Source organism: Dryas octopetala, chromosome 7 (genome assembly GCF_963921425.1).
Source record: "Dryas octopetala chromosome 7, drDryOcto1.1, whole genome shotgun sequence".
Classification (NCBI taxonomy): Eukaryota; Viridiplantae; Streptophyta; class Magnoliopsida; order Rosales; family Rosaceae; genus Dryas; species Dryas octopetala.
The window spans coordinates 13,916,422-13,988,510 of NC_141372.1; the positions used below are offsets into that span (position 1 = coordinate 13,916,422).

The 72,089-nt window shown below is 35.1% G+C and overlaps 4 protein-coding genes across 7 annotated transcripts; 2 read left to right on the top strand and 2 right to left on the bottom strand.

The window, feature by feature from the left end:
* The first annotated feature begins 3,426 nt into the window (after positions 1-3,426).
* On the top strand, positions 3,427-31,555 carry EBS1 (EMS-MUTAGENIZED BRI1 SUPPRESSOR 1). Its single transcript, XM_086252724.1, has 37 exons — positions 3,427-3,746; positions 5,002-5,448; positions 5,583-5,736; positions 6,735-6,906; positions 10,845-10,918; positions 12,292-12,388; positions 12,464-12,576; positions 12,712-12,827; positions 15,586-15,643; positions 16,324-16,476; positions 16,586-16,684; positions 16,792-16,959; positions 17,164-17,232; positions 18,109-18,197; positions 18,331-18,493; positions 19,129-19,263; positions 19,365-19,464; positions 19,545-19,639; positions 19,790-19,902; positions 19,986-20,196; positions 20,433-20,501; positions 20,758-20,903; positions 22,245-22,346; positions 23,115-23,262; positions 24,699-24,755; positions 24,852-24,982; positions 25,124-25,212; positions 25,340-25,689; positions 25,803-25,892; positions 26,905-26,969; positions 27,902-28,004; positions 28,108-28,266; positions 28,365-28,505; positions 28,684-28,727; positions 29,833-29,947; positions 30,698-30,850; positions 30,978-31,555. The coding sequence occupies exons 1-37, from the start codon at positions 3,586-3,588 to the stop codon at positions 31,149-31,151; spliced, it is 4,923 nt and encodes a 1,640-aa protein (XP_086108850.1). The 5' UTR covers positions 3,427-3,585; the 3' UTR covers positions 31,152-31,555.
* Positions 31,556-31,699: 144 nt separating this feature from the next.
* On the bottom strand, positions 31,700-35,472 carry LOC147279902 (Protein kinase superfamily protein). 4 transcript variants are annotated; one of them, XM_086252727.1, is made up of 2 exons: positions 33,099-35,472; positions 31,700-32,039 (listed from the first exon to the last, which is right to left on the bottom strand). In XM_086252727.1, the coding sequence occupies exons 1-2, from the start codon at positions 35,096-35,098 to the stop codon at positions 32,030-32,032; spliced, it is 2,010 nt and encodes a 669-aa protein (XP_086108853.1). In that variant the 5' UTR covers positions 35,099-35,472; the 3' UTR covers positions 31,700-32,029. The 4 variants fall into 4 exon arrangements, with proteins under 4 accessions (XP_086108853.1, XP_086108851.1, XP_086108852.1 ...); XM_086252725.1 differs by lacking the exon at positions 31,700-32,039 and adding an exon at positions 32,104-32,435; XM_086252726.1 differs by lacking the exon at positions 31,700-32,039 and adding an exon at positions 32,105-32,432.
* A 10,376-nt stretch (positions 35,473-45,848) lies between these two features.
* Positions 45,849-48,001, top strand: LOC147279903 (HSP40/DnaJ peptide-binding protein). The gene is made up of 3 exons (XM_086252529.1): positions 45,849-45,992; positions 46,468-47,144; positions 47,548-48,001. The coding sequence occupies exons 1-3, from the start codon at positions 45,849-45,851 to the stop codon at positions 47,999-48,001; spliced, it is 1,275 nt and encodes a 424-aa protein (XP_086108655.1).
* Positions 48,002-48,504: 503 nt separating this feature from the next.
* On the bottom strand, positions 48,505-56,298 carry LOC147279904 (Glycine cleavage T-protein family). Its single transcript, XM_086250604.1, has 12 exons — positions 56,078-56,298; positions 55,872-55,973; positions 53,767-53,800; positions 52,455-52,528; positions 52,257-52,322; positions 52,077-52,141; positions 51,713-51,800; positions 51,517-51,582; positions 51,211-51,376; positions 49,673-49,756; positions 49,472-49,599; positions 48,505-49,068 (listed from the first exon to the last, which is right to left on the bottom strand). The coding sequence occupies exons 1-12, from the start codon at positions 56,288-56,290 to the stop codon at positions 48,883-48,885; spliced, it is 1,272 nt and encodes a 423-aa protein (XP_086106730.1). The 5' UTR covers positions 56,291-56,298; the 3' UTR covers positions 48,505-48,882.
* Positions 56,299-72,089: the final 15,791 nt, after the last annotated feature.

Genomic DNA, 72,089 nt, shown 5'->3' on the forward strand with positions numbered 1-72,089 from the left:
AAATAGTGTAAGGAATAGTTTGGTTATAAAATGACCAAATTCATTATGGGCTAGCCTTGTTTCCATTGGATAAAGTAAGCTTGCATTTTCCTTTGGACAAAGCAAGCATGCATTATAATCTAGGAACACATGTAAGATTTTTGTATTAGGTTGTACACCAGTGCTAATCTTTTCATGTTAAGTTGCATCAAAATCTTTCCCATCCAAAAAGGATAGCTAAGTTCATTGATGCAAATGGCATTCACATGCAAGTGATTTGAGAGCATGGCCAAAAAGCTAGGGATGTACTTGCAATTATGTGCGTTCAAGTCATGTGTTTGTTTATAAAAAAAATAATAATATTACTATTTCCATATAGTAGTTTGTATATAACATTTGCATATAATTAAAGAGTCTAAAAATTCATGCATATTTATATATAATAAAACATCTTCTATAAATAATTAAAGAGTCTAATAATTCATGCAAAGAAATACAATAATTTATTTATTAAAATAAACTACACATACATAAAATAAATTGTACCATAAAAGCTAATTTTTAATATTAAATAAACATAATCACTCCCATAGATGTCTTGGGACATTCTAGGATAATAGGCGTCTGAGTTCGATCCCGATGTGTTCGGTTCGGATGATTGTGAAGAGTATTGGACCGCAATCTCACGCTTCTTTTCCATAAAAAATACCTTTGAAAATTCATCTAGATGGGAGATGTTCATTTGCATTATTTTCATGTCTTCGGAGTATTTTGCAATCCGATCGTACTCTTCATGTGCATCCGCCACCTTGTCATTTGTTGCGACATTGTCTCCAACGCCTCGCTTGAGCGTTGTTTGGCGATGTCATCTTGCGCCATCTTCTTGCGTGCTTGTTTAGTCTATTTTCTTCTAATAGGCTTTTTGAATGTATTTTGAGAAGGAGAATCTTCAACTGGATCGGCATCGTAATCAAAATCAATGCCCTCAATTGGTTGTGATAGTTGCGGCTCAAGCTCGGGGTCAGGGTCTCCAATAAGTTTCGAATCGGTGACACCCACGAAGAGAAAATCTTTTAAAATTTCATAACAATGGTCAAACTTAAATGATTCTTTCTCTTTTTCTTTGAAAAACATTCTTACTTCTCGAACCTACAAATGTAAAAACAAAAAATCATTTTATATATGATAATATTAAAACTGCAACAAATAATTACAAATAATAATATTAAAAAATATATATTTTAACAGTACAACATTATAAATTACAAAGATAATACTACTAAATTATATGTTATAATTGATAATATTAAAAAAATAATAATCTTACTCGGTTGGCTTGAGAGACCCCACTTTGTCTACGGTTGTCGACCTGTTTAAGACAAGCATGATAAGATGTGACCAACTTCTTGATTCAACTCCATTTGCATTTGATAGCCTCGATTGTGCGTTCGCGCATCTCTCACTGGTTAGCTTAATAAAATTTTCATGGAATCGGACCCAAAATAATGTTTTAGTTCGATCCACACCAATAATTGGATCTTCAGAGACTTGAATATAAGAAAGACACAAGACTATATCTTCTTCGGTGGAAAAAATTTCTCCCTTTTTCTTTGAACCCATTGATGCAAAAAAAAAAAAAAAAGACAACTGGTGAAAAATGAAATAAATTCTACAACAACCTTTAAAGAACAAACACACCAATGTAGAGGATGAAATTTGGTAGAAATAAAATGAGAGAGTGAACATATATATAGATGATTTATTAATTTGTTTAAAAAAAAAAACACCAACGGTCACTATTTGAAATTGTGACCGTTGGTGCTGCCATGTCCAACTCCAACGGTCAATAAGATAATTGGGCAATAGTCATATATTTTAGGCCTGGGCATCAAGCGGTGTGGGTCGGCTTGGAGCCCAACCCATCTTCGACTAAATGGGTCGGTGAGAGTCGGCTCGGGTCTTTGTCGGGGACGGGTCGGAAGCAGTCGGAAACGGCTTGGCCGAGAATGAGAAAGAGAAGACTGAGGAGAAGATAAGAGAGAAGGGAGAAGGGAGAAGAGAGAAGAGAGAAAGGAGAAGAGAGAAGAGAGAGGTTTACCTAAGTTCAAACCTCCTGCAACTCTCTCTCTCTCTTCTGCAACTCTCTCTCTCGCCGTCACTCTCTCTCGCGGCTCGGCTCGGCTTCGGCGGGCGGTAGAGGACGGAACCTGCCACCCGAGCCGCCTCTATCGGGGTGGGTCGGCTTGAGGCTAAACGGCCGGCGGTGCGGTCGGAGCCGAGAGTCAGACGGGTTGATGCCCATCCCTAATATATTTTAACTAGCTAGTCTAGTTATATATTAATTAGATATATTAATATATATTAACTACATTAATCAAGTGGGTTGCGCACTGCATGCAAAGACTTTATTTCAAATGGCCTAATATTGTACTTCCACGTGGAAGCCACATCTATCTGCTAGTGCAATATCGGGGTGGGTCGGCTTGAGGCTAAACGGCCGGCGGTGCGGTCGGAGCCGAGAGTCAGACGGGTTGATGCCCATCCCTAATATATTTTAACTAGCTAGTCTAGTTATATATTAATTAGATATATTAATATATATCAACTACATTAATCAAGTGGGTTGCGCACTGCATGCAAAGACTTTATTTCAAATGGCCTAATATTGTACTTCCACGTGGAAGCCACATCTATCTGCTAGTGCAAGTTGATAGGGTGGGGCATGAGGCAGCTTCTTTGCCAATCAAAGCCTGCCACCTGTTCATTCTCTTTCCTCGCATGAGGCTGATTTCTAAAATGATGCCGGTTGTATTCTTTGCATTTGTGAGGTCAATATGTAATTTTTATATCAATTTTTAGATATGCATCTTGACTTTTGACATTCATTGCAATTCAATTTTTAACATTGACACTTCATTGCAAATCTTTTTTTTTTTTTTTTATAAAATTAATAAATTAAAATTAATTTAACATTAACATCACCATTGCACATGCTCTAAAATACAATTTTACCATACTTATTTGTCCCTATACGTAGATAATGTTCTTGAAATTATTATGAAAATAAATGAAAAAGGAGGACTTGGGGTAGGCCACTTCGTCAAGCAGTTGTGCTGCCCCCCACCTCACCGGGTTTCGATCCCCCCCTCCCCCCCTCTAGGCCTCTTTTCTTGGCCTCCCTTTGTAACAAAAGAAAAAAGAATGAATGAAAAAGGAGCCGTTTTGAGGGTTTCAGGCCGGACCCACTAGGTGACTCACTGACTTGAGCTGAAAATCAAGCGCCAAGGCCGGACGAGTGCCCGCAGTCTGAGTACCTCCCGAACTCGGTGCTCAGAACGCCATGCAATCACATAGCACCACGTCACACGATGACGTGGTTACAAACACTTAATTTACCAAATTACCCTCCGACATTTCACAACTCTCTCTCTCACTCCCACAGTCTCCGTCTTTCTTCAGTCTTCGCTCTCAGCCGAAAAACCTAAAAACGCAAAAAAAAAAAACCCAGCACGAGCTTCGATTCTCTGATTCGTTGATGGTGGATCTATCTGGACTCGCATGTCTCTGAAGGATCCTAACTCATTCGGTTTCATTTGGTAACTGCAAATGGGGACCCGTTTTGGATCTGTATTTTGTGCTGTCATCATCTTCGTTTGTTTCGGACTGTGCGGGATTGGTTCGGTTTCAGCTCAGAATCGAAGACCCAAGAATGTTCAGGTTGCGGTTCGGGCCAAATGGTCGGGTACTCCATTACTCCTAGAAGCTGGGTACGTTGCTTTCTTTCTAAAATTTATGTTTTGGTATCTTTTTGAATTAATTCTATTGGTTGAGTGATTAAGTTAGTTTCATGTACTTTCCTTCTGAATTTTGAAATGGGTTTTTGCTTTTTTCTCATTCATTATTATATTTTATGAATGTGAATGTATGCTTATTTATTATTATCATTTTTTCTTTTTTCATGTGGGTTCTGCTATGAATTTGTTTTTAATGTTGAAACCATTGTTGTTTTAATGCAAAGCGCATGCTTAGTCAGTGATTATGAATTTGTTTGCAGTTCCCTTTTATTCAAAAGAAAGGGAAGATGATGGTTGAATAGGAGTGCCTTTTAGCAACAATGGAGTGGAAATGCCATAACGAATTATAATCCTGACATTCGTAAAACAAACATAAAAGGATGACAGTTACGAGTCCAAATTTTGTAGAAAGAGAAAAAAGAAAGGGTGTATATTCCTTGTTAAAAAAAGGAGTAAATCTCTTTTGGAGGGAAAGATGTGGGAATAATGCTAAAGCAGAAGAACAAATAATATCTAGCAGTTCTTTTGTAATGAACCCAAATGGAGATAGTCAATCTTAACTAATTTGGTCACTTTCTGAATTCTCTCTCTTTAAAATAGAAATGAAAGAATTCTTTAATTCAATATAGATTTGATGGTAGCCTGTATGACATTATGCAAAGACCAAATTGTTCTTTCCCTGAAGATGACCAAAATTATGACACCTTCCATGGAGAAACTAGCATTGGGGCTGTGCTACTAGTCCCCTGAGTTTTTCACATTAATGTCCAAACGGAATGAGCCACTGGACCATGAAGGGGATGATGGTTTTGAGTGCCCCTTAAGTATCAGAGTAAACTTACTATAAGCACATGGGCTTTGCACCCTGTGGAAATTCTAAATAAAAGGGAAAATTTGAGGTGATTTTGAGTTTAGACAAAAATTTCATCTGGAACTTGGAAATGCATGCATGTTCATGAGAAAACCATTACTGTAGCATATATGATGGTTACTGTGTTTTTATGATGTTTAGAATAGAATCATATCCATTAGATGAGCTAGGTACCGAAGCTTTATTTTGCATGAGAAAGATATAGATGATTATTCTTGAGATACGTTAGAATTCGGAGTTGGAATGGCTGGCTGGAGCAACAAATTAAATTTCAAGTCCTTTTTGTAAATGTAGTTTAGTTCTTATGTTGTGTCTTCTCTAAGCTATTATTGGCTTCCACTTTTTGTCTTATTGCAGTGAATTACTATCTAAAGAACGGAAAGACCATTTTTGGGACTTCATTGAAGTCTGGCATCATGCTGAGAAGGATGATGTTGGTTCTTCTACCGCTAAAGATTGCCTAAAGAAAATTGTAAAACATGGGCTCTCTATTTTAAGTGAACCATTGGCATCTTTGTTTGAATTCTCTTTGATGCTGAGATCTACATCCCCAAGATTGGTGCTTTACCGGCAATTAGCTGAAGAGTCTCTTTCTTCTTTTCCTCCGGTTGATGAAAGTAATTCAAGCAATGCCAGTGGAGTTTCAGAAGCAAATGAGCATGTGGAAAGTAAAAAGTCAGATCCCTTGAATGTTGGTCTAAACCCAAAAGGCCCTAATGGCAAATGTTGTTGGGTGGATACTGGAGGTGCACTGTTTTTTGATGCTGCAGACTTGAAAATTTGGCTCCACAGTCCTAGAGATGTGTAAGAACTGCTCTTTATTTTACTTATTCTCTCTTTTCAATTTTTTGGTCTTATTCTCTCCTCTCTCTCTCTCTCTCAAAAAAATAATTGCCATATTGGGCATAGTTCCTTAGTTTATTCTTCTTGGTTTTCAGTTATGGGGATTCATTTCAGCAGCCTGAACTTTTCGAGTTTGACCACATCCATTTTGATTCAAGTGCTGGAAGCCCAATTGCTGTTCTTTATGGAGCTCTTGGAACTGATTGCTTTAGGGAGTTTCATGTCACCCTAGTTGAAGCTGCAAAAGAGGTTAACACCTTACGTTATATACTTTATATCCTTTTGTGCATTATAGTGATTAATCACACTACGTTGGACTTTTCTTGGTCTTTGAATTGAAATAACCTGTCCTAGAAGTCCAGAAATGGGTATCAGTCATATGAGGGGAGGTCAGTGGGTGATCCCATAGTATTTAGGCATAGCAAAGTATAAGTAATTCTGGATTCATTAAGAATTTTTTCCGTCACTTGAGCAACATATATTGCTTTTGCTTAGTTACCAACTGGTTTTAGAAATTAGAGGCTTATATTACCATGTTAGCTGCCGGTCCCTTTGTAGCCTGGTGGCTTTGTGTTATATCAATGTTCATTATTAGGTCTTAGGTTCTACTGGCATTGTCAGAAAATTAGAAAAGATGTTACCATGTTAGTTGTCCTTTGTCTTTGGACCTGCATTTCATTTATGCTCTTAAACCATATGGCCGATTTCCAAACTGTTGCCAGTAGAGGGAGTAGCGCATTAGACTTTTGCAGGAATTTAGACTTCTTCTCAACACGAGTACTTTTTTCCACTTAGGATGTAGGGTATTTTGTTGCTGATCTTGCTACAAGCCTACACGTATTGTAATAGCAAATGTTTATTTGTCTACTAATCGTAGGGATACTCGTTGAAATACATAATGCCTATATGCTGGGTAGCGGAGAAAATTGGCTTAACTTTCCAGCTCTGTGTTCTTTTAGTTCATCTTCTACTTTTTTTTTTTTTTTTACAGGATACTTTCAAGTGTGTGTTGTGCTTCTGATATCACCTAATTCTCATGATGCTGTTATGTTTAACAGATTCGTACTAGTTCCATCTTCTGTCATTGTTCTTCTGTTTTGTTTATATATATATATGTGTATTGGGGGAAGAGAGAGGGGGGGGGGGATATACATTGTTTTATGCACATCGTACATTTCCTTGTTTGTGTGTGTGTTGCGTTTATTTTATGCTAATCCTTGCTAATACGTTGTCTTAATAACGTCCAGGGAAAAGTTACATATGTTGTTAGACAAGTATTACCTTCTGGTTGTGATGCGGAGATTGACAGTTGTGGTGCTGTTGGTACAAGAGATTCGTTAAACTTGGGTGGTTATGGGGTAGAACTTGCTTTGAAGAATATGGAATATAAGGCCATGGATGATAGTACTATAAAGAAAGGTTAGATTAATTGATCTAGCTGTTGCCCTTAATTATTTAAGTTGTGATCAGACTTTAAAAGTTAATGGTTTATTTTCTTTTTGGGAAGCTGGTGCTAGTGAAGGGTTTCTTAATTATTCTTCATTTTTTGATAACTTAATTTGTGCATTAAATTTCTCAAAAAAGTTTTTATGGTAGTTATTTTACTGCATGGTTGTGTACCCTTTAATATTGCTATATGTCATAATCTCTAAAGCTATATATCTGATAAACTATTTTCTTATTCCTTCACTTAATTATTTGCTGACTTTCTTTGTGGGTTGTAGCAGTAGTTTCAGATGTTTTCTTAATCTTGTTTTGTACATGCATTAGTCGCATAATATTGGTTTCATGATTTTGGGTTCCTTGAACCTGGGATGTAGGAGTCATTGCTTAGGATGGGGGGGATTTCCAATGTCTCCCATTTGGGTCCTTGTCCCACTATCCAGTGGTACATGAGATGGACATCTTTGTCATTGTTTTATCATCCATTGTCATGCGGCTCCATAGTTAATTTAGAATAGCTTTCAGTTTTAGGTAATGACTTTGTTATATGTTAACCTTTTTTCCTCAAAGTTTGATAGTGTTGGGATGAGTTGAGTGTTATGATATTGAGAAGAAAACATTTGCGCAGAAATATAGCATAGAGAAAACTTGGCTAGTCCTTGTGAAAAAATTGAAATTAAACTAAGGTTTCAAGGTTCTTTAACTTTTTCCAAAAAAATAAAAAATTCTGTTTGAAATTTCTATATTAAAAAATCGAGATGGTTTGTAAAGTACATGACCAATACCACAATGGATTTGACGACTTAATGGATGGAAATGCTAATGTGTCCTTGAGTTGCAATGGTTGTAAAGTACAAGACCAAAACCAGAACAATTGAAAGTACATGGACGAAAGCGGAACTTGATTCAAACTACACGTACTAAAAGTGAAATTTGGCCTTCAAAATATAATACCACGACTCCACATCCATTTCCCAAAACAACACCTAAACTGCCGGTATATTAACAAATAACTGCCACATTGAACAAATCTAAAGTTCTATTGGCACAAACAAATTCAACAGCACAACAAAGAAATCAAACCAAATTGAATTAATCAATTCAATTCTTTATGTGGAATTGTGTGGATTTTTGAGGATTATTCAGGAGTTGGTTTGGAGGAGCTATGGGAGTCTCAGATTTTGGTCCTCCCTCAGGCAATCATCTGAGTTTCCAGATATTTCCTTCTCAGATATTTTACTTGATTGGAACGTAGCTGTATAATATAAATATGTACTTTGTTGGTTAGGAGGTTTTTTCGAGTTTATATTTAGAGGTGGTAGAACTTAGTACCAATTTGTTGAGGTGGATTGTTTCTCTGTATTTTTATTATCTTTGGTGGACGTCCACTGTATCTGTACTTTGTTAATGAATCAATGAAATTTGCTTTTTATAAAAGAAAACTAATTCAATGCTTTATGTATATTAGAGAAATGGGTAATGCTATGGAGACCATCTATTTGTACCACATTTGTCGTACCACCTGATGTGGCTCCCTACGTGTAATGCCATACCATTTCTCATTTAATGACTCAGCATTCTTTTATTTTTTTAATTCTTTATAATTAAAAATTTCTGTTCTTAGTTCACTTCTCACTGTCAGGCTGTCAGCCTCTATGCCTCCCATCTCTGTTCTTAGTTCTCACTTCTTACCCAAACAAATCTCCATAAACACCACAAACTCACCCAAACAGATCTCCAAAAACACCACAAACCCATTTTATCATCAAATCCCAATTCTTCTTTGCAAACCCTTGAAGCCCTAAAGGGATTGAACGGATGAAGCCATAAACAACAAGATACCCATTACACTAAAAGCTTATTTTCTGCAAGTGAATATCATAAACTTAAGCAAATGACCATGGAATCAGAGAACCCAGAGGTGGAGGGTGACATTAAGAAAAGTAAAAAAAATATTCCTATAATTTATGGAAGGATTTTAAATCTAAATCCACCATTAAATTTGAGCTAGAGAACATTGAAGATTGAAATTTGGAAATCTAAAAAACAATTAAATGAGAGCTAGATTGACATCAAGCAACCAAATTTGGACCACCCAACCCACCAACTCTCAAACCGCAAAGCTCCATGTCTGCAATTCAGCCATTCTCTCTCAGGCACAAATGCTCCCAAAAGACAATAAACCCGATCGAAGCTTCAAATAGAAATCTTGTTGTGGGTCTGACTCATCCAGATCTACAATACAAGTCGTTTTATTTTGCAATTTTTAATATTTCTCCTCACCGGTGATCGATGTTGTTGATGGGAACTCCGACCGGTGAGAGAGTGGTGAGGAGAAGCTGAAAAGACTTGAAAGGAGAAGATCTGTGAGATCCAGAGGAGAAAGGGAGAGAGATAAGAAGCTGAAATGACTTGGAAATTTTTGGTCAAATTTTTAATTACAAAGAAATAAAAAAAATAAAAGAAAGTTGAGTAATTAAATGATAAATGATATTGCAGTACACGTAATGAGCCACATCAGGTGGTACCACAAATGTGGTCCAAAGGTGGTACCATCACGTAAACAGATGGTCTCCCTAGAGAAATACATATGACTATGAATTGCATAATTCACTCAAAGTTGATCACAAATATTAGTCAATGCACAAATGATATTTTACTGGGAAAACCCATAACGGAAAAACCACAGGACCTATTGCAGTTGAGGATCCACTGAGATAGTAAGAACAGTAGAAGGGACACAACTGGACATACACTCATAGTGGTTGCCACGTCTTCACACGACCATGCTATTTGACTGTTATCCTCAAGGATCAACTTCACGATCACCACAACGATGCACAAATTTATCTTCTTGGACCACGACACGAAGCCTTCTTGCTCATCAATTGTGTCCAAGGCATGAATCTCCAGGCAGCTACTTGACTTGCCTTCTAAAGCTCTTGAGGTGCATGTCCCAAAATCTCAAGGATGGTTGAAGGCAAAGACTTGATAGCTCAAATGAAATGAACTAAGCATGAAACAATTCACTTGACTTCTTTATGAATGTTCAAGGAACTGCTAATATGATACTAGAAGCATCACATATATGTGATGCATGTGCAGTACGATGGGAGTTATTGTAGTGTGATGGAAGTTATGGGATAGAGAAAGTGGGTGAGTAGAAAATGGGGTTAATTACTTAATTAAATTTAGTTCCTAATTCTATTATGAACGTCATAATTGACACTTTCTATGTTACGATTGACGAAGACGGTTTTCTTAATAGTAGTATAGATGAAAGAAGGACACAAACAGTTCAATGAAAACGTTTGTAAAACTCAAAGTGTGTGAGTAATACATCATGCAAAGTCCTAACAGGTTACTTATATATGTTTCTGTAGACTTTGTAAACCTTAATTATCTTAGACATGTAGTATTAGAAGTTTAAAAGTGTTGACATTGGAATGGTGTGAGTCAAAAACGTCTAAAAATTAGTTTCTGAAACAGAATTGTGTCCTCTCCTCTAACAGTGCTGAAGCAGAATTGTGTGCTCTGCTCTAACATAAGACTTGAGATATGGACTTAGTTACCTCCAAATTGACACACAGTCGAGATATAAGATTGATTCACGATGTAGCTTGAAGTCCTGATATATCTTGAGTAGCAGTCTCCACACATATCACTCAAAACAACTTGAATGGGCTTGACTAACATTACAGACTCGGTTTTGGGTAGAAAATTGCCAATTTCAGAAATATGAACTGTACACTATTTTGTGGTTTTTTTTTTTTTTTTTTTTTCATGCATCTTCATGTTATTCTGTTTTTTATTACTACAAAGGAGAATCTGATTCGTGCATTTACTCATGTTTTTTAGTTCTTTGATTTTGTTTGTTAAGAAATTTTTACAGAAGTGTAAGGTTTGTGTTGCAGGTGTCACTTTAGAAGATCCTCGGACTGAAGATCTCAGCCAAGAAGTCAGAGGGTTTATATTCTCTAAAATTCTGGTATGTTATCCTTTATATCATAGCACAAGTTATAGTTATATTGTGTGTGTAAAAATATAAGATGCAGAAGTGTATTCATGGATAATATGTCACTTATTAGATACCATACCACCATGGTTTTAGATGTTTAACACATGAGTTGTGAATATTATGCTTGGAGTTTATGACCCTTAGATATATCATCTGTAGATTAACTAAGCCAAGAGAATTTATGAGGAAGATGAGAAGCAGGAAAGGCTATTGGACCCAACTAAAAGAAACTAGTGGACACAGCTTAAATTCTTCTGGGATTGAGAAAGTGTTCAGATGATTAAGATGACTATTTATTACTTAATAGGGTTGTTTGATATGTTTAGCATAGTTTTGAGGATTAGTAGATGCCTGATGAGTGGAAGAAGCATTTTGATACCTATTAATAAATACAAGTGGAACTCAAAGCTGCATCAACTGTTTCTTTATTAAGCTTGGGAGTCTTGTGATAATATCTTGTCTGAAATAACAGGCATCTGGTTTTGTATTTTGCCAATGGGTGCAATATTAGGGTATGACTAACCAATCCCACATACTTGTGAAAGAAGAAATTGAGCTAATTTTATTCCAAGAGATCAATTATGAAGCCCTGTCCAAAGAATTTGCTGGATAATTTAAGAGAAGAAAATGAACATTACATACTTTTTTATCAAAATCATTTGATTGGCTGACTTTAGCCAAGATGACTGGTTCTGTGGTTGAAGCTGGAATAATGATTAGATTCCAAAGTAATGAAATAATTTGAATGTTAGAAGGTAGATATCATTAACAACAAGCAAAGGTTGTCAAAGATGGTTCAATTGTCATATGAAGATTGAATATCACGCCAATTTGTAGGGGTGATGGAAGGCACCCAAACGTAGGCGTTAAAATTTTGTTCAGTTAACCCCCCGGGATCAGTCCAGTGGTAAGGACGAGTTGGGGAAGTCTGCCTAGTTTGCAAGGACCTCAGTTCGATTTCCCCTGGGTGCATACACTCCTGTTGGGGCCACCATCACCCAATTCTGCTATCTACAATCGATGGAGTTGGGGATTTTTCCTGGCCGTCCGGATTGGTGGGTCTACACATGCCCTCGGGATTAGTCGGGTCAAAGATCCGGATACCTGAGACATCAAAATAAAAAAAAATAAAAACTTTTTTTCAGTTGACTTGATGCTTCTTAGTGAGTATGCCTACTCACATGTCGCGATCTGATCCTAATAATAACAATGTCAGTTGCGGTAAATTAAATTTTGTAGCTTCTTATGGAATTGTTGAGTGTGGATAATGGATAATTTTTGAAGTTCAGAACTTCCTGCCAGTTACTGTAAAGGATGATTTTATCTTTCTCTGTCACTTGCAGGAACGCAGACCTGAATTCACATCAGAGATAATGGCTTTTAGGGATTATCTTTTGTCATCAACAATATCTGATACACTTGATGTTTGGGAACTAAAAGGTATCTGCAAATTAAGGCTTTGCTCTTGATATTGTTCATGAACTACAGTATGCTAAATGGTATTCGTTTCATCAGATTTGGGACATCAAACTGCACAGAGGATAGTTCATGCCTCTGATCCTTTGCAGTCAATGCAGGAAATTAATCAAAATTTTCCTAGCATTGTGTCTTCCTTATCTCGCATGAAGGTAAAGAATCTTTTTACAGTTTGAATTATGTATGAATCTATATATAGTTGTTTCTTCCTCATATTGCATGAAAATATTTTCTTGAAAGGATATTTTTTGATATTTTCTTGAATTAACTGAGCTTTTGCTTTGCAGATCAATGATTCAGTTAAAGATGAAATAAGTGCAAACCAAAGAATGATCCCACCTGGCAAGTCCTTAATGGCTCTGAATGGTGCTTTAGTCAATATTGAAGATATTGACCTTTATCTGTAATGCTTTTTCTCTTACTGAATTTCTTTTCATCCTTTCACACTGAAGAACTTGGGCAATTCCCAAAATTTATATTATCACACGTATGATGATGCTTGTGGTTGTCAGTTATTACCAATTTAGATGCATAGGATTCTTTTGGCTTGACAAGTGTTTCTGTATGACCTAGAGAGACTTTCAGTTGCTTAATTAGTTTTCAAATTGTGGGCTTAACGATGGTTATATGCTAATTTTGTCTATCTTATATTATACAGTTAAATATATTTTGGAATGCCTTCTTTAATTGGCAGTCAATTACAAACCTTTCCTGAGGGCTTAATGAAAATTACAAGAACATCTGTTATTTTCTGAGCCATTAGACACCTATACAGTGACAATTTTTTTTAAAAAATCTTAAATTCATGGCGCCTTCTCAAGGTGCTTTTGTGAAAGGTAGGAAAATTTTAGATGCAGTATAGGTGGCTAATAAGGCGGTGGAGTATAGATTACAGAGAAAACAGGGGTTAGTCTTTAAGATTAATTTTGAGAAGGCTTATTATTGAGTGGACTGAGGTTTTGTGGATTCAATTTTGGAGGATAGAGGGTTTGGAGTTAGATGGAGATTATGGATGAAGGGTGCTTGGCCTCGGTGAATTTTTCAGTTATGATTAATGAAAAGCTGAGGGGGAAATTTGGGGGATTGTGGGAGCTTAGACAGGCACATGTTCACCCTGGTGGTAGATGCTTTTAGTTGCCTTGTAGATAGAGCTATTGGTATTGCAGTTGGTGGAAGAATGTACTGTAGTTAGGCAAGGAACTGATTTCACATCTGCAGTTTTCCAATGACACTTCATTTCTTCTTTCAGGGGATGAGTAGAAGTTTGAAAACCTGATTTCGGTAATTGAGCTCTTTTGTGCTTGGTCTGAGTTGGAAGTAAATATGTCTAAAAGTCTAATTGTCAGAATTACTTATCCAAGAGAGCAAGTTGGATCTTGCTAGCTGGTTTGGGTGCAGTGTAGGTGGTTGGCTGATTAAGAACTTGGGGCTTCCGTTAGGGAGAGCCCTAGGCTTCCTGTTTCTGGGACCCTGAGGTTGAAGAGGTTGAAAGAAGGTTGGACAGTTAGAAAAGGGCCTATTTGTCGAGGGGTAGGAGACTTACTTTGGTGCAGTCACTATTGTGTACTTTGCCCATTTATTATCTCTCCTTGTCTGTTTTTTTTTTTTTTTTTGGGATAAGATATATCTCCTCATCTTGTTACCTAACAAGGTGAAAGAAGGATTGAGATCACCTGGTGAGGTGACAGTTAGTGTCTTGTCCTTCGGCCAAAGGCTTAGAGGTCAACAAGTGGGATTCTAAAGTGGTAGTTAGAGGTCCAAAACCAGTGTCCAGGGAGACATTTTTCAGGTCTTAATGAGTTCTTTCCTAAGCTTCGATTGGCTTCAGGTAATGGGGTGAGAATTTATTCCTGGGATGATGTATGGTGCAGGGATTCCTCTTTTTGCATCACCTTTCTGCAATTGCAGAGTCTTTCCTTGTCTCACAATGTTTCCATTGCTAGTACATTGGTCACCTCTCCTTTGTCATCAGGCTGGAATTTTAATTTCCTTAGAAACTTGAGAGATCTCTAATTTGAGGAGATTTCCTCTCTACTTTATTTTGTTCAGAATACTTCACTTTCTCCATCCAGAACAGATAGGAGGTTTCTTTGCATATTGAGTCGTCAGGTTCTTTTCGTGTAAACCTTTTTTAAGCAGCTTAGTTGATGATCAAACTTGGATTGTTGATTGCAGGAGAGTGAATAATTGTGAGGCCCTACAATGGGAAAGGCCTTTTGCTTGCCTTTCTTTACAATGTGCATTATGTGCATTATGTGCAAAGGGGCCGCCGAAAGTATTGATCACTTTTTCCTTGACGGTCATGTGGTGTTGAGATTGTGGTATAAGCTTTTTTTATGTTGCTAGAATGAGTTGGGTGGTGGTACACTGGTATTATTCTCTTCTGTTGCTTTATTTGTCGAGAGGTTTTGTGCCTTTGGAGGTTGGGTGAAGGCTAAGGTGTTGTGGAGGAGTTCTGTCAGTAGTATTTCTTGGTTGCTTGGTCAGAAAGGAACAGTTTAATGTTTGAAGGTAAAGATGTGGAGGCAGTGAATCTCCTATGGGATAAGGCTAGATTCATAGACAGTTTTTACTTCCGACTAAGCATGAATTGGAAGGACGCTATCTCATGGGGAAGCCCTCAAAGATGCTTTAGGCATTGGTGTCATCCTCATGTACTGCTTGGCTGTATTTTGATTTTCTTGTTGCTCAGGTTGTTGTTGTTTTGGCTACACTTCAAATTATACTCCTAAACTGGCTTCAGTGTTTTCTGTTGCTCATGTTCATTTTACCTGCTTTAGTACTTTATCTGTCTATATAGGTTTCAATTTCCTATCCAAACAAGAACGAAAGGAAAAAAAAAAAAAAATCAGATTCTATTAGTTGGAACATGTGCTGATTGAATTTAGCTTTTCTTTACCTATAGAGTGTCTGACATTATGCATTCTTGTAAATTTGAATGTTGTTTATCATTTTAGCTCAGAACGTTTGGTTGAAAATGATTTTACATATGAGCTTGTCCAGCATTAGGTGTTTCAGTTACTATCTGCATGTATAGCTCTGTTTCTATCACCTTTATACTTTGTTATTGTTCATTTCATACTCATTTGAGTGTCTACAAATTTAATGCTCAGCATAGTCTGTTCAACCTCTGACATTGCGTTTCTTCAATATTTTCATAGGTTGGTTGACTTGGTCCATCAGGATTTGTCATTGGCTGATCAATTTTCAAGGTTGAAGGTGAATGGTGTTCAATCTCAGCTATGATTCTCTGGAAGAGTGTAGATGATTATGTGGTCAAAGTTATGCAATTGACCTGTTCATTTCCATCGAATGAAATGCTTATCGTTTTTTTTTTTTTTCCCTGGTCTTTTGTGAGGATTGGAGCTCCTTTCTTTCTTGTTTTTTTAGGGGTATAATTCCTTTGTTCTCTGGCTCCCTTCCATTCTTTCTTATAAATTACTTTTTCTTCCAGAAGCTAATATTTCGTGTTAAAAGGTTGTAGCTAAAGGGTTGTGATTAAGAAAATGGTTTGGCACTTGCTGATTAAAATGTTATTGACAGGTGATCTTAGTTAAGGATTTACCCAACAATCATTAATCTTCCTCTTTTCAGTCAGTTAAAATACTTTTCAATAGAATACGTCACTGGGGATCCTTGGTTTGTTGTGCCACTCATTTGCATTTTTTGTCCTACTTCTTGATGTTTAAAAATATTTACCATGGTCCAGGCTGAGATGGGCCAGATGCTCATCCACACTATGGGCTGATTTAGGCTCAGATATTGAATTAAATGTTGCCCTGGGTTGAGCTTGGTCTAAGGTCTTTGTATACATCTGAATTTGATGTATGATAGTTTTGAACAATCTTATTCAATGTATTCTACCATAACTTCTAAGTTAAGTTAATCACTTATCACAGATCCCTCAAAGCACTGTGCGGAAACTCCTGTCAACTCTGCCTCCTCCAGAATCTAATATGTTGCGCGTGGATTTTCGTTCAAATCATGTTCAGTATCTAAATAACTTGGAAGAAGATGCTAGGTATCAGCGATGGAGGAATAATATAAATGAGGTGGATATATTGTTTCTTTCACTCACTCACTCTCTCTCTCTAAGCTTTTGATGGCATCATATGTCCATGGTTTTCTGGAAATATGATTTCTACAATTTATTTTGTGTAGATTTTGATGCCAGTCTTCCCTGGTCAGCTACGTTATATTCGCAAAAACCTTTTCCATGCAGTTTCTGTTATTGATCCAGCATCTGTTTGTGGTCTTGAGGCAAGTTTTATGTCTCTCCGCCAAGTGCATATACTGTGATTTTCCTGTTTCATATTATCTTTCCGGTGATACTTATTGTAATGATTTTTACTGTTAAATTTTTGCAGTCCATTGACATGATTATGTCTTTGTACGAGAATAATTTTCCCATGAGATTTGCAGTTATACTGTATTCTTCAGAATTCATCAAGCAGATTGAAACTAGTGGTGGTGGTGAGATATATTCATCTTCCATGAAAGATGACAGTAGAATTGAGGAGGATATATCCAGCTTGGTAATTTCTTCTTGAGCATTTCTTATTTTGCCATTATTTTATGTATATTTAATTTCATACTATGCTTTAGCCACCTTCCATATGTCCATGCTATCAACCCATTATAAAAGATATGCTCAAGTAGTCAATTCTTACAGCAGCTATTCTTAATATGTTTCTCTTAGCAGAGGCTACTGAATTGTAAACAAACACTTTGTTTTGCAGATTATACGTCTCTTCATTTATATCAAGGAGAATCATGGAATTCGAACAGCTTTCCAATTTTTGAGCAATGTACGTGTTTTCTGCCATGCTGCTGTCGTATTTTTCCCTATATTCAAGAATAGTAATTTTATTGAAATTCAGATATAATGATTGCTTCTCATCTACTGCTTTGCTGTTGTTTTTCTGCTTTCATGATGTTTCTGATGGACTTCTTGTTCATCTTGTTTTTGTGATCTCTTCTTTTAAAAGAATTGTTGTTTCCTATTAAAAATGATGTCAAACTTTTAAACCGTTTGTTGTGCACGCATCTGTGTCTCTGTGTTTTTTGCTCAAGTGTTACTTAACTATCTGTTTTTGATGCTATTATTTTACTATATTTTAAAGCACCTAGTCCTCGTTAAGCACACTGCAGAATTGTCTTGGTGTGCCATTTTGTTTATTTCTCTATCCTTTAATTCTTTGCCTTTTTAGGTTGACTGTAAGAAATGGACTTACTTTATCTATTGTACGATATAGTGGAGATGCATCATCCTTAGGAAAAGGGGCACATTGTATCCTGAACCTGAACACAGTGACACATTGTATCCTGAACCTGAACACAGTGACACATTCTACTAAATAATTAAATTTCATCTTAATATGTTTGGTCATTTCAAAATAAATAGGCCTCATTTAAGACTCATTTGGAGAGAGATCTTAGATATAGAAAGTATCAAATAAAAAATATTTGCTTTTTTTTTTTTTTTTCATTCAACTTCTCTTGTATTTTAAATTATTTCAAATGGTCTGTGTTCTCTAGTCATCTTATTGCGTAATGGTGGTGCTGGTTGTACAGCAACATCTTTTCATACTATCTTTGACTTGTAAGATAATGCTTTGGGAAGTAATACTTCATATATCTTATACCAAACAAGGTTACTCTGTTTGATTCTGTACACATGGCAGATAAATAAGTTGCGGATTGAATCTGATGGTTCTGCCGATGATGCTCTTGAAATGCACAATGTGGAAGCAGCATTTGTAGAAACTGTATTGTAAGTGTTTATATATAAGGTTGATTATCAATACTTGTATTCTAATGAGGATTTCCTGTGGAATATAATATGTATTCCTTATTATTATTATTTCAAAATGAACTGAAACATGCTCTTATTCTCCCTTTTCTAGACCAAAGTCAAAATCTCCACCTCAAGATTTATTACTAAAGCTGGAGAAGGAGAAAACTTACAAGGAACTTTCTCAAGAAAGCTCCATGTTTGTCTTTAAGCTGGGTTTGGCTAAGTTGCAGTGTTGCCTGTTGATGAATGGACTTGTGTTGGATTCTAATGAGGTATTGTTTGAAATCTTTTGTTAAATCTTTACAATAAATATTTTCCTTATCTAAGGATTAAGTAGAGTGCTCATTACCAATCTTAGTCCCACTAACTGGGTGTCCTGGGAGGGAAGATCTATCAGCAGTTCTAATGATTAGTGTTTTCACATAAATTGGCTCATCCAGAATTGATTGCAGTTGACAGCCTGCAGCTCCCTAGAACTGCAGCAGTCAATAGCTCCATCTTGAAGCTTAAATTATTATTGAGTTTCTATGCTATCTGAATTTTTTATTTGATCTTATTGGACTCTCTATAATGTTTAATTAATCCCTTTAAGACCCCTGACCATTGGTGGCTATAGTTAAACTCAGTAATCTTTGCACCTCTCATAATAGGGGATAAGAATTCCTGATTTGGCTTTAGAAGGCACAATCTTAACATGCAATATGCAATATCAAACTTTGTTATTCTTGCACGCACCTTTTACTTTGGATATTTTTTGCCAGTCATCTTCTGTTTTATCCATTTTTGCCTTCAATAATTTGGTTTCTGTAATTATTGTTAGTCAGCTACATTGTGGCATCATTCTTGAGTGTTATGCTCTTTTCCTAGATGTTATAAACTATAATTCTTTCTCATTTACATTGATCAGGAGGCTCTTATAAATTCCATGAATGATGAGCTGCCCAGAATACAGGAGCAAGTTTACTATGGGCATATAAATTCTCAAACAGATGTTCTCGACAAATTTCTATCAGAAAGTGGTACTACTCGCTATAATCCACAGGTGAAGATTTTAAACTAATTTTATTGAAAATTTAGAGTGATTAGTTAGAGTCATGATGGTATATGTATCTCAATGGTTTAACATGTAGTGTGTTTTTATAGATTATTTCTGGTGGGAAACCAAGGTTCGTTTCTCTGTGTACATCTGCTCTTGGAGGGGAAGGTGTCTTAAATGATATTAACTATTTGCATTCCCCCGAAAGTAAGCTATTTTAAGTAAAAACCTTTAGTTCATGCTACAATGTTGCTCACTAATTCTGACAAGTGGTTTATTCCACCCAGCTGTGGATGATTTGAAGCCTGTGACTCATCTTCTAGCTGTTGATGTCATATCAAAGAAAGGGATTAAGTTGCTTCATGAAGGCTTATACTCTCTGGTTGAGTTTACACTAATCTTTTTCTTGCTTTCTTCAAATTAATATGATATCTTTGCTGTCATCATTTCACCATAAATATGTTCATCACCATCATCATAATTATTGTTGTTGTTTTATGTTTTGTATTTATTTATTTTTAATTTAATGTAGATGGAAGGGTCTAATGGGGCTCGAGTAGGTGTGCTTTTCAGTGTCAATCAGGATGCTGATGTTTTTAGTCTCCTATTTGTGAAGGCGTTTGAAATCACTGCATCCTCATATAGGTTTGTATGCTTATGAAAGCTTAATGGGTTATATGTCAATGAATACATAATGCATGTTAATTTTTCAAGGGCCTCTTATGCAGCCATAAGAAAAAGGTGTTAGACTTCTTGGGCAAGATGTGCTCCTTCTATGAACATAATTACATGCTTGCATCATCTGAAGCTGTTGAGAGCACTCAAACATTTATAGATAAAGTGTGTGAGTTGGCTGAGGCTAATGGGCTATCATCAAAAGCCTATAGGGATCCTCTTTCTGAATTTTCTGCTGACCAATTCAGAAAACATTTGAATAAGGTATACGATTATTTTTGTGCTTTGGCTTTTTTTTTTTCTTCTTTGAATTCTAGTGCATGTAAGGTCACTACTTTCATCTGATTTCTACTGTCCTGAACTCCTGATAGGCATTGGTCTCTTATAGCTCCTTGCAAATAGCTATCTGGATGGATCCTTTCTACACTTATTTTCTTTTTTCGGGGCTTGCAATTTCTTTAGAAATCATATTGACTGTATCTGGTTTTGGTGGTCTTCAGGTGGCACAATTTTTGTATAGGCAACTTGGCGTTGAATCTGGTGTTAATGCAGTCATTACTAATGGAAGGGTGAGTCTTCTGTGTAGACTTTTTACTTAGTTGGAAGTCATACTAAATGTTATGTCAATTTTGTGGGTAAATAAGAATAGATTTGTTGGACCAATTTCTCAACTTCTATTTACATACTGATATGTGCCTTTTCCATTTTTTTTTATACTTAAATGATAGTCTAAAGCTTAAATATATTTTTAAATAATTATCATTGCAATAAGTTTTTGTATCTATGCACTTATGCCTATATTAATGACATCGTTTTGTCTGATAGGTAACACTTGTAAATGATGAGAGTACATTCTTGAGCCATGATTTACATCTTCTAGAGTCTCTGGAGTTTACACAGAGAATAAAGCACATTGTGGAAATTATTGAAGAAGTGAAGTGGCAGGATGTGGATCCTGACACACTAACAAGGTTTGCTAGTTAAAAAAAACCTCTTTTCATTAGCTGTACAATGTGCTCTACTGACATTCTAAAACAGCTGCAAGTTTTTAACTTAACCATTTTAGAGTATTTTAAATTTCTGGGTATTTTAGGGTATTTCATCTGCTAGAGAGAGAGAGAGATTCTTCTTCTCCTTCTCTCTAGCTTCTCTTTGAGATTTAACTTTTCGACTGGATTTCAAATGGGATTCTCACTAGGTTATTTGGTCTGAATTTCAAATGAGTTTGGGTTTTGTTTTCTTTATTAAATGGGCTTGAGTTTATATTGGGTTAAGTTAATGTGCCTTTTATGTTCTTACCCAAGGACAACGAGTTTTGGATTGGTTTTAAAATGGGCTTACATCATGTGGATTGACACTAAACTTTCTGATCAATCGTTTTTTTTTTCTTTTTTTTTTTTTTAATTTTTATTCTGGACATATTTCTATTTTCCAAATCACAAAAGTATCGTAATTTAATTTAAAATTATAAACGATGTAAATAAAAATAAATTATAGTTCTTGTTCTAAATTTTTTACATATTAGAGTTTCAATTGATAAGTGTTTTTTGGTTTTGTATATAAACACAGTTTTATCTACAAGCATACACAATTATTTGTATGCATAATATAGTGTTTCAGTGGGGTACCCCTTTTTCCACCATGCATGTTATATATTTGTAATAGGATTTACTATTTGAATTTTTATTTCATACATTATTGATTGATTTAACATTTTGTTGTATTAAATTCAAAATTTCCTGTTTTTTAGTAGATTTCCATTGTTTTAGTGATTTTTACCAATATTTCCATTGATATTTCTCTAAATCTGGACTATCCATATTTTTACCAATGTTGATATTTTTCATACTTGTCCGAAAAGTGCACTGTATTCATCGATATTCCATTTTATGAATTTTACTAGTTTAATTGATGCACTGTATTCATACTTGTCCAAAAAGTGCACTGTATTCCTATCATAGATATACCATTTTATGAATTTTATTAGTTTAATTGATGCATTAGTGATTGCTTTAACATTTTCGTTAATTTCGTTCAAAAGTTCAATGTTCCCAATCAAAGATCTGTTTGCAGTCAAATTTTACTGATATTCCTTTGATATTTCTGTAAATCCAAGTCACAAGATCATTTCAACATCAGTGTTTTCATAATTGAACACGAGATTGGTGGCTATTTGTTTTTTGATATTTTCTATTCACTAGAATTTCTTTTCCATTTTGTAATTTGCAGTCTTGAAACTGACAACATCTTATTCATTCATCGTTTTACTTTTATTCAAGCAAAGACTAATTTCTTTAAAATGGTACTTGCAGCAAATTCATTAGTGATACTATCATGTTTGTGTCATCTTCAATGGCAATGCGGGATCGAAGTTCTGAAGGTGCACGCTTTGACATTTTGAATGCACAATATAGGTAAACAGGCATTTTCTTCTTTGAGTGGATATATTTATGGGACAATTACAACCTAGAAGGCTCATTATAATTTTGTTTCAAAATATCGTTTAAACATTTTGAAATTGTAATTAGATATATACTATTTAAAAGCACTGTTTGTTACAATATAAATTTTTTTGCCTACTATTTGAAGAATATTACTGTATGGCGACTTCTTTTTTCTTGATAACTAAATTAGTTTTTTGGTAGAAATTGGAACAACTCATTATTTCATGGAATCAAATATATTTCTCTTTTTATGGCAAAAAAAAAAAAATTTCTCTTTTTAACTTGAGATAGATACCGTTTAAAGTAATTTGACTTTCATTTTTAATTTTTTAAGTTGTTTTTCTGTCCAATATGTCCTTCACTAAGAGATGGGTTGTCTGATTGCTGAAGGGAATGACTTCATGGTAAAAATGTTTCTAATGAAAATGTAAAATCTTTTTATTGTGAACAAACAAAGAAGCCCTTAAAAGTAAGCATTTGATTGTAATTTCTAAAATTTGAATCCTTATTTTGAAAACTGAAATCAAATGAGGCATCTAGTTGTAATTTTCGCATATTTGTTTATCTGCTTATTGTTTTACTTATGTGGTGTACAAAAGTCTCTTTTGAAATATATGAACTGTGGTTATGGTTCTTAGTGGTGATTCTTATGGATATGTTGGGGTCTATAAAATTCTAGATTATGTGATTTCATTGTTCCGTTATATCTTACACTCCTTTTCTCCTTATCCTTTACAGTGCCATTGTTTTGAACAATGAAAACTCTAGTATTCATATCGATGCAGTTATTGATCCTTTAAGTCCAGTTGGCCAGAAGCTATCATCAATTCTTCGGGTTCTTTGGAAATACATTAGGCCTAGCATGAGGATTGTACTAAATCCATTGGTGAGTATTATTTGCTCAATCAATTTTCGTTAATATATGTGATAACATAGTCTTCTTTACGTATTATGTGTTCTTTTCATTCTACTGTGTTTGCTACATATGTTTTTTGTTTTAATCTTTGATGTTATCTTATCTGACAACCATTACCTCCGAGCTTTTTGCTTTGATAGAGGAGCCTAACAACACAAATTGCTTTTCTACATTTTCCGTCTTTCCCTTGTCTCTACCCAAACAAAAGGACTGGACAACAATCTCTCTACTGCATTTTTTTTCCTCTTGTCAATTTTTTCTTTCTTTTTTTGTTTGTTCTTTACTTCCATTGCATATATGGATGACCTTGTATTTCCACGTCTGATGTGCTCTGAATTTCTAGTATGGAAAAAGATGTAGTGATGGTAATTTGTTACCACCTACAAGCATGACTTAAAAATGTTATAGAAGGCTTAGTTTTTCTTACCAGTGTTTGGGACAACATCCAGTTGACCTACCAAACACAATTAAATTAGTCATATTCAAGTTGCTCTACCAAATGCAAAATTGACTCATGATTGGCACAATCTTTTTTTTTTTTTTTTTTTTTTTTCTGTTTTTTGATAAGAAATAGATTCATTAGTGGAAATGAAAGAGCACACGACAGAGGACAAGGTGTCCACTGGCCTACAGACCCTTACATTCTCTAAGAACAAAGACCAGCACATAAATTTTAACAAAATAGCAAAAAACACAAAACTTTCCAATCAGACAAAATAAAAGAAGCCCATAAGGACTGTGAAGACCGGACCCTCTCCCACAAATGATCCACACTTCTTCACCCCTAACATTACTAAATATCCTTCTATTTCTCTCCACCCAAACTACTCAGAAAACAGCCGTCATAGCACACCTCCCAGCACCACACCCAAACTTCTCATGATTGTCTCAACCAGTAAATCATAATATAGATTAATGTTAATAATGATCCAAATCTATGTTGACCATCTGCAATAAAGAATTATTTTGCATGTGTTCTGGATAGAAATTACGTTATAATAACTAAAATATATGTTAAATTTACTAACTAATGGAAAAGAAGAGTAGTAACATAGTGCTACACTTGTAAAATTAAAATATCAAAGTGTCAGATTTATTGTTTTTTTTCCTTTGTTGTGTTGTTACTTGTTTCACATTCAAGTTGTTTATGAGGTCTGATTTTTACAATAAATTTAGAGGTTGATTTGACATTTCATGTAGTACCTATGTGTTGACAATACCGTTTGTGACCCACAAACATTATTGCCACTGTTAAACCAAATATGACCTTTGGTCAGTTTTCAGTTCACCTGCTACTGTGAAAGTATTTTGTAAATTCACTTGTAGGTGTAAATGTTTCTTTCTTTGCTCTTGCTAATACAGTACTGTTAATATTGTCCAATTTCTAAAATTTGTATTCTTGGCAGAGTTCTCTTGTTGATCTTCCTCTGAAGAATTACTACAGATACGTAATACCAACAGTGGTATGCCTGATGATTGATTCTTTATAAGCCTAAAACTGTTGTTTCCATTGGAATCTAGCCTCCGGTCTCAGACTCTCAGTTGTGCCGTATTTGCAGGATGACTTCAGCGGCACTGACTACACGATAAATGGGCCAAAAGCTTTTTTTGCAAACATGCCACTGTCCAAAACCCTCACTATGAATCTTGATGTTCCTGATCCATGGCTTGTTGAGCCTGTTATTGCAGTGTGAGTTTCATCTTCAACACAGAAGTTCTTAGTTGTCATACTGCCATTAACTCTTCTCTGAACAAGATGTAGAAGAATTTATGTTGTGACTTACAGTTTTCATTACTGCCCTTTCCTAAATTTGTTTCTAATTATACACAGCCATGACTTGGATAATATTTTGCTTGAGAATCTTGGTGAGACACGGACATTACAAGCTGTGTTTGAACTTGAAGCTCTTGTTCTTACGGGTATGATTATGTTTTCTTAGGAGTAAATTGTAACTTGGTGCTACCTCGTATTTTTACTCCAAGCTAATGGTGAGGTGAGGGATTACCAACTATGTTGCCACATTTATTGACAAGCCATCTTAACTAGGTCATTGTTCTGAGAAAGACCATGATCCTCCCCGAGGGCTTCAGTTGATTATTGGTACTAAGAGTACACCCCACTTGGTTGATACTCTGGTGATGGCCAACCTGGGTTATTGGCAAATGAAAGTCTCTCCTGGGGTTTGGTACTTGCAGCTTGCTCCAGGTAGAAGTTCTGAACTTTATGTTCTGAAGGAGGATGGTGATGGAAGTCAGAGCAAGACATTATCGAAACGCATCACCATAAACGATTTGCGCGGTAAAGTAGTTCACTTGGAAGTAGCAAAGAAAAAAGGCAAGGAGCATGAGAAATTGTTGGTTCCTGATGGCGATGACAATTCACAGGATAATAACGAGGTGGGTTCTTGTTGTTATTAGCTGTGGATTATTGTCCTAGTTCCTACTAGTGTAGTGACCAAGTAATGTTCAGTGTGTAGTCTTACAAATGTCTTTTTGTTGTATTGTTGTAGGGAAATAGCTGGAACTCCAACTTCTTGAAATGGGCTTCTGGTTTTATTGGTGGCAGTGAGCACTCAAAAAAGAGTGAAGGAACTTCAGTGGTGAGGAATTTTAGTTCTTCCTTTCTTTTCTTAACGGGAATGTGTTATCATTGTTGAGCTACTTTTATTTCTATTTTCTGTATTCAATAGCAATTTACCATGTGTCATTTTTCTATTGTAAATATAATGATTATATTAATAAACTATAACGATTAATGTGGACCAGCAGTCCACAGATTAAGAACTACCCACAATCTAAAGAAACCATCAAAGAACCAAATGGTAGTCCTTTCCCATCCCACAATCACTCCATTTCTAGTGAAGGGAGGAATCAATCCCCGAACTCGTGTGAAAGCTAGAAATTTTACCAGCTGAGCTATTAATATAACTATTTCCAACTTTATTTGATCTACTGATTAACTGGATTCACAATTTCACTCAGTCCCTTGCCATGTCTTTGTAAATAAAACATGTAAGCATGATTAAGTTGATTGTGACTTCATCTTCTTAAATCCAAACCGCATTATCAACATGATTATCGTCAATATTCCTCTCATGCAACTGCAAATATGGTGGATTCAGCAGAGATGGTGATATAACATGTTAATGATATTCAAGTTACTTTTGTAGAAACTAAGATGGGAAAAAAATTTCTTGAGTATTATTCTTTTTCCAATGGGAGGTATTTATAACTACACAAGGTTACAGAAAAAGGAAAGTAAAGGAAATCCTAGTAATTACAAGAAATTACAACTAATCAAAGCTATCCTAAAACTATAAGTCAACTATCCAACTCACTCCAACAACTATCCCCTTCATGACGTCCTTTGGGAGATTCTACGGTGTGTAATTTGTTAGTGTTTACTCACATACTGCTTCTGATTGATTTGACCTTACACTATTATTCATTATAAATCTCATCGCTATAGATTGATGGTTATATTATTGGGATGAGTAAAACCTTCCATGAATTAAAAATATTATCAATTCCATTTAGACTGGTTATTTTTGATGAATACTTTTTCTAATCTACCTTTGGATTATAAAAACCTTGCAATTTTCTCCTCCTTAGGAGCAAGGAAAGGGTGGGCGACATGGAAAAACGATTAATATTTTTTCTATTGCTTCTGGACACCTGTAAGTGTTTCTTCGTTATTGATCTTCATCTGCTTATCCACCTTATGCTTCCTTTAACAGTCTTTCTGTGGTGAACATAATTGAGTCCATCATGGCTTGTGTATCATTCTTTGGTTTAACAACATTTTCATACATATCTGCCTTGTATTATAAATGGAAAGTAGAATGTACACTTACAGATGATCTAAATGTCATAAAGAGTCATGATGCAGTGGGATACTACTGGAATAATCAATTACCTGACTAACACTTACGAAACCTCATTCTTGTTCTTGTTCAGATATTGATGCTATTTTTATTTATTGCATCCTATATGTTTCATTGTATCTGTATTTCTTCACTGTTCAAGAAATACTGAAAATATTTGTGAATCAGCTTGAAAGTTGTACAACTAATAAATTTGTTGGGGGTCACCATGCTCATTACTTGTTATTCATACCTAAGATCCTCATTTTCCAAGGTGACAGAGATGAGAGATCTTACTACATTGTCAATGCTCTAACTTAAAAATTTATTTAAATCATGGTCATTCTTTGGACTAATGTTGATGGTAAAAGGGTGACCTTGTGCATGATATTTTGGTGGATTTGTTTTTAATGGACATGTTGTCCATCCTCCTTGTACTCCTTTTATTTCTAACAAATGTTTTGGTTTCTTTTAAAAAAACCAATGCCTTTATGAGGATTTGGAAATTGGTATTTGAATATGTAATAATGATGTAACATCATTATTAAATGTAATAATGTGCTAAATATTATTTTAAATTATTGTCATTAAATACGTAAGAACAACAACAACAATCTCAACAATGATAATAATGATCTTCATAATGAACATCACCGCCACCATCATCATCATGGTCTGACTTTGCCTTATTTTAATATATCAATTATGTGATCTTTTCATGACTTTCTCGTGATATATTTTGGCAGATATGAACGTTTTCTGAAAATCATGATTTTAAGTGTCTTGAAGAACACCCGTCGTCCAGTTAAATTCTGGTTCATAAAGAACTATCTCTCTCCTCAGTTCAAGGTTGTAAATGTTTAAGTGGTATATATTTCACGGTTTTGTATGACCTACGGAGAAGAAATGAGACAGCTTAACATGGATGCTTGGTCATTATAATTATGTGCAGGATGTGATTCCACTTATGGCTGAAGAATATGGTTTTGAGTATGAACTGATCACCTACAAGTGGCCTACATGGCTGCACAAGCAGAAAGAAAAGCAACGAATTATTTGGGCCTATAAAATCTTGTTCCTTGATGTTATCTTCCCCCTTTCTTTGGAGAAGGTATTGGTATTTCATAGTTCGTAAGACTACATGCTTATTGCATGATCATCTCTGGTTGCTGATAAATTTGATAAATGTGATGTGTGCAATATTTGCAGGTCATTTTTGTTGACGCAGATCAGATTGTCAGGGCAGACATGGGAGAGCTCTATGACATGGATATAAAAGGAAGACCTCTTGCATATACTCCATTTTGTGACAACAACAAGGATATGGATGGATATCGATTTTGGAGACAAGTAGTTACCTATAAGACCTTTCCTCTTCTTCAGTTTCTATAATTTTTATGCATCCATCAAACACTTTAATTTTTTGTTACTAATTCTTTTGGGTCTGTGACTATTAAAAAGAGTGACCATGTTAATTTATCATTGATTGCTTTTGCTTTTTTTGTCATTTTTTTTTTTTTTGGAACAGGGTTTCTGGAAAGAACACTTACGGGGGAAATCCTACCATATAAGGTCAGTAAGTGCTTTTGTTGAAATTGTTTATAAGTTCAACATTTTTAAGTGATAATAAACTTGTTTTAGTTGCGATTTCTCAAAAACTTAACCTATGAGGATGTGGGCCAACAATTATTTAATAATCTAGTACAACTTCAAGTACCATAAGATATGGTATACATCTAAATGAAGATAAAACAAAGATACTGGAAGTTGGCATATTCTAATGGAGCATACCAGAAGTTCAGTGAATCTGTGGAGAAAAAAAAAATAAACATAGTTTCCCGAGTCAGGTAAAACAAAAACTAACAAAACAGATGAAGAAGTAAGCGCCGAGTCTCCAAAGTAATCTTAGCCCTAAATCATCAAAATTTCATCCAAGAACATCAAGAAAGATACTAATAAGAAACCTTGGATTACAGTTTTTACCTTAATTTCTTGCCGAAATTCCTTTTCAATCCTTGATGACTCTAACTTGATCAAAAGTAAGAGTTTTCCCTTCAATTCTATGGATTTGTTGTGACCTAGGGTTTTGAAGTGGAAAATAGTGTCCAAACTGATTTCAACGTGATACAGGTTTATCATTTTCACATTGTAGAACTCAACAGTTGCGAGTATCCAATGAAGTAAAAGGTACGGGAAATAAATTTCCACAATGTTTGGGAACCGCAGAAGACAAAAAAAAAATATCTGGGATTGCCTAGAACATAAATAGACCTGTGGAAAATTGGACCCCATCGCTGACAACAAAAAATAGCCCGAATGAAACACCAGCCAAACAGCAAAAAGTTGGACCAAATTAACAGCAGCGGGAAAAAAAAAAAGAAAGAAAAACATTTCAAATAGCACAAATAGAAACATGAAGAGCCGGAAAAATCAACCTACCAAAGCCGCCAAAGAACCCAGCAGGTCAAATCCTAAGAGTTACTAATAAAAGACAATAATTATAGCCTTATACATTGGTTTCCACCAGAACTTATAATCTTTTGCTCTGAAACCATGATAAATGTTTGTTAGTTAAGCATGATTTCCAAAAGCTTTAACTATTGGGATGTGAGCCAAATATTGTTCTATGCTAACAAATAGGGAAAACCTGTGGAGTTGACTCGTTGATTTTCTGCAGTGCTTTGTATGTTGTTGATTTGAAGAAATTTCGAGAGACTGCAGCCGGAGATAATCTGAGAGTTTTCTATGAGACTCTTAGTAAGGACCCAAACAGTCTATCTAATTTGGATCAGGCAAGCTCTTAAGTTCCTGATGAACATTTCTTTTGATTGCACTGTCATGTATTTACTCTTCCAGTCATCATGCACATGAAACTAGAATTCTGTTTGTGGATGTCTTTGTCTAAATGATGTTTTCTATTTTTCCTTGAATTTTAAGGCATAAGAATTGATTTTTCTGAAATGAGTTTGTTACCATATCCATTGCGATGAATTTTGTTGGTTTACCACTATTCCTAAATGCTAGCTGTAGGATGTGGGCAATGAATGTTTATGTTCTAACCGTACTCTCATAAGCGGGCCCAAACACCTCAAGTGGGGCCCAACATGTGGAACACTTTATTAATTAGGATGGAAGTGGATCAAGGCAGGGATTTGAACATCGGGCCAGCTGCTCTGATACCATGATAAAAATTGATTGGTTTGTCATCATTTTCTGAAGCTTAAGATATAAGGATGTAGGCCAATAATTGTTTTATATTCTAATACATTCATTGGGGCATAATAGACATTATTTTGTTATCAATTTTACATTAACTGTATCTGTCTATACATGCAAAAAAAAAAAATGATGCATGCTTGCTGCCATTGGATCTCATTAATGAGATGCCAAATGTTTAAATTTGTCAAAGGGAGTTTTGCTGTTGATGGAGAGGGGAGATATTGATGCAACGGCTTGGCTGGGCCAAAATGTCCGTTCTTTTCAGATGCATACTTCCATTTTACTTTCATGTATTATGCTAAATGCCACCTTTCATGTTTCAGGATCTTCCAAACTATGCTCAACATACAGTGCCCATATTTTCATTACCACAAGAATGGCTGTGGTGTGAGTCATGGTGTGGTAATGCCACAAAATCCAAAGCAAAAACCATTGATCTTTGCAACAATCCCATGACAAAAGAACCCAAGCTTCAGGTAGATCTGTGTTCCTTTTGTCTGTTGCTTTTTCCTTACACCTATGTTAAATCATGATTGTCCTTTTTTCTTTACAGTGTTTCAATGTCCAATTATTTTTTTCTAAGTTTTATTTTGGGTCTCACAGGGTGCTAGAAGAATAGTCTCCGAGTGGCCAGATCTTGATTTGGAGGCTAGGCAATTCACTGCAAAAATCTTAGGTGATGAACTGGACATCCAAGAGCCTGTGCCACCTCCCAATCAATCAGAGAAATCAGTGATGGGTCCATCGGAGGACCTTGAATCTAAGGCAGAGTTGTGAATATAATATAACATACACTGTGGTTCAATATAGGTAGAGCAATCATTCAACAGATCTGGGGCAGCAGGTACACTTCACATAATTTGAACCCAAGGTGACAGTCCTTACAGATGGACCTGTATGCTAAACAAGAGATTTTGGCTCTGTTTTGTTGCCAGCCAGAAGAGCATGTGATACCTGCAAAGAATATACCTTTCCAGACTTTCGTTTTTAACTCTTTTTGATTAGCTGCTTAGACTTGTTCAGGCTTATTAGCTATCTGCCGTAGATGCTAGATGTACTCTAGGAAAGATTTTTTTGGAGTTAATTTATCTCAACTGGATGCATTTACCAAGAATACAAGAGATTTTGTGAACTTTGGAAATTTGGTGCCAATATATATGGAATCTCCCGTTTACTTTACAAAGATGGCATTTGGTTCTTTAACTAGCTTCAACATGTTATTGGTAAACTAAATTTGTGAATCATTGCTTAGCAGAGTAGCAGAATTCTTTAAATTAGTACTAAAAAGACTGATCTCTTTTTCCATTTTCAATGCACTGTGACATTAGAGCCAGAAATTCCCAACCTTTAAGATGATTTTGAGATGCAATTGCGACAGATGAACCGTAAAGCATATTACTAAGTACTAGTGCTGAGACCAGGTGGAGTGTCAAGAAACGTTTGCAATAAATCATCTGGATTGCACACACCCTAGCTTGTTACCAACATTGAAGCTCTTACTTGAACCAACATTGAAGCTCTTGTTGAACCACTGGTGTATTTGTTACGGTTACTCCTGTTGCTTAAGAGAACTCGACGCAGGCTTGTATACTCGGAGTAATTCATCGAGATTCCAAATTTTTGACTCTTCAATTTCTTCAACTACATGCTTGAACTTACTTTGGCCTAGCAATTAATCAAATAAACAATTAGCGGTGGACGCCTCACATACGTCTCAAAGTGTTTGTAAGTGAAATCTAGTCTTTGCTTTGGCAAAATTTTTCAAAGGTGAGACTAGTCGGACCAAGATCTGATACCCCATGAATATGTAGACTTGACAAAAGGAATGACATATGGGAAAATATTATGAGACTAAATTGATAGAAACAGTCGTATGTGACAGAAAACTAAACGGCAATAGGTTTGCTATTTCCAACAGTCACAGGATTATACATATTTACATTATTATACAATAATATGAATCAGATTTTCAACAAAACCTATGGGCTTGAACTAAAAAAGGCTGGCTAGAAAAGTTGGAATCTTCCAAGTGCTCAAATGCTTCACTCTCTGGTAAACCTGCTGTGCGCATAGATATCAATTACGCTACTTCAATCGAATGATAAATAGTTCTCTAATAAATCATAGCAATGAACAACTTATGCATTATATTGCAGCTTTGTTAAGAAATAAAGTCAGGAAAAAACAAGTCCAAAAGATCATTACAATTCAACCCATGAAAGTACAGATAGAATCAAGAATGGATTTCTCATGAGATTCATTTCCACAAAAATAGGAATCTTTCATTGATATCAATATGATTTGTTCAAATCCAAATTCTCTTTCCTTTCCATCCATACTCCAGACAACTTGAGTAGCTGGTTCAATTCAAATAAATACTATTTTGCTTGTACCCTAATCTAGGTCTTCATTTGCGCTATTTATCATGTCAAGCCTCAACCATATTTTGGTAAACATAACAACATCACAAGAAGATACAACTTTATAAAACATAAAATGGAACCTATCATACATTGGCTGGCTTAATTCCTGACCTCACATTATGAGGTCATAGTATATATGGCCTATCAATCATTGGTCTATGAGTTCTTATATGTATTTACATTCTCAACCACATGCCTTGAATCAATTCATGGAAGGTCTTCCGTGAACATGGCTTCTAACTCTTTACATTCTTCAAGGCAGTATGTAGAAATCATAAAATCACAAATTTTTATTGATTACCTGAGCATGTCTCCACTATGTAATTTTGGTCCGCTCAAAGCTGGTGATATGCTGAAAGTATTACCGTTGCCATAACACGAAGAAGGGTGACCAAGAGGCATTGGCCTATCTGGAATTGGTGGCACCTCAATATCTCCTTCCAACATTTTCAGTGCATCCAAAATGGTAGGCCGTAAAGCCACCATTACATGAGCACACAAAATTCCAACCAGCAAATATCTCTCCATTATGCTCTTTGGATTTGAATTCACACCATCGCCATCTTTCAACAATGAAATGTCAAAAGCCTGTTCAACTTTTCCAGATCTCACTAGTGACCAAGCCCAATCTGTGATCAAAAATGCATGTGGGGATCCCAAGGAAGACAAATCAAGAGCTTTTCTCCCACACATAATCTCCAAAACAACCACTCCAAAGCTATAAACATCGCTCTTCTCAGTCAGCTGTCCATACAGTGCATATTCAGGGGCTAAGTACCCGTGAGTCCCTGCCACTCTAGTAGTGAGATGAGACTGGCCTTCCATACTCTGTTTTGCAAGCCCAAAATCAGCCACTCTCGCTCGCATATCCGCGTCTAGTAGTATGTTTGTTGCCTTAATATCTCTATGATATATTGCAGGCTTCACTCCATAATGCAAATAAGCTAGCCCCTTTGCCACATCCAAGATTATGCTCTTTCTTTGAGGCCAAGTCAAGCGTCTCCTCTCAATTCCACTCTGATTATTAGACAGACAAAATAGATGGTCATCAAGATTCCCATTCGGCATGTAATCATATACAAGGTACCTATGACTTCCTCTCTCTTCATAATTGTCCTCCCCTTCAACGACACAACACCCTCTAAGCGGAACAAGATTCCGGTGCTTCAAATTGCTAATAATCTCAACCTCATTGCAAAATTCAGCATCCCCTTGAAAATCAGATTCTATAACTTTCTTAACAGCAACTGTAGTTCCGTCCTGTAAAACACCCTTGTAAACAAAACCAAATCCACCTCGACCTATAAAATTCTTCTGTGAAAAGTTACTAGTTGCCTTTTCAAGGTCCTGAATTTTGAACCAAATGGAACCCGTGTTCGGTCTCACTCTAATTCTAGACTCTCTTTCATCCAAATCAAAACCAGAATCCATACGAGACCTTTCAACCCTTCTGTTCCTCCATCTCCTATGATACCAAAAATACAATCCCAATAAACTAGACATGACAAAAACTGCAACCCCAGCACCAGTTAGGCCGAAAACAAGAGCAGTAGTGCTCTTATTTGGAGAACCCAGTTGAGTATTCATTGACAACCCGAATATACAGGACACAGCACCATTACTTTCAGGACCAAACTCATTGACAATACCAGCAGCATAAAGAATTGCAAAGTACCAGCAATCTACGGAGTGAGAAGTGTTACCATCAACGGAAGTCAGCTTACTCTGAATCCGATAGCCGGCGGCCACGCAAGCGTCGCAGGATGAGAGATCAGTAAGGTCCGGCCTGCAAGCAGAGTCAAGGACAGTGGTCTGGCCAAGCTTGGAGACCCAGTCTTGGGAAGACTCAATTTGGGCACAGAGATTGGGAGTGATAACAAACTGTAAAGGGTCAAAACAATAAGAAGCAAGATTGCTAGGGAGGGAGAGGGAGGTGAGCATGGACTGGAAGTTTTGGAGGCAAGAAATGGAGGTGGGTAGGTTGGGGAGGTTAAAGAGAGAGGTTTCTTTGAGGTGCTGGGCGAAGGCAATTCCATAGAGAGACAGGAGGGTTTGGCAACATGTGGTCTTGTTGATGTTCATTTGGGTGGTTTTGGGTGAGGGTTGCAAGTTTTCACATGATGAGGAGTTGAAGGGAATTCTTAGGACATAGCTGAGATCCATGGGGCATGTTGTTAGGTTGGTTGTGGGAGTAGGTGTGGGGGCTTCTACTGCTACTGCTACTGCTGTGCTTGGAGACTGGGTAGAGAGAAGAAGTAGTGAGAGAAGCACCAAAACCCCAATTTGTTTCATCATCATCATCTCTTCTAACTATGTCTTACTCTCTATCAAGATTTTGTTTTGTGCTAGAATTTGGATAAACTGAAAACTGTTCTTGGGTTGTGATTCTGAAATGGGTCAGAGAGAGAGGGAGAGAGAGAGAGAGAGAGAGAGAGAGAGAGAGAGAGGAACTATCTAGAGAAAGACAGAAAGAAGGACATCCTGAGTTGAGTTGGTCTTTCACTCTTCCTCAGTTTCAGAGAAGAATGGGAAGGATTAGTGGATTACTCTAGTCAAACCTCCTCTTCCTCATTTGCTGGCTGCTGGCATGCTGCAGGCCAAATAAAAAAAGATTCTGGCTGCTGGGTTGGTGTCACAGGAAACTAGGAGAAGGCACGTGACTACAACGCGCTCTTATGGATGCATGCGCCTTGATTGGGGGTCGTGGATACAGAAAACTCTCCAACTCCTTTATATATACTTATTACATCGTTGGTACGTACTTAGATCGTTGGTACTATATTTTTATAAGCATTTACACAAGGTTTATAATTTTTTTAATGTGAAATACATTTTACATTCTCATAATTTTAAGATGCGATCAACTGAATATCTAAGCTATATATGTTTTTTTTTCAATGAACAAACTATTAAAATTTTTGGGAGATTTATTTATTTTGTAATGTTTAAAATATACAAATTAACCAAATTTGCAAGTTTCTAAATAAATTTTGAGATAAAATTTTCTTAATAAAGAGTAAAAATTCATCTTTGAGCAATGATGATTTATTAACAGGTTCACAACCTTTTTCTTTTGGTATTATTAGCCTTTACAACCTTTTTTGGCAGTTATTTAAGATTTATAGCAAATTACTAACAAGTAAATAAAACATTTGAAAATTTCATAATAGTCAATATACAATTTGAGTTCTCATAATAATCAAGTGAATATATATTTGATTTACATTATAGTTAGATTTGTTCATCAATTGGTTCGATTCGGTATTGAGGCTTACCAAAACCTAAGAGCCTGTCTGATAACGTTTTACAGAATAATTTTTTAAAAACTATATTGTAAAATGAAAATGACAAATTAAATTTTGCATTCTCAAAATATGAGAAGACATCTGATAGCGTAATTGAAAAATAATTATATAAATAAAAAATAATAAAAACACATTTGATATTAACCAATTATTACAACCAAATAATTATATTCACAAAAGATATTAATTATGAATTATTATTAACCAATTTCATAAAATATATAATTAAAAAAAAAGTTTTATAAAACTCAACCCACCTCGGTTGATGCGACTACCTTAGAGGTGGAAGAATTGTTGGTGGCCGTATTATTAATGGAGACAAGACTGCAAGCACCTATGATCTAGTTGAACGAATATATTTTCTCTATGTAAGGGTTGTTAAGGCTCATGAGCTTCCTGTCATGGATGTTACGGAGAGTCTTGATCCGTTTATTGAAGCGAGAATTGAAAACTATAGAGGGATTACAAAGTATATATTTTGAGAGATGGGTAGAGAGAGAGAAATAAAGAAATAGAGGAATAGAGGAGAGATGAAAAGAGATGGGTGAGGTGGGCAGCGGCAGGGGGTAGGGCTGACGCCGGAGGTGAGTCTGGCTAGGTGGGGAGAAGGTGCAGATTACATGTTTTTTCATTTTTCAATTTTTTTTCAGTTGTACATTTTTTTTATTTGTACCGTATTCTCTATGTTTTCTAAATTCACTGAAAACATAATTTAATTGTTTTCTAAATTTACACTGTAAACTAGAAATTCTATTTTATGTTTTTTAAAAACTGCTTTCTCAATACGACAACCAAACGTATTTTTGTCATATTTTGAATTTGTAAAATGAAAAATTATTTTGTAAAACGTTACTAAACACACCTTAAAATTTTGGTATTTTCTATTTCGGTATTTTTCGATTTGGTGATTTTGTTTCAAGTACTTTCGGTTCATTTTCGATTTAATTATAATAATATTAATTATTATATACCAATATAAATTGAAATTTAATCAAATATAATGCATAACATATAATGTTTGATGGATGTATATTTGCACTAGTAGTAGTATTGGTAGTTTAGTATAGTACTAGTATTAATTGAAATAAAATAATGTTAATATTAGTAATATATTAGTATATGTAGTTTAATAATATAATTAGTACATATCCTATTAATTTAATATGTATATATACTGATAAATATGAGTAAATATATATATACAGTCATTCTCTAGAGAGGATGTCTGCATTTTTTAAAATTTGTAGATGTCGCCACAATGTTGACACGAGGTAGACAGTGTCAACACAAACTTGCTGCAGCACATATCGACACTGTGGCGACATCGGCATATTTTGAAAAATGCAGACATTTCTCTAGAGAGAATCCCTATATATATATATATATATATAGAGGAATGCTCTAAAACTAACATGTTAACAAGTTAATACGAAGCTAACCGTGCTTTTGGGCCCATCACATAATTAATCTCATAATCTGAACCGTTCATTTTTTAGGTCATACTTCAAAGATTATCATTGCAAAAAATCAACTAAATCGGAAATTATTTAGTCATCTAATTGTGATCAAATAAACAAAGAATCACTGTTTTCAATAAAAGCATAGAAATAGTTGTTATTATAATCAAATGGCTAAATGACTTCCGATTTTGAAGATTTTTTACATGAATGATCTTTGAAGCATGGCTTAAAAAGTAAACGGCTTGGATTTGGAAATTATATTGTGCAGTGGGCCCAACAGGGTGGTTAGTTTTGTATTAACTTACTAACTAGTTAGTTTTAGAGCATTCTTGTATATATATATATATATATTTAATTATATATATATACAAGAATGCTCTAAAACTAACTAGTTAGTAAGTTAATACAAAGTTAACCATCTTGTTGGGCTCACCGCATAATATAATCTCAAAATCTGAACAATTCATTTTTAGGCCATACTTCAAAGATCATTTCTGTGAAAAATCTCTAAAATTGAAAGTCATTTAGCAATCTGATTATAATAACAACTATTTATATGCTTTTATCGAAAATACTGATCATTTATTTATTTGATCTCAATTAGATGACTACATAATTTTTTATTTAGTTGATTTTTTGCAATGATGATAAGTATGACCTAAATAATTGATGGTTTGGATTATGAGATTAGTGATGTGGTGGGCCCAAAAGCATGGTTAGCTTCGCATTAACTTGCTAACTGGTTAGCTTTAGAGCACTCCTCTATATATATATATATATATATATATATATATGCATTACTTACCTAAAAATGAGGTTCTTATTTTCCTAAAAATAATAACATTTAATTTATTAGAGAATGACTCTGGTCCCGTTTGAGATTGCAGTGGAGGACTTAAAAGCTGATGTGAATGACAATTCTCAATCACCTACAGCAGTTTTGGTGTTTGGTAAAAAAATAAAAAACTGCTTTCCCCCACAATTCTCAACTCTCCACAGCAAAAACAGAAAGCAAGTTTTTGAAAACTGCAGTGAATCACAGCAACAATAAATATTTTATTTTACTCATAATACCCTTATTGATTTCTATAATTTTTATTTTTTTATTTTAAATTAAAAAATATGTCCATTGTTAGTTATATTTTATATTGTGATAATTAATTATGATATTTTATTTGTACGATTAAAATTATAATATACTTAAAAAAATAATAGGCATACTTATTTAATAATGTTGTTCTTAAAAAAATTAATGCTTATAAAAATTTGTAGCAACAAATTTAAAAAATAAGTAAAAAAACATTTTAGTTTTACCAAACAAATAAGTGAAAGACACTTTCAGCATCATGCCATTTTAGTAATTATACACAATCACAGCACTTTTACATTAACATTTACCAAACACTTTGATATTGTTTTTTGTACTCACAGCACTTTTGAAAACATAGTTTATCAAACACTCGATTGCTTTACTTTACAGCTGACTTTACTTCACAGATGTTTTACTTCACAGTTGCTTTTCCTTACAGCAATACCGAACTGGCTCTCTATATCTTAACTCACATTTTTTATAATATTAATATGATAACATTATACATTTATATTTTTTTATAATTGTTTATAATATTAGTAGTTTAGTATTTATGGTTCCACTAATATAATAGTATTATATAAGCATATATAATTAAATTTGAATAACTGTTTCAATTTTTTCAGTAATAATCGATTCAGTTTCTTTCAGTAATCGGTCTGTTTATCAACTTTTTTTTTTTTTTTTTACTAAAATCAAACAAATGTTTTTCAAATTTTTTCAGTGTACTAAACCAAAAAATATCGGTCTGTTCTGTAAAAATCAAACCAAAGAGTTGTCCTAATTATAGTCAATGGGCCCAGTCCGGTCGTTAAGGCACTTTATTCTGCTTCTTAAATTACATTATTGTCCTTCCTTGTTTTTTTAATTACTCTATGTCTCATTCACTCTCACTCTTTCTTGGACGCCGTACCTAACCTTCGTCACTAACCTCTCTGACTACGCCTCCAGTTTTCCCCAAATCGAATGGACCTTTGAGCTCAATTCTGACTTCTCCTCCTCCGATTCTCAGTCTCAATCTCAATCCTCCTCCATTGAAATCTTTGACTACTTGGATTCCACCGTTGAACGATCACCACGACTCGCTGCATAGTTGCAGAAAAATGAGCTTGATTTCCAACGATTCCAAGTCCTGCGAAGATATTTGAGCTCGCAAGATCGAGATCATGGTGTTTTTGGCTCTACGTCAAGAGTAGTAGTATTCTTGTGATTTATGTTGAATTAGTTAAAGAAATAAGTGAAATTCTAGATTTAAGATTATGATTTTGTCTGTTTGATCATTTTATTAACCGCAAAACAGTGTATTATCTTGATTTACGGCTTAGAAACTTTTGGTGGAATTTGCAGTACCTACATACTGCCTTTGACTTCGATTGCCGATCAATTTTAGTTTCGATCATCTTGTTTCTGTATTGTATGCAATTTCTGTGTGTTTCTTCATAATTATACAATTAAAACATACATATATCTTTAATGCATTGAGCTCTGGATATTGAATGAGTACTCGAGCTCTGTTATCTAATTTAAGGTATATATATATATGGAAGAATTAATATTATATATCAAGCATGATTTTGGTGAGTAATAAGCTCTTCTGTATGTATATATTGAATATATTAGATATATATCGTGAGTAATTAGGTAGAAATATATTAGATATATGGTGTTTTTACCTAAATACCATTTGAATTATATGAGGTGTGCTCTTGTACCACATAAACTTTTTTTCTTGCCAGTAAAGTTATCAATATGTGCTAATGTGACACTTGCCATCAATTTCTATCAATTTTTCTGTTAACTTATAGGATACTATTGTCAATTCATGTTATAAAATATCTGAACAAAAAAACAAAAAAACAAATTCAGCCAATCCACCCTCACCCCCAATGTGAGACTCCGTAAATTTTTTAAATTTTATTTGAGATTTATTATGAGATTTTGATAATTTATTTTAAAAAGTTGTGATTTTCAAAAATAGTTTGGAAGTGAAAAATAATATTTTGATCCCTTCGATAATCAGTACTCACTAAGACGAGTCTATATGATTTTTCGATAATTTTTTCCAAGACTCGAGTTATTTTTAATGAATTTTACAAAGTAATATTTAATTATATTTAAGGGCAAACTAGAAAGTTTGAGAAAAAGTTGATGATTTAACATAAATATGAATTGCAGGTACTATAATGGCACATATTGATAAATTTAGATGGTAAATTGACAAGAAAAAAAGTTTGAATGGTACGAGAGTATACTCCCTATAGTCTAGATGGTATTTGATTAAAAAATCCTAGATATATTGAATTCATATATATGCATTGGAGTTTTAAACCTACTATGTATGCATATATTAGATTATTGAATTCTACCTAGTACTAAGAAGTTTTCTATCACATATATGTAGGTAACATATATAGCCATTTTAATTGAGAGCAGTTTTGCTTACTTTCTTTAATTCAGGTGTATGCTCACCTCCCATCTAAAATGCTGTCATGTGTTTAAAAAATTAACCATGAGTTAATTTATTATATTTAATTATTTTTAATGTTATAATGATGAGAGAGAAAAATAATTTGACAACTCTTTTCTACTTTTATCCTTATCTTTTATTACTCAACTTTTTTCCACTTTTTATTACCTATTAATTTCTCTTTTATTTAATTATTTCTAATAATTTTTGCTTCTTTTGTTTTTTTGCTCTTTTCCAGTACGCCTCTAGTATCCAAAAAACCACATCCATTTAATAATTTTTGTTTTTTGTTTTTTTGTTTTGTTTTGCTCTTCTCTAGTATGCCTCAAGTACCCAAAAAACCACATCCATTTGTTTTTTTGGATCTTCTCCTATATACACCTTTTATGTACTTTTTTAATTAATTAAAAAATATTCCAACATTAACACTTTTTTTTTTTTGCCTAAGAATTCTTCTCTCTTGTCTCATACATGACCTTTTCAGATCAAACAAATGTTTAGGCCAATCCAAGGTGTTGCAGCATTTGAAGATAGAAGAATAGTTGCAACGACATATTTTATTTTATTTTATTTTTTTGAACTTATGTAACTTTTTTATTGGATTTTCTATGTATGCAAATGAGTTGTTTTAGATTTTTTTTTTTGCCAACATTTTAGATTAAACTTTGCAAATGAGTTTTTTGTTAGAATTGCAAATGTGTTGTTGGAATATTTTATTTTTTAATTGATTAAAAAAATAGATAAAGGTGTATATATGAGAAGACCCAAAAAAATGAATGTGGTTTTTGAGTACTAGAGGCGTACTGGAGAAGAGCAAAAAAACAAAAGAAGCAAAAATTATTAGAAATAATTAAATAAAAGAGAAGAGAAATTAACGGGTGATAAAAAAAAGTTGAGTAATAAAAGATAAGGGTAAAAGTAGAAAAGAGTTGTCAAATTATTTTTCTCTCTCATCATTATAACGTCAGAAATAATTAAATACAATAGATTAACTCATAGTTAGTTTTTTAAACATATGGCAACATTTTAGATAGGAGGTGAGCATAAACCTGAGTTAAAGGAAGTGAGCAAAACTGCTCTCATTTTAATTAGAATAAATATCTCGAAGATTATGATGCATATATAGGAAATTTGTGCCCTAAGGCCAATTATTGCGACCTTGAGAACAACATTTCGAGTAGTCGTCTGTCGAGTAGACCCATTAAAAAAGATGATACCTTAGAACTATTTAAGATGAGAGTATAAGTGGAATAAAAGTTTGTTAGCTATACATCTCCATTGATAGTTCTTAAATTGTTTCTTATCAAAAAATATTACTGTCTGGGAAACAATATATCCAAATGAGATCAGCATAGCTCTTTAGCCTACTCAAATGTAGAGTCAGTCTGTCTCAGACTACGCATGTAAAGACACCAAGGGCAGAGAGTATGAGTGCCTATAGTGAAGAAACACACATAAATTGCATACAATACATAAACAAGATGATCAAAAATAAAATTGATCGGCAATCAAAGTCGAAGGCAATATGTTGAATATTTGTCAAAAAGTGCGATTTATGTGTGTTTCTTCACAATATGTCCCAATTAATCCTAGCTGAAGGGGCTTAACTCCCTCTGCGCGCACTATGAATTTAAATTTAACTCACAATCTCTTCTCACCACCGTAACCTCCATTATCAATGAATCATGTTTCACCTTCAACTAAATGCACTACTAATAATTTATAATAATAAAATAATTCCTATCATTCTCAAGTAATTCAAATAATTCATATAAATCACGTATTAGCATGCATATCATATTTTTCAACAAATATTCAATAAAATCAAATTTTGCAGTTAAAAGTTCCCCAAATCCCTCTACCTCGAAATTATGCTCAATTCGCCTTTAAAAATTGTCTCATACCTCCCGGTCGTCCTTAAGCCTATTCCCGTACAAGAAAATAAAAAAAAAATCACAATTAAATAATGAACAAAAAGTTACTCACTCTCTAATTTTAGTGTATGTAGTGCACTCGCTAAGTTAGGGGCCTCGAATTGCAAAACAAATGCCACAATTAGATTTGGAATCAAAAATATAGTGGGAGGACTTTCCCAGACCACTAAATTCAATAATATTATACTCGTTTTGAAGCTATGAATATTCTCTTTATAACTATATATAAAGATTTTCAAAAAGAATCTCTAAAATTCGAGATAATTTACCCCAAAATAGGGTATTCGAAATAGCAAATTTTTCTAGAAATTTTCATATTTTTGAAACTTTCACCAACTTCAATTTCCTTCGATTCTAACACTCCAAATCGGTTCTATGACTAAGAAATAATGAAATATAACTTTTTCTTTAATTATAATAGAAAGAAACATAACGAAATGAATTGAAATTCATAAACCTCAAGACTGAAAATTAATCCCTACACCCCACCTGAATTCTCCCCCATTTTTTATTCAAATCCTAGTTTTTAGTTTACTTTATTTTTGTACTTTCCTTTGTAATTATGTCATGCATTTTGTACTTCCAAGTCTGTTTGTAGTGGAATATTCTGAAATAAAATATATGTTGTAGTGTCTTCTAATATAAAACTTCTCAATCGCACTTTCTGACAAATATTCATTTCCAACTTGATAAGATTCCAACATAATAATAACCTACTTTTTAGGATAAGATCTTAGATTATGATTTTAAGATTAATAGTCTTGATAAATGTGTACGTGTACTATAAGATGAATAATGGAGAGCAAGTAATCTTGTGCCTATATATGTTAACGATATCTTGAGAAAATTCTACGCCGTCCACAAAAACTAATTATTTTTGGACAAAAAGTTATTATTTCTTAACAAGAGTTATCACTTGCACGATTTATCAAGAAATGGTAACTTTTTGTTGACAACGTTCAATGATTGCAGTTATTATAGAAGCTCTCGATATCTTGATCTTTGGAACAAATTTGGAGATTGTCAATGATGTGAATTCATATTTATCTAGGAATTTTGATAGAAAGATATGAGAGGAGTTCATGTGATCTTAAAATGAAAATTGAGAGAACATCTCAAGGAATTTCTCTAAGTCAGTCTAGTACTATTGAGAAGATGTTGAATAAGTGCAACTATTTTGAGTGTAAACCTGTGACGACTCCATATGATTACTTAAAAAGAAAATTAAACAAATTTTTACAGCAATGTTTCTCTCAATAATGTTGAAGAGGTAATAATTAAATTCGAATCCTCCCTCTTTCATGTCAAAAAAGTAATAAGGTTTAGAGATTATACTGTAAACCTTAAATGGAATATAAACATTAACAAATACCAAATTAAGTAAGATGTAATTCTTAAGCAATCATAATATGTGTGATTGTCATGTCGTCACAATTTGATTTTCTTTGAAAAAAATAATTGGATGAGTGCTCAAACCCTTAAAATAGCGTTTGATGGGCGTTCAAATGCTGGATGATCGAAGTTTTTATGACTGTCTTCCGTACACTTAATACCTAAACTAAAAATGTGTTTACTACCACTATATATATTAGATAGCCTCAGACTCCTTTTATTGAAGTATACCTCAACTTATTTATGTTGAGATATGACCTTGTTGGGGCCTACACGAATCGTTTTGTGTTGATCCAAACCGTTCATTTTTTTACATCTACATTGGTAGATCATCCTTGCAAAAAATTAGTCAAATCGGAAATCATTTGCCGATTTAACTTTGATAAAACAAATGGACAGTTTCATCGAAAATATTTGATTCATCCATTTATTTGATCAAAGTTAGATAGACAAATGATTTCTGATTTGGTTAATTTTTTGCAATGATGATCTATCAATGTAGATGTAAAAAATGAACGGTTTGGATCGACACAAAACGAATCGTGTGGACCCCAATAGAGTATACCTCAACATAAATAAGTTGAGATATATCTCAATAGAAGAAGTCTGTAGATAGCCCTACATTTATACCATATATATACCATATATATGTGCGTATATATTAAGTAGAATTGAAAAAAGTTGGGGGGAAGACTCCTTCAGGACTTTCAATAACTCCGCCTTGATCTAGATCTTCTACTAACTTTTTTTGGTGTTGATATTCTATTTATTTCTAAAACTATATGGTTTTAACTAACTACATAATTATCTTAAAAATATAATCCTAAATACTAAACTCAAAACCCAAAACACTTAACCCTTAAATTTCAAGGTCATTTGAATTTAAATTACCAAGAAAATTAAGGATGCTATATATTTATGTTATGTGCCTTTAGCATTTCGGACGAGCATTTATCAATCATTGTCAATCTTTTGTTATAGTAATGCCCTAAAAATATTCGATCATGATCAAATTAATGAGAGTGAGTTTGTGTGATTACGTACAACCGCATGATCCTTTTCCCAAAAAGAAAGATAAAATTCAAGATATAGAAGATTGGTCAATGGTCTCGGCTTAATTATGTAGTAGGCAAAACTGTTGGGTTAGCTCGGAATGAACCTAAAAATAGAAGCCAGCAGTGATAAAATAAATAAATTAATAAAAAATGATCCGACGTCGTATTCATGCATGTCACAATAACAAACACTTTGCCTCATCTTATTATCCCTAAAACAACAAACAAACACTTTGCCTCAAAAAAGCGCCTAAAGAGACGCTTCTTCATCTTTGGATCCCCAGACATTCTCTTCGGATATCGATCTACTTCTCTCTTTCTCTCTCTGTCTCTGGCTCACGTACATTCATGGGGGATCATCACTCACGTTCACCGTCATCGCACAACTTTCTTGGAATATCGAATATTTGCAAGGGATACAAATCCTTTGTTGCAAAAAAGAAACATCATAAGAGTATCGATGGAGAATCCAACCATAATGGAAGCAGCAAGGTAACATAAACTTGCATGCATGCATGCATGTTTTCATCGTAAACAGAATTGTCCTTTTATATACATATATATATGTGTGTGTATATATTTCATGCGCTTAGTTAAATCCATGCAAAACTCATGCAACATGACAGATACGTACATATTTGTGCCAAGTTTTATTTTTGTGGATTATGGCTCATGAAGGAATTTATGCTTCAAAGGCACATTGTAGATTTGTAGCAACACATTAAAAATTGTTCGAAATTAAAGATAATATTTGGTCAAATTTCCCAGACCCAATATTAGATATTACATATATGCATTGATTAATTTGATGTTTGTAATTTCCTTACATATATATGCATGATGTATATATCAAATTTAGTAGCTTTGCATATTCGATCCTCAAAATTTGGTGGTTTCTGATGTTAATTAATTGATCTGATTTTGTATTTGTATATAGAGTTCACATAATCGTCATCATAAGAAGCAGGAGGAAGAAGAGTTTGAAATTAGTTACCCAACAGACGTAGCTCGTGGTTTCAATCATCAACTAAGTATTGATGACAGCTTCTTCTCGCGTCGAAGTATTTCGAGGACTACGAGCAGTAGAAGATGTAAGACACCTACGCCGAGATCTTTCTCAAGATGTACGAGCCGGATCAACACTCCAACGGGGACGACGACCCCGTTGTTCTCAAGAAATATGAGTCAAAGAAACTCCTCGGCCGATCAGGCCGAGGTTTTCTCTTCCTTTCTATCAAGGAACATGAGTAGGAGGAGCACATCGGTGACCGAAATCCCTGACTTGGCAAGAAATGCAAGCAGGAGTAAAAGCCGGCCTAAGAGCCGGAGACCATCGGAGACTGAAATGCCTGCCTCCCCATCGCCGGCATCTCCATCGCCGGTCTCCCCCCTATCATCATCACCTAATGGCAGTAGAACATGCACAACTCCTAGAGCTGAAACGGACAATGCTGGCAGCAGTAGTACCAAGTCTCTGTCAAGAAGTATGAGCAGGAACACAACCCCTATTGTGTTCTCTCAGTCAACTGCAAGAAAGAAACCTGCTCCCCCGGTTGAGAAGAAGCTTGCATTCACACTTGAGGAGTTGTGTAATGGATGTGTGAAGAAGATCAAGATTACAAGAGATGTCATCAACAATGCCGGGTAATTAATATTTGTTTACTCCGACTTTAGGTTACTTACTAAGAGGCCCTTTTAATATGTATGAAACTATAGATAAAACTATTTGCTTCACATTTACTGAATCATACTTATAACATCTTTCACATATATAAATGAGATCATCTCTCACGGAGATGGTACTCATTATCGTAAAATTAGAGTAATTCTGTCAAACCCTCAATATATACTACAAGTTTTCTATTTCTATCCTAACATACAACATTTTTAGAGGAGGGACTTAAAGTTGAGTCTTAGTGATTGCTAGAGTGATTTATATGTAATAATAGTAGAAGAGTCATGCATGCTACATGAATCACAAGTTGTGCAACTGAATAACTCATCTTGAACTAAAAGAATAAGCAGCAGTGTGTTGTTTGTATGACAGGATCATTGTCCAAGAAGAGGAAACACTGAAAATAAACGTGCAGCCTGGTTGGAGGAAAGGAACCAAGATCACATTCGAAGGGAAAGGCGATGAGAAGCCAGGGTACCTTCCGGCGGATATAATCTTCTTGATAGATGAAAAGAGGCACCCTTTGTTTAAGAGAGAAGGCCGCGATGATCTGGAAATAGCTGTTGAGATTCCTCTGGTGGATGCATTGGGTGGCTGCTCATTTCCAGTCCCTCTTTTAGGAGGTGAAAATATGAGTGTCTGTTTCGATGACATCATATATCATGGCTATGAAAAGGTCATTGAAGGGCAAGGCATGCCCATGCTTAAAGACCCAACCCAAAGAGGCGACCTCCTCATCACATGTCTAGTTAATTTTCCCAAAGAGTTGAGTGATGAGCAACGAGCAGAAGCTGTTAGCATTCTACAAGATTGTTCTTATCAGTAACATCATTATTGTTCTCAATCACTTACTGACTTGTCAAGAGGCAAGCATTGTTCTCTTTTGATCTCTCTATATGGAAAAAAGAAAAAAGAAAAAAGAAAAATAGACTAACTATACAGTAGTCAAATCATGACTTGCATTGCACCTAACTATACATATGAATTCTCACGCATTCCCCAAAAAAAAAAAAAAAACCAGAGCACCCCCAAAAGTATATTGAATTGAGTTTTGCAGTATTTAGTGTCTGATGTGTTTGTGTCACGTTTAGAAATTTTTACTCAGGTCTTTTAAACGAATAAAGAGTTCAAATATTCTATTTATGTGTTCTGTGTTTATATTGTGCTTGTATCCAGAATTATGCCATTCCGGACTCTAAACTCCAAAACCATGTTTTAAACACAAAAACAATGTCAACAAAGAAAACATTAGAGTATCACATTTCACCCAATAAATTAGGAAAATAAAGCATGGAAGTGGAACATATATTTTGACCAATATAAATATGCTTTTATCAGAATACTTTGATCCAAACCAGCATTATATTTAGAATGTCACGACAAGATAACATAATTCAAAATTTGGCTTTACACATACAGTTAGATGAAGTGCGCGGGCAATACATAGCAACTAAATAACTGGTGTTCGGTATCACTAAATAAAGAGCGACAACTTCGCCTTTGTATGAATCAGGCACCGAACATAAAATCGATGGCTCAAAATAAAGCCAGTCTAGATTTGTGTCTCACAACACTGAACACCTGGACTTTATAGCCAACCAACGTTTAAAGAAAGCCGACCATTAACCCATAACATGTGTTTTGTATGGTAAAGGACATTCTAAACAAGCACAGTTTGAAATTTATATTCTAGAGGTTTATTGCACCTCAAAAACTTGAGCTTCTCGATGGTGGGCATTGCCGAGCAAGAAAAGGTACTTCGACCACTGTTCCAGTAACAGCATCTCCTACAGTTACAGTGTCTCCCTCTGAAACAGTTTGCCTCTTGATATAGCCTAAACCAAAATACTCAAATTCCTTTCTTCCAGATGTGCAACTCGTCAGCTTCCCAACCTGTCAAATTTTTACAAGCTATTATGGTACAACCATGAAGCTTGTTTTTGGAATTTTTCGCTAAATGCAATAATAATTGACATGGTGATAATTTCCAGGCGAGGAAAAAAATTTCATAGTATATTTAACGTAGTTTTGAAGGACACCTTCCTCCACCAATTCTAGCATGATGGCTGTCATCAACTAACCAATTATTTTACGCAGTTGAATGGACGTTTTACTTTCTTCAAAAATGAAAAAAGAAAGAGAAGAAGAAAAGTATTCTGACATGCAAAATTATAACTCCTTTTATATTTCCACCTATATTGGGCAACCTCACAGGGTTAATGTGAGCTGAATTGTTACCCACTTTCCAATTTTGTGTTTTATAAAACAATATATTGGACAGTGAAACAACTATTACCTTTTTCCCACCAACTGTAATGAGGCTGCCAAGCTCTGCTGGCGCTGTTAGACTAATTCCCCAAAGTCTTTGCTTGACTCCATCGTATGTTATGAGTCTAGATATAGTCTCTTGTCCCTTGTAGCACCCTGCAAAAGGCTAGAATTAGACCAGCTATTTTCTCAGTTTCCTTAAGATGTATTATAGAAGGGAATATGATACCTTTGTTTAAAGAGATTGAATTCCAGAGACCAGCCTCCAGGACATTATATTCATTAGTAAGCTCCTTCTGAGGAGCCGGCCTTCCTGCAAAAGTTAATTTGGGCTGACCACGAGGGAGATCACAGAAAACTGAACTTTATGCGATTAAAACACTACTATTATAGCAATAGTTAGTACTTTAAGAAACCTTTCATTAAATACTTCTATTTCTAATTTAGTCATTCCATTTGATAAATAAGCTTCATTTGTTGCTAGAACACGAGGTTGAAAAGAAAGGAAGTTTTTCTCTTCTCTTTCAACCCCAAAACATATGTGCATTGCAAGCCTATGTATTAAATCACAGACGTACACTCACCCAATTTCAAGTTTCAACTATGCTCAATAGGACACAAGAAAATGAAAAAGTTTTGCCATTTAATTCAACTTTAACAATGCATTTGGATAAGTTAATTTGAAAGTACCAAAAACATTTCAAAATGATGGAATTTGAAAAGATGGCAGTGATGATGGTAGAGGTTGGCTAACCTATTAAGTATGATGGATTTAAATATGATGTATATGGGAGAGGTTGTGTTGGAAATGATGGCAGTGATGATGGTAGTGGTGATTTTGGTGGTGGTGGTGGGAGTGGTTGTGGTGGTGGTGGTAGCAATGACTATGGAGGTATGAAGGTGATGATTGCGGTAGTGGTAGGGAGGGCTGGTGGGTTCGAGGTGCTGGTGGTTGAGTGGTTCTGGTGATGAGGGTGTCGGTGTTGGTGGCGGCGATGGTGGGAGTGCCATGATGGTGCCATTGGTGGCGGTGGGGAGGGGGTTGTCGTGGTGGTAGTGGTGGTAGGGGTGATGATTGTGGCAGCAACAATGGAGATGGTAGAATCAGTTTGGTGGTAGTGGCAGCGGCAATGGTGGAGACGGGCTTATGGTAGTGGCAGTGGTGGTGAGGGTGATGGTGTAGGTGGTGTGAGGGTGTAGGTTGTTTCTTTAAAACATCATTGTCTTGAAATTTTAGAAATGAAACCTATTTAGCTGGAATTTAAAGTCAGAACGTATGACTCCCAAGTACCACATTTCTTCCACAATGAAGTTTGAAATTTCCTTGGTGATACTAAACAAGAAAATTAGAGATTGTCATTTCCCAAATCCGAACTTTTCTTTAAATACTGAGTTTAATTTTCTCATCCAAATACACGGTTAGGAAAATTTGTGTGCTGAGCTGTCAAAGAAAATTAAATAGTAGTGAAACATAGCACCATGTATTCGCGAAATATTGATGAGATTAAAAAAGGTAGAAGTTTCTCCTTACCGTTGATGTGTCACCAACTCTTAGGTATGAATTGAAGAAGGTAGTGGGTCCAATCACATTAAATTTTTTAATGGGGATAATTATTAATGTTGTGAAAGTCGTGAGTCCGATTACTTTCACCAATTCACTACTCAAAAGTGTGGAAGAAGTGCCTCCTCACCAGTCAAGAGCCAAACATTGTTCATTTAGGAAAGGGGGGGAAAGGAGCGGAGACATCCATATTAAGAATTCTCTACCTTGGAAAATTCTTAGTTTTTCCCACGCATTAGAGCCCATTGGGATTGCACCTTGTGAAAGAATAGTTTTCCAGACTGATCCAGCAGCAGCTGGAGACATCAAAAGTGAAAAACCTTTTTCAGAAATGACATTTCCCACTCCCACAGTTATAGGCATCCCATTAACCTGCAAAGTAATAGAATGTCTAATTGAGCTTCTTTGAAAAATATAAATTAGCTTTCATCTCTGTACCCCTGTTTATATAATTATTTAATCAATAAGTACAACTTAACTCATACAAGTGTCTAGAAATCATTGATGCTTACACTAAAATGCTGATGTGTGCCGTATGGTTGTCCAACGAGATCACCTAGGTTCAACTCCTCCATTAGCTGTTTCCATTCCACAATAACCCATTAACAACATCAAGCTTCATGTTAGTAAAAGACAATTAATAAAAAGAAATGTCAAAGACTGAAATATCATTTACTACATATACAAAAAGTTACTAATATCCCTTACTTGGTTGCTTTTAGGTCCCACCAAAACAAAGAAGCAAGTTTGCTTAGTGATGTCTTGAATCTCTACCTTGTCAGTAAAAAATATGTACCTATTGATAAAAAAAGTCAAGGGATAAGTTTCATGACATGGAATCTTATGTGAAAAAAGAATCCAAGAAAGACATAATTGCAGCATTGATAACAGTGCAAAAGGCAAAAGCTAATGTAAAAGTTTAAAACTCAGCTCAAAGTTTTTCTTTTTCTTTTTCTTCTGTTGACATATTTTAAATACATTAGAACTTAGGTGGTGCTGTGGTACACAAGAAGCTAGCGTCTTTCAAAGTTTCTAAAAAGAACACTAACAACTGAAAAGAAGATGCACCTACTTTTTCAGCATTTCAGAGATACTTCTGCAAGTCACAGGTGAAACCACTAACATTACTGCATTTTTCTGTGAACCCAAAAAGAAATTTATAAATGAAACTATTTTGACAACAAAAATATGAAGATTATTACAAGGTATGAAAATCAACAACCAGACAATTATTATAAAAAAGAAAGATTACCATGATCCATGCATGTGCAATATCTATTGTCCGAGCTGTTGGTGTAACAAAAACGGTGTCACATCCCTATGGATTTCAATTAGAAATCCTATTACTCAAGCCTGTATGGTTGTATAAATATAAGAATAAAATCAAAGACAACATTTGAATTCAGTCCACATATGCAACCAATTGCTGATTACATCCCATCAAATATACCTGTCCTTCATTGAGGCATTCAAAATTGGCAGTGCCTTGGTTGTGAAGAAACTGGATGCGGTCTTCTCCACTAACTTCATGATGAACCCACCATGTATTCGCCAGGGAAAAATACATTAAATCATTTATACCACCAAATACTACAGACTTGACATAAATTTGATTGGACTACCTCAAACAAACAAAAATAATAATAAATACATGACAATTATAACAATTAGCAAAAGATTATGAGCTCAACAAAAAAGACAATAAGGTGAAAAAAATAACCAAAATAAACCAGCTTCTCAGATATAAGAAAAAAATATCCAGCTTCTCAACATACTCTGTAAAATTTTCGTAGCATTCAGATAGTTTGTGCCACTCAAAAGAGAAGCCCACTGCTTCTGTACTGAGCACATTAAACGAGAATCAAAACTAAATATAAGATATTCTTTTTCTTTTTTAAGAATTTGGGGGAAATAATGAAAGCAAAGTACATCCATACAATTCTATCTCTTCTATAACACCAGCATTAATCATCTTCAACTAATGACCAAAACTTTACATTTCCTGGAATTCATTTATTAACCCTCTCAATGACTATTTGACTCATTTAATGACCAAAACTCTTCCTCATGCATTATTAATATATATGCATAATGCATCACACTAGAACCACTATCGCTACCAGCCTACCATCACGAATTCCACTTGTCATTTTAAGTTCTTGTCACAGTAATTAACATGTAGTTAGAAACTTGTAAAAAAAAAAAGAATTTAATTACTGAATGCTAAGTTACTAGCATAATATGTAATTTTCAATTTTTGACAAATTACCTATAAACTAAGAATTATTAGTTTTTTCTCTTATAGAAACATAGATACATGCATATGTATGAATGTAAACAGTATAGACATAAATTCAAGAGAAAATTATACAAAAAGAAAAAAAGTTTATTGGACACCTCTGCCCCGTGAACATTTATATTAAGATGTGCTTAAACAGCATTTCAGAAAATGCAACTAAATTTGAGTGCCAATCGCCTAAATTTCACTCAATTAGGGCAAATATTTATATGTATTAGCTACCACATACAAATTACAAAACCAAATGGTAGTATTATATTATTATAGAATGAAACTGGTGTCCAATTACAGTTACAAAACCATTAACCAAAGTCAAATTGAAGAAAAAGGGACAAAACGAAATTGACACCCTATGCATCAAAGAACATGCGTAATGAAGAAGCATGAAATATGCACCACCGTCAACAAAATGGAATATAGTACCAATGCGGTTGATATATAAAGTAAAGGAAAAGCAAATTACCTCTTATCCGGCCAAAATGTGAAAGGTCCACGACCTGAGCCATTAGATGCAGTAAAAAGAATTAAATAAAAAATAATTGCATGCTCAATGAAAATAATAACAAACAAATTCAGTGGCTAAAGGTGCATAAAAGCAAGTGGTGCCACCTAAACCCCAATTCAAAATAAGCATTGATGCTCTATTGTACAGACATAAGATCACAACTCTTCTTCAATGTCACATGAACTAGCATGCAGAACCAAAAGTAAGAAACACACAGGTAAGAACCGATCTTACATTTATCCATATTCATTGATAGGTGCCTTTTACTTTCGTTCTCTTTTCTCCTCCCTATTCTTCATCTCTCTAATTTCCCCATATTACAAAAATCCTAAAATTTCCTTTTCTCTAAATCTTCTAATTACTAAAAGTTCTACCATTCAAAGCCCACCACAATACTAGGGAACAACCAACCTATGTGGTCCTACATCAATCTTATTCTCTCCCTATTTTCTCAACATAGTTTAAAGCATCAGTTCCCAGACCTAGTATCTACTGTATTTTTTAAGAATAAGAAATTGTTACTTCTGTAACATGGCTTGGCGTCTGACAGAGTTTGCTACATCATATATATGGCTGTTATGTTGTTATCCTAAGTTCTTTTTTATTTATCATGTTTCTCTCATTGATTGGTCTGATTGTTGTTAAGAGCATTCAACTATGAATCTGCACCTTTCAAGTTGATGTAATCTGACCCAAGTCCTCTGATCATAATGAGTTATTTAATCTGAAAAACGCATCTAAAATTAAGCTATGGATCCCACCAAAGATATCAGTCACATGAAAAACATATAAAAGGAACATGAAACCAAAGCCTCTAGTAGCTTAGAAAATGACTTTGATTATGCACAAATATAAAAAATTTAAAAAAAAAAAAACATAATTTTCTAACAATATATTGACAACATAGTGCCATAGTATACAAATATTAATCGTCTGAAACCATGGCAATCTTTTTTTTTTTTATAAGAGCCATAGTATACAAATATATCATAGTAACATATACAATATGGCAATATGCGTTTCATTGGTGCCATCAAATTGCACTGTTGATTGCCATGGTTACAAATATTAATCGTCTGAAACCATGGCAATCAAGTAATTAACAGTACAATTTGATGGCACCCATGAAATGCATATAGCCATATTGCATAGGTTACTATGATACAAGTATACCTAAAATACCTTTTGATAGAAGTTTACTTAAACAACGAAAAGCTACAATGTGCAAGGCATGAGTTAAGGACTAAAGTTATGAGCCCTTTCAAGAGCAACTATGCATGAGCGTGTATCATCAGATAAAACAGTTTTAAGCAATACATGTCCCATAGATGAGCATGTCTCCTACTTAAGTTTAGCAAACAAGATTAACATCACCAAAATAAAAATTTTAAAAAAGCAAGGTTTCCTAACAGATAGGGCTCAAATGGGCATGGCAGACTTCTCTGCCATAAAAGAATGTAGAAACTATATTGCGGACATCATCCACAGAAGCTTCTTTAAAGAATGTAATTTTAGGGTGCACACATTTCATATTTAACCTACCAAATGAACACAAGAAAAACTAAGTTATCCCCAGATTACATGCATTGACCAATGTCATGATCATGGACTTCTCTTTTAGATCAGAAATAATTATCATCTCATGCAGTCACTGACTGCACTTGATGCTATCCCGGTTGCAAACCAAGGTAATCACCTCGAGAAAGGAGAAGCTTTCTTCCGTTATTTTAAAAAGATTCTTCCCATTTTCATAAATAAAATAAACCAAGAATTCAAACCTGATAGGTTTATTTATAAGAAGCAATGATTTTACTAAACAAGTCAGAGAATTACAAAGAATGTTATCCAGCAGGGCTATTAGTGAACCCACAGAATTCAAACATGAATACAACTAAACAGTAACTTACTAACTTGGGAACATAATTAGAAAGAAATTCGCCATGTTTAACCTTACAAATCGCGTAACCTAAAATTCTATATTTAATTCTCAAGTCCTCATCCAATATACAAGTACCCAATTCACAGACTGTGCAAGTACTAAAAACAATGTCAAAAATACGCACCACAACACCATTATCGACTGCATCTAACGCTTGGTCATCGTTATCAAAAGTTTCAATAATCCCATCATCGGAAACCTTTGCTCCTGCCGTTGCCACGGTGTCCTGCGAGCAGTCCGTTCAGTTGGTCATAAAATTTTGAAGATTCTTCTGCTTCAGTTTCTTTTTTTAATTCTCGGGAAACCAACAGAGAATAGGAGGTGACTTACGAGGAGGTCGTGGTCAATGGGAGGAGGGGAAAGGTCGAAAGGCAAGGCGGCAACGCCATTAGTCCTGGTCGTTTTGGAAGAGAGTATGAATTTCTGCTTCTGCTTTTGTTGCTTCGTCTTGGTCTGAGTCCAGGGAAACGCAGCGTTTTGGTGGGGATGAGAGAAGAAACGCCATGGATTGAGAAGCAGAAGATCACCTGTTACTGTTGCCATTTCTTGGATTCCTTGGATGCTGGCCGGCCCTCTACCATTTCAAGTTGCTAAGAGAGGTGTGAAACGGGCCGGCCGCCCGACTTGGCCCGTTTAAAATGGATCCAATCGCGCTTTCTGTTGTACTTGGGTTGATTCATTTAATAATCAGGTCATTCCGGTCCAATTATGAGTTAATTACACTTACATTCCCTGAGTTTAATCGTCTTTTCACATACACTCCCTGGAGTTTCAACAATTATACATACACCCCTAATTACACTTATAGTGAGACGAAAAATGATGAGAAATTATACAAAATGGGCTAAGGGGTTAAATGACCTAATAAGATTACTTAAGGTGTAAAGTCCAACTTCAATACAAATATTTTTTTTTTGTTTATTTATTTTTTTCTCTTGTAGGGGGTTATATGCAATAATTTTGAAACCTTAGAGGGTGTGTGTGTAATTTTTGAAACTCCAGAGGATATATGCGAAAAGACTATAAACCTCAGGGGGTGTAAGTGTAATTAACTCCCCAATTATTTTAAATATTAAGCATAGTCAAGCTACGGCTGAGCCCAGTCGGGTTCTTACTGTCACGCCCTAAAATCCGGGTACGTAACAGAGGCATCTATCTTGAGAATGTCTGAGACTACAACAACCAATCCCCCGGTGTTATAATCCCAAATATTCACAAAATAAGTTAAGCCTTTTGGTTTAGTAAAATGAGTTGGATCAGAATGCTTGAGTTTGCAGCGGAAAAATATAGAAATAATTAATTCATAATTAAATCAACCCTCGGAGCTACTATTGTTTAGAGTAACTTCAAAGAAACTGTTTATATAGACTCGATAATTCAAAAGTAGACAACCCAAATACTCAGTGTATATACAGGATATGACCAAGGGTATATAAAGATAGTAAAAGGTCACCAAAGACCTGCCCAAGGAAATATACTGACTAAATAGGGACACAGGAGTTGACAAGCTCGAGACCGCACCGCCACCCCCTCAATTGAGGCCGTCAAAGTCCACACGTGCAGCACCTAAAAGGGAGAAAAACAACAATGTAGGGGTGAACATCACATACGTTCATTGCTTCCCCTCAGGGAACTCCCTGCTAGGTTTGAAAAATAGTTTGAGATAATTTAAAATCAAATGCACAACACAAACTAGTTGTCAAGCTTTGTAAAACTAGTATCATGTTCATACAATTTTCAAAATACAGTTTTCCAGGCCCAAGTTCAGAATCATACAAGTTGACCAGCCGTTAGGGCTAACTATCCTCTCACAAAAACATAACAAAGTCCTGCAGTCATTTGACTGGGACATGGTAGCGAAAGTGGCCATTTCATGGTTATACCGCCTAAACTGGCCTCCCAAAAAGGACAATCAACCAGTCCGTCCGTACAACCCCTCATGAGGTTTTGGGGATCGAAACCCAAGGTCTACCGTAAGGGACCTTTCACTCTCAAGTCAAACACAATAACAATCTCACGAGAATATGCATAACAGTCATCATTCTCATCATCATAAAACCAAGCAGATATGCCAATAAAAAACATGTATCTTTATCACACAGTATTTATTATATAGTACATGCAGGAAATCCACTAGTCAGAGTGTGTTGTCCCCCTACCTAGCGTCCAAAGCTTTTGCCTGTTCTCGAGTACAAATCACAATTTGCTATGTCACAACCATCTCTTTTAGGTAACTGGAGTTCCTAGTTTGACAACAACTGGTGTTAAAAATGGTCTTCACGTAAATCGATGACCTTATCTGTTAAGACCAGGTATAATTCAGGGGTTTGGCACTAGCGTAACTGCTAGACTTCTCTGAATTCTTAATCCGACATGACCTTGCACCCTGAGGCAAACAGTCATGTCAGACCGTGTGGTTTCTCTATTTATTTTAATTTATTGTCGAGAAAGTTGATCAGATATGAACCTACAACGTGACCAGGTCAGTGCATGGGGAAACTGAGGGAGCTCTGGCTCAGTACCCAACGCCTGTATGCTCATTGACTGACCTTAGTCATCACGTTATTTGGTTACTACTGATATGGCCTCAATATTTATTAAGTTCATTTCATACCAACAGTTAAACGACATTTCGTCTATAACCACAACTTAAATAACAGCATATTAAATAAGCTGGGTTGAGGGTATACTTGTTGAAGACTTCCCATGGGCAGAGTCTTGGTACTACTAGACTTGCTAAGTAACAAGATTAAAAGAGCCTAATTAACAAGAGATTAATTTAACAAAATTTTAGCAGAAGTTCGACAGAGATCAAGAAATTACCTATGGAGCTCAGAAATGATTTTTTTAAAACTTCACCGAAACCTAGCCTTCACACTACTAGAATCGAAGAGCTCGTCGCTACGATCGCGTAGGCGAAATCGGATCGTCTATCGGAGCTCCAGAACTCAAAATAAACTCAAAACAAGATTGAAGAAGAGAGAGAAAAGATGAGAGAGGAGAGAGAAGCTCTCTCTTGGGAAGCGTGCGCTGAGAAGAGATGAAAACCAGCTGAGTAGGGCTCACCAAATAGCTCAAGGCCCGAAGCCCGATTTGGCCCGACATTTGCCCGGCCCAAAAATTTCTTGGGTTGGGTTTGGGCCATCCCCTTGAAGCCCACGGCCCACCCAAAGCCCGGCCCGCTTAGGTCCACCCAAAGCCCGCCCGAAGCCCAAAGCCCAAAGCCCGTTTAATATCTTCAATACAAAAAAAAAAATAGGATTTTGGCTATGTTCTGAATCAAACTTGAGATCTCATAGAACAAATTTCAACTCTCAACCAACTGAGCTGATTAGTTTATTTGTCTAATTTGTGAATCATAACATATTTAATAGGTTTTTCGTTTGTTTACTCTAATAAATTATTAATATGCTTATTAAGTTATTATATAATTCTATAATGTTAGTAAATAGTAATAGTGTAAACTATACTATGTAATACCATAAATAATAAACTTTTAAAATTATATACAACATTACAAATTTACAACTATAATAAAACATAAATGTATATGTGTATATACAATTTTTATAATACAACTATAATTAAAGTTATTAAACCATGATTGTTCATTACTTTAACAATTTGAACCGTTCATTTTATATGTTGATAGTCAAAGATCATCCTTACAAAAAATCGGCCAAATCGGAATTCATTTACCCGTACGATTATCATTAGAAAAACCATGATCATTCATGAATTCGACCATCGTTACGTCACTTTTACATCTCTGATTGAGCTAATTTTTTGCAAGGATTCTCTTTGAGTGGGGAACTAAAACTTGAACGGTTCGGATCGTTGAAAACACGATCGATATGTGAGCTTCTACATATAAATACACTTGAAGAGTTGAAGAGTATAATTCTAATAACTTTCTTGTTGAAACCTTATTGTTTTCATAATTGTGAAGACCACAACGTGATTTCAACAATCTGAGCCGTTCATTTTCTATATTCATAGTCAAAGATCATCCTTACAAAAAATCAGCAAAATCGGAATTCATCTACCCATTCGATTATCATTAGAAAAACCACGATCGTTCATAAGTTGGACCACCATTATCTAACTTCTACATTTCCGATTGAACTAATTTTTTGCAGGGATGATCTTTGAGTGAAAAAATAAAAAATGAACGGTTCGGATCATTGGAAACTTGGAAACACGATCGAGATGTGAGCTTCTACATATAAATACACTTGAAGAGTTGAAGAATATAATTCTAATAACTTTCCCGTTGAAACATTGTCGTTTCCATAATTGTGAAGACCACAACGTGATGTTAACAATCTTAGCCGTTCATTTTTTATGTTCATAGTCAAAGATCATCCTTACAAAAAATCGGCTATATCGGAATTCATCTACCTATTCGATTATCATTAGAAAAACCACGATCGTTCATTAATTCGACCACCGTTACGTCACTTTTACATCTCCGATTGAGCTAATTTTTTGCATGAATTATTTTTGAGTGAGAAATTAAAATTTGAATGGTTCAGATCGTTAAAAACACAATTGCATCGTTTGTTTATAAAACATATGTAATAAAATATATAATAAAACATATATTACACATGTAATAAAATTAAAAAATCCAAACCCCATCCAAACCCCATCCAAACCCCAAACCGAACCCCTAAGCCCAAACCCCAAAATACCCTAAACTAATAAAATATTAAACCCTAAAGATAAGTATATAAAGCTAGCTTACAGCCTTACAGACTTTACAATTCACTGTAACCCTAACCCCATCGCATTCGCCGCCTCTTTCACTTCTCTGTTCTCAACAGCTCGAACCTCTCAAATCTCAATCCCTCTCACTCTCTCAGACTCTCAGTGACTCAGTCTCAGCCTCTCTCCATCATCACCATCATCACCGATTCACCATCTCTAACCCTAACCCCATCGCCGCCTCCTTCACTCTCTGTCTCAAGTTCTTTGTTCTCAACTCTCAAATCTCAATCCCTCTCACTTTCTCAGACTCTCAGTCTCAGCCTCTCTCCATCATCACCATCATCACTGATTCACCATCTCTAACCCTAACCCCATCGCCGTCTCGCCCAAACCTCACCGATTCATCGATCCTTCATCTGAAATTCTGAGTGATTTGACCATAACCAAACCATCTCGCCAAAGTTCCAAACCATCATCATCTCGCCCAATCACCATCACCATCACCATCTGATCCATCTCGCCCAAACCATCTCGCCCAAACCCCACCATCACTATTGGGTCCATCTCGCCCAAACCCCACAGGCCCATAATCACCAATTCACCATCTGGTCCATCTCGCCGAAAGTATCTCGCCAAACCATCTCGCCACCCGCAACTCCGATTGAACCCAGCAACCCAGCCTCTCTCCAGAAAGCAAGCCAAACCAACCATCAAACCACCCCCAAATCCGATCGAACCCATCAACCCAGCCTCTCTCCAGAAAGCAAGCCCAACCCACCAAACTCCGATCGATCGGACTCGATTCGATCAATTAATGATCAGATCGAGATCTGAGCTGCAATCAGATAGTTGATAGAGCACTATTGCTCAGACAGTCCTTCGCACCACCGCAATGCCACCTTCGCACCAGCGACTCCGCCGCAAGCTCCCTGCCAGTTTGCCTCCATTTGCGTGTAACTGTGTAAGTCATTTTCCCTTTGTGAGTTCAGTTAATAAAAAAAAAAAACCAGTTCTGTTTTTTCCTTTTAAAATCGCCAAACCATATGCAAAAAATTCATCACTGTTGTGTTTCACTAATTGTGTTTTTTCTGTTGTGTGTGTAGCTGTGGTGAAGATTAATAGCTTGTGGTGAAGCTGTCCTGTGTAGGAGTTGGCCTCTTGTGGTGGTGGTGCTGCTGCTGCTGCTGCTGTGTGAGTGGCAAATGGCAAATGCTGGTAGTTTTTGCTGGTAGTGTAATTTGTTGAATTTCTGGTAGTGTTATTTGCTGAATTGCTGGTAGTGTTATTTGCTGGTAGTTTTTTTGCTGGTAGTGTTATTTGCTGGTTATTTGTTGGTAGTTTTTTTAGGATGTCTACTCACCTAAAGTCTAGTGTAATTAGAATCCATGAATCCATTGGTTCCCCCCCATCCACACCCCAATCTAATTCTATTCCTAAACGCAGTAGAAGTGAAGTGTGTAACTGGTTTGAAAAAGTTGTTGAAATTTAAAATGGTAAATCTGTTACAAATGCAAAATGTGCAATATGTGGAAAAAAATTAGATGACAGTTCTTCAAATGGTACTACTCATTTAGTTCGTCATTATAAGAAACATCTTGAAAGCCAAAATGTTAATATTGGTAATCAAATGCTTTTACAATCAAATGCTGCTGGTAATTTGTCAAATTTTGTTTATAAGAGAAAAATGCTCGAAAAGAAGTTGTTGATTTTATAGTTAGGGCAGAATTGCCTTTTACTTTCGTGGAAAAACATGATTTTAAAGGAATGATTCAAAGAGGCTTTACTCCACAATATAAAGGAATTTCTGCCACAACTTGTAAAAGGGATGTTATGAAACTGTTTGTTGAAGGAAAATCTCAATTGCTGTCTTATTTTGAAAAATATGAAGGCATAATTTGTTTGACTTCTGATGTTTGGTCTTCTAGACAAAAAATTGGTTTTATGTCATTAACTGCTCACTTCATTGATGCTGACTGGAATTTAAATAAAAGGATTATTTGTTTTAAAATGATTGAGTATCCACACAGTGGACAGTCACTTGCAACTCATATACATGAGGAACTCAACTCTTGGCGTATCCACAATAAAATTTTTTCAATTACACTAGATAATGCTTCAAATAATGATGTTGTTGCTGATTTGCTGCCTTTATATCTTATGATTGATGATGTGCCTAACAAGAAGTAAAAAAATCAAGTAACCCTGTTTCTACTCCAATGGTTGCCTTAGCATCAACTCTCAGTTTTTCCTCTTCCTCTGGTCATATTGTTTGCCTTAGCTCTGCCTTTCCCTCTGACCACATTGCTTACCTTAGCTCTGCCTCTCCCTCTCCTTGCTGCAGTTGAATTTGAAGCCTCAGTGGTTGCTACACCTCTCCCACTCCCTCTTCCCATTACCATACATCTACCTCTACCTCTACATCTGGCCACCTTCCTTGGTACATGTCCATCACATTGAATTAATGATACTCATTGAATCCTAACACAATAACATAACAAAAACATCAGATAAAGGATTTGCATTATACCATGTTTGCAGTTTGAGGAACTGAGGTTGGTGCATCTTGTTGAGTTTGAATTTGAGTGGATGTCATACTCCTTTCACCTTGCACATTTTGCCAAACCAGAACAACCTCATAGTTTGCCTTAATGAGTATAATGATCCTCATTGAACCCCAACACAATACAAAAACATCAGATAAAAGAAGTTAGGACATATTACCATGTTTGCAGTTTGAGGAACTAAGGTAGGTGCATATTGCTGAGTTTGAACTTGACTGGATGTCTCACTCCCTCCACCTTGCACATTCTGCCAAACTAAAATGATTACTCAAATACGAATGAAATAAATGTATAAAAATTCAGCATGTATAAAGAGAAGCATAAATACCTGATTGCCTATGATCCTTTTACAAGTCTTCACATTGTGGCACTCAGCTCCACACTTGCTGCATCTTATAGTTACCCAATGTCTTCTCAATACTTGAGGTGAAGCCACTTCTAATGGATTGGGGTTTTGGGTAGTGTTTGCAGCTGGAACTTCACATGGGCCATCTATCCTTTTTTTCTTGGGCCTACCAAGCTGCTTAAGGCATTTTGGTGGTAAAATCTTATCATCATTACCTTTTTCCCACATATCTATTTAAGTCATTGGAAAACTCATGGGGTCATATGCCTTGAGGTAAGCATCTTTCTTGTAACTATCATGAACATAATCAAGCATATCTTCCTCTCTTATAAATACACATGCAATAACATGTACACAAGGTATCTCACTCAACTTTCATCTCCTGCAGCTGTAAGTCCATTGACTGAGATCAACACTGAACTAATAGCCCCCAATATGCTCCACCTCATATATGGCTGACCCTGCCATTCTTACTATCAGCACACTTGTTTCCAGCTTTCTGTTCTCTACTATCTTTAAGATCCTAGGCCCAACTGAATGATGCCAACTCTTGGAAGCAGCCCTTTTATTGGCCATTCTCAGCATCAATCACATTCTAATCCTCTCTAGCATGGTTAGGATAGGCTTGTCCCTAGCATTAAAAATGGTAGAGTTGAAACTTTCACATAGATTGTTCAATAGTATGTCACATTTGAAGTGTGTCCCAAAGTGTGACCTTGACCAATTCTTTGCAGGCTTCTCACTCAACCACCCCTAGGCTGCATTATCAACAATCCTCATTTTGTCCATCTCTTCTTTCCACCATGGAACACAAGTAGACCTTGCTGCTGCCCATAACAGGTTTTTCAATTAGAGGCCAGGGTATTTAAGTTTGAAATTGTTATGCAAATGCCTCACACACATCGTATGTTCTGCACTTGGCATTAACCTTTCTATGGCTGGCACTAATCCCTTTTGTTTGTCACTGATCATTACATAACCATGACCATTCTCAGTGTTGATGTCTTTCATCAGAAGCTCCAAAAACCACTCCCATGAGTTTTTGTTTTCGATCTCCACTATAGCATATGCAACTGGAAACAATCCATTGTTTGGATCAATCCCCACTATAGTGAGAATCTGTCCTGGGTAAGGCCTTTTGGTGTGACATCCATTAACCCCAATCACAGGCCTACATCCTTGTAAAAAGCCTTCTCTACATGCATCTAAACAAATATACATTTTATGGAAAAGCACTTTGTTACCTTCTCTGTTTGTACTAATCTTGACAGTGCTACCTTTGTTAGTTCTCAGCACCTCATTTGCATAATCTCTTAACCTAGCATATTGAGTGTCATAGTGGCCTTCATTTAGGACATCAGCCTTCCTTTTGACCTTGTAAACTTGAGTCTTTGTTACATTTATTATGAATTCTTGTCTTACATCACTCTAGAAACCAGCCAAAGACTAACCAGGATTGTTCCTCAACCTAACAGCAAACTTGTCTGCTAGCCAGGTTGAATTGGCTTGCTTCACATTCCATTTCCTGTTGCACATATGTTGCAGCCTTAGTTTCTTTATGGCTCATGTTGATGATCTTGAAGATAGAGGGTTGGCCGGTACTAGGAAATGACATTTTGTAGTCCCAATACAAATTGCATTCAATCTAACCTTGTCATTCTTCACAAACTTTAATTGTCTGCCTTCTTTAATTCTACACTCTTTTATGAACTCCATACATTCATCTTTAGTGGAAAACCGCTTACCTAACTCCAAAACAGGATTTTTCATATCAGTGGCCCTATTGAATTGCTTGAACTTTGACACTTTCTTTTTTCTCTTCCTTCGAGAGCATTCAGCTTCACCATCAGAAAAATCATCACTTAAGCTTTCTAGCTCATATGATTTGTCACCATCATCTGAAATCTCCCCAGCATCATTGGTGGCAGCCACAACGTCAACCTATCTACATTAGTCTCATATGCCCTATCATCCTCATTATCAATGTATTCATAATCACTGTCTACAAATTCATCATCTTCAGCATCCTTTTCAGCAACTTCACCAACTTCAGCAGCTTCACCATCTTCACCAACTTCACCATCTTCACCATCTTCACCAGCTGTAAAACCATACTCATTATAGTCTGTGTAATCATTTGGATGAATATTCTTTGATTGATTGTTTACCTCATCACCACCACTACTAGAAATCACATTGTTCAGTAAAGCTTGATCATCGACATCATCTATAGTCAACTGATACTTTGGTCCCTCCAAAGATGGTCATACATCTGAAGCCTGACTCTCAACTTGGGTAGAAATAGGGCCCTCATAATATAACAGTCCAAGTTGGATGGGAGGAACAACACTAACCAATGAGAAAACCTATGCATCAAACCTAACATAGACTAAACCATTTGGCCCACTAGTTCCAGGAACCCTATAGTGTATACTAAGTTTTTTGGGCTAAACCTTTTCCATGTTCACATCATACCCAAGTTGCTTGCCCATTTTCATGAGGTCCAATAGGGTTACAAGGTCTCTTGAGAGATCATCAACCCACCCCACACAGTGCCCCTCTTGTAAACCCCTTTTGTAAGTGTACCCCCATACTGAATTTGTAAAGTAATCCCATCATGATCCCCTATACACAATTAAAAAATTCATATTCATCACAAACCATACTTAAGTGTAACATGTTCTAATAGTAACACAAATATAACATATATTACATACATACACTAGCTACCAACTTACCAAACTCGATAGCACATGCTAATTAACCAACCCATTTAGCATTCTAATACCCTATCAGTATTGGCAAAATTGACAAAATTGGCAACTCTATTAACTAGCAAAATTAATTATCACAAACCATCCTGATAAACTATATACAGTCACACCACAAAGAGAAAAAAACAAAGGACATTTAGGACAAACCACCTACACCAGTATTAGCCTTCAATGTTCACCGACCACTGTACTAACCAATTATACCTAAAAAACAAACCCAACACAGTATAAAATTCAAGATTTCCATCAATCCAGCTGCAGACTAAAGAGAAAAAAACATAGAAAAGGTTCTTTGGGACCACATCGAACAGAAAAAGAAAAACCCTAAAAGTGGCAGACACATGCATTTTACAAGCTGCCAAATGAAACACAAAAGGACCACACCCAGTCTTTTTCCTAGCTACCAAACAAACAAAGAACAATAAACAACAACTACCAAAAATCCAAAGCACAACAAGACCAATTTGCACACTTACCATACGTGGGATGCTCCTCAGATGTCCGAAATTCAATAACCATCTCCAGAAAAACTCCAAAAATCCCAACAATCTCAAATGCAACACGAATTCACCAAGATTCCAACCAGATCTCGCGAACAAATCAAAAAAAAAACCCACAAAACCGTTGGCCTGCTATATGTTCTCGAAGAGTCCACAACCCACATACAACAATTGACCCCTATTTGACTTATTAAGGATATGAATTCACCATTTTGCACCTAAATTTGACGATTGTTATTGACATTTTGACGGAATGGACTATGTTGGCAAACGTCAAACAATTCGTGGACTAAGTTGGCCAAAAAAAACAAGCAGAGACCAAACTGAGACTTTGGAACAAATAAGTGGACTAAATTGGTAATTTCCTCTTTATTTTATCATGACTTTATTTATTGTGGCAGTAATTTAATGTGCAAGTAGAGATAAAGATTAATCGAATTTGACAAGCAAAAATTATGTTTAGCTAATTAAGGTTGTTGCATGTCATTTTTTGTAGGGAATATTGCAGCGATGAGTGTCCTAGTTGGACATGGTCTTATGATACAAGAATTGAAGAAAAGTCGATCGTGAATATAAGTCAAAAGAGGTGGATATCATCCTTTGAGTGTAATTTTTTTAAATGGATTGAAGTTTTCCTAATGCTATTAGACTAAGGAAGGTGTATAAAAGAAGAGAAAATGAAATAAAGATGAAATAAAGAATTGCAGCAAGGAGGTCACATGGCTTATTATTAGTCATAAGAAGAAGATAAACTATTTCCTCCAGTCATGTACTTGTGTTTCTTCTATCTTACAACATAACCAATAGTAGGTTAATCTGAAGAGTCAAGGCATTTGTAAACCAAGATCTCCTAGTCGGTGAGAAATTCCATCTAATTAGGAAGAATGGATTCATGCCATCAGATTAAAAAAAGAATACTATTTATTATGAACAACCCACGACACATTAGGAGAAGAAAGAAGCTTCGACATCAGTATATAAAGGGGTTGCTGCATCTATCACTTGGCGACCGATTTTTGTAACTTTTCAAACTCTAAAATTTAGGTTTTAATTTTGTTATGAAGAACTAATCTCCCTAGCTAAGGCTAGGGGAAAACCTTCAATTTACAATGTGGTTTTGTTAGTTTGATTCATTTTTTAACTTCAATGTCAAATTATTGTCATGTGTTATTCAATTTCAGTTTTAGTTTTTCTCTCCTTTTGATTGATTGATAGGTGTTTGATATTATTCATAGATTCAACCATATTTTTCCTATTGTTTGTAAAATCATTCATGCTTTTATGATTAGGAGGAGACTATTAGACTTATAATAATTTCAATGAAATTTTTCTTGATAGTATGTTGCCACAGGTACATGTTATGTTTGAAATTCTTTCTAAACGAGATTAAAAGGGCTTTGTGTGTGAATAACCTTACTGAGAATTTATTCTTGTATTCTATCTAAATTAAAATATTATTGCTAAATCTTCCAATTAAGGGCACTTCCTAGTTGTACCTTGGTTGATTAAAACTAAGAATCAAATTAATAAAATTGCATAGGCAATTAAGTTGAAGGTGGAACCCCAACTTCTTGGAACTTCTCTATTATTGAATTTTCTCTCAACTTCTCGTTTAATCTTTTTCTAGGTAATCTTAAACTTTTGTGATCTTAGCACTGCTCAATGTGGATACGATACTCGAACTTCCGAGTTATACTGCTACGCGACACCTGCACTTAGGTTTAGCAAGCAATGAGAGGTTAAATTTTTAATTGGAAGTTTGACAAGGAAAGATCGAGATGTAGGAGGTCTCTAGCAAAAAGGATTATTCTTTGTGAACTGTCATTTTGTTTAATAGAGTAGGAAGGGTTTAAAATGTTTTACGAAAATATGCAACCCAAATTTCATGTGATTTGTAGAACTACAGTGACTAATGATTGCTTAAAATTATATAATGAGGAAAAAAACAAGTTGAGAGAGTATTTGCATAAAATGTCTGCACGAGTGTGTATCACAACATATTTGTATACTTCAATTCAAAAACTTGGGTATATGGCATTGACGACTCACCTTGTCCATAAGGATTGGAACTTTAGAAAAAAAAAATCATTAATTTTCGAGTGCTTCCACATCCACACAAAGGTGAGGCCATTGCAAAGGCAATAAAAAGTTGTCTTTTGGAATACGGTATACAAAAAGTCATGACAATCACCCTTGAACAATGCAAAGAATGATGACATATACGTTGCAGAATTTAAAAAATAGATTAAACAAAAGAAAAATAATGTTGTTAAGTGGTGAATTCTTTCATGTAAGATGTTTTGCACATGTCATTAACCTTGTTGTGTGAGATGAAATTGAAGACGTGACAAAAATCATCAAGAGTCTTCGTGGATGTAACGCCCCGAACTCTGGGACCATAAAAACATTGAAACCTTGTTATTTAAACCCCTTTTTCAAACAATGAGCCATGCTCTGATACCATTTTGTAACAACCTAAATTTGGGTATAAATAACCCAAATACAACATATTTGAATAAGCAAAAAACGTTTAAAAAATGCATTTCAAATTTATTAAGAATACATTTGTTCAAATCAAATAAGAATAACCAATTTGCCATGTCTTCTTCCCCTCTGCATATTTCACTTGCTTATCCTGCAAAATCAGAACCACACTACACGATGTCTAATGGTGCACTGAGTTAAACACAAATACGAAAAGCTCACTAGAACTCGTATGAGTGAAACACATAACCTCATAATAATAATCAACATGAATAGATATCCAATCATTTCTGCAAATTCCAATTCATAATCCATGAATATCACATAGTTCAAATATGGCAAAAATAATGTCTAACATCATCAAATAATCATTATTAATATAAAAACCATTCTTTGATCCAACCCTAGGACTTACCTCATCTTAATCAAACCAACAGGTAAAACAAATACCAAGAATCAACCATTAAACTCAAGATTTCCACATCCATCAATACAGTCCTAGAAATTAATCATAGACTTAACCTGTCTAACATACAAGTAGACACAATAAATAATTCATATAATTATGCCAAAAATAAAATATTTGAACCTAATTCACTTACTGCATTAAACTCACTCATGATGAAATTAAAGAAAAATCCAACTTAATCACTCACAGTGTAACCAAATGAAAAGACCAAAATGCCCTTGGACGACAACATGCTCGAATTCCAAATCCTCAAATTATAATCTTTAATCCTTAATCCTCAATCAATCAAGCATAAATCAAATCTCCTCAATAAACCATAATCAGCATAAACTATAAATAAAAACACTTAGTTATAGATAAATAATCCTTATATATCCATAATTCCTTACTTACATAATATTTCCTTCACCAATGATTTAAGCATCAAAATAATCATAATTCTTCAAATTCACGTTAAATCCCACCAATAATAATAAATCATTTTGGCAATTCAAATGCATAATCGTCAACTATTAACCTCAATATCAACCTTTCACATCCAAATCAATAATCTCATTGCATAATCATCATCATTCCATCCTCAGGAGTCAAGCCTAGACTTTACTAAATCTTAGCAAACAATGCATATAAATCAACTATCTAATTTCACTCACTGTAACCAAAATAACTTTAAATTAATTTCTTACAAAACTATTAACGTAATTTTCTCATTTTGAATTCCCAGTTTCAAATCTCAAGTTCAAAATCTCATTGTCAAATCATAAGAATTTTGAGTAATCTCATCAATAATCAAATCCCTTATTCTTTGTATATAATATACTTTCAAGAACATAATAAATAATATCTCATTTGAAATCATAAATATAGGAAATATAAATGAAAACTCCTCAATAAATATCATAATGAAATAAATCATTTAGAATCATCAACATACTCAAATCATCACTATAGTATCCACAAAATATTTATCAATACGTATACATAATTAAAATGTGCACGTAGATATCTTTTATCAATATGCACACACAAATAACATGTGCACACAGATACCTTTTATCAATACGCACACACAAATAATATGTGAGCGTAGATACCTTGTATCAATGTGTACGCAGATACTACATTATGACATATAACCCAAAGCTTTTATGCGTGAGTCAATGGGTCCCAAAGACCTATAAACATCCCATCCAAAACTCGGGGTATTGACCAGTGGTTAAAAAATCGTTAATTAATATCTCATATTCAAGATAACTCATAATAATATCTTCAACACTTCTCAAATCATTTCTCTCTTTTGAAAAATAAACCTTTAAAATCTCAATATAAAATTCAATGATAAAATGAAAGAATTTTCCAAATAATAATTCATGGAATATAAATCATTTAATTTCGTCTCAAGATAAATATGAATTAACTCATGAAATTCATTAAAACACTTTCGAAACCAAAGTGAAACTCACAATCCTTTTTACTCAAGCAATGCTCAAAATATTAAATATGAATAAATTCATGATTTTATAAAACGTTCATAAAACAAAATCCACTCACAGATCTCCAATAGATCAATCAATCAATCCATCCAATTATCATCACAAAAATCAATTCACTCACTATTTACTTTAGGCTGGGCGCGATTCATTTACTCACCAAAATGCATCAAGCTACGAGTTGAAATTCTCAAAGAACGACTTGGGATGCCCTTAGGAACGATTTGAGATGCCTAAATACATGACTTGAGAAACTTTAGAGTATGACTTGGGAAGCGTCAAAACATGACTTGAGATGTCACTAGGTACAATTTGAAATGCATGAATGGTATAAACATTTAAAATGCCCCGAACTAAGAACTAAAATTTTAAATAAATGACTTGGGATACCCTTAGTAGCAACTTGAGATACCTTAAGACATGACTTGAGAAACTTTAGAGTATGACTTAGAGTATAAACAATTAAAATGCCTCGAGCAACGAACTGAAATTCTCAAGGAACGACTTGGGTTGCCCTAAGACACGGCTTAAGAAACTTTAGGGTTTGACTTTGGAGCGTCAAAATATGACCTGGAATGTCACTAGGTACGATATGAAATGCATCAAGAGTATAAACATTTAAAATACCTCGAGCTACAAACTGAGATTCTCAAGGAACAACTTGGTATGCCTTAAGGAACGACTTCAGAAACTCAAGAGTATGACTTTGGAAGCATTAAAACATGACTTGAGATGTCACTAGATACAATTTGAAATGCATGATGGGTATAAACATTTAAATTGCCTCGAGCTACAAATTGAAATTCTCAAGGAACGACTTTGGATGCCCTTAGGAATGACTTGAGATGCCTTAAAGCATGACTTGAGGACCTCTAGGGTATGATTTGAGAAACGACAAAACATAACTTAGGATGCCATTAGGTACAAATTGAAATGCATCAAGAGTATAAACAATTAAAATGCCTCGAGCAACGAACTGAAATTCTCATGGAACGACTTGGGATGCCC

Coding starts and splice junctions, on each gene's coding strand:
- EBS1 (XM_086252724.1), top strand. CDS start 3,586: ATGGGGACCCGTTTTGGATCTGTATTTTGTGCTGTCATCATCTTCGTT. Junction 5,449..5,582: donor CTCCACAGTCCTAGAGATGT/GTAAGAACTGCT, acceptor CTTGGTTTTCAG/TTATGGGGATTCATTTCAGC. Junction 19,903..19,985: donor ATCACTGCATCCTCATATAG/GTTTGTATGCTT, acceptor CCTCTTATGCAG/CCATAAGAAAAAGGTGTTAG.
- LOC147279902 (XM_086252725.1), bottom strand. CDS start 35,098: ATGATGATGATGAAACAAATTGGGGTTTTGGTGCTTCTCTCACTACTT.
- LOC147279903 (XM_086252529.1), top strand. CDS start 45,849: ATGGGGGATCATCACTCACGTTCACCGTCATCGCACAACTTTCTTGGA. Junction 45,993..46,467: donor ACCATAATGGAAGCAGCAAG/GTAACATAAACT, acceptor CATAAGAAGCAG/GAGGAAGAAGAGTTTGAAAT. Junction 47,145..47,547: donor GATGTCATCAACAATGCCGG/GTAATTAATATT, acceptor TTTGTATGACAG/GATCATTGTCCAAGAAGAGG.
- LOC147279904 (XM_086250604.1), bottom strand. CDS start 56,290: ATGGCAACAGTAACAGGTGATCTTCTGCTTCTCAATCCATGGCGTTTC. Junction 52,529..53,766: donor ACATTTTGGCCGGATAAGAG/GTAATTTGCTTT, acceptor TTCATCATGAAG/TTAGTGGAGAAGACCGCATC. Junction 52,142..52,256: donor TTGCACATGCATGGATCATG/GTAATCTTTCTT, acceptor TTGGGTTCACAG/AAAAATGCAGTAATGTTAGT.